General features: G+C 42.9%; 1 protein-coding gene and 1 long non-coding RNA gene across 2 annotated transcripts; one reads left to right on the top strand and one right to left on the bottom strand.

The window, feature by feature from the left end:
• Window positions 1-16,208: 16,208 nt before the first annotated feature.
• KLF6 (KLF transcription factor 6) lies at window positions 16,209-25,060 on the bottom strand. Its single transcript, XM_002720810.5, has 4 exons — window positions 24,678-25,060; window positions 21,283-21,856; window positions 19,746-19,869; window positions 16,209-19,250 (listed from the first exon to the last, which is right to left on the bottom strand). The coding sequence occupies exons 1-4, from the start codon at window positions 24,879-24,881 to the stop codon at window positions 19,199-19,201; spliced, it is 954 nt and encodes a 317-aa protein (XP_002720856.1). The 5' UTR covers window positions 24,882-25,060; the 3' UTR covers window positions 16,209-19,198.
• Window positions 25,061-43,881: 18,821 nt separating this feature from the next.
• LOC138844885 (uncharacterized) lies at window positions 43,882-45,314 on the top strand. Its single transcript, XR_011381300.1, has 2 exons — window positions 43,882-44,145; window positions 45,071-45,314. It is a non-coding gene; the product is annotated as an uncharacterized lncRNA (long non-coding RNA).
• Window positions 45,315-72,089: the final 26,775 nt, after the last annotated feature.

Genomic DNA, 72,089 nt, shown 5'->3' with positions numbered 1-72,089 from the left:
TTGTACTTAGTTTGATATTCCCTTTTTGCAGTTTTAAAAAGCAAAAAGCACTTCAAGCCCTAACATTTTGTGTCATTTCTAGGCCAAACATTTTGGGGACCTTCTTAAAAATGAAATAAAGTCATCATTGACTCAGCTGGAAGAAATGTTAGGCAAAAAACAAATCTGACAAAGTCATTAAAAATTAAAAAGACTAAGTGGTTGAACAAAAGATGTCAAGCCAAGGTAATCTGTGAGATATCACTGATCCCTGCTCCAGCTGTTGAGTCTTTAAGCTTTGCACTCACACCTTAGATTTTCTAAATCGGTAATCAGAAGACACAGAAGGACAAATGGTACTTGCAAACAACTGTTTTGGATTCTTTGGGCTTCTTTCAATTCATACACGTTGTACAAAGCATTAGAAGGTCAAATGCGCATGCTTTTTGGTACTTTGAAAAAGAAGGAACTGACCATTGCTTACATTGCATGCCTTCAGTCTTCTCTTGAACACTAATAATTAAGCTTGAATTCCTGAACAATGACGCTGTGCTCCAGCATTAGAGTCTTGTGAAACAATGGCAGAATTTGCATATGAACCTCCCCCCAACCTGCTGGTTATAAAGACCAGTGCATCAAGATCTGTTTGTTCATTTGTTTTTCTCTCCTTTGAGAACATGGCATGAGGAGGGACTTCGAAGGGGAAGTCATGGCCAGGTGTCAGTTCTCATGTCATATGCACACTCCATGAAAAATATTTACCATGTCAATATGTTTTAATAAGCATTCATTATTTATTGGCTTATGACTGCTCAAGCAATACTACAGTAAAATGTGTTTGCATATGTCATTGCTTGTCATTGGAGGTCATTGGAAAGCACGCTCATTCCTACCTCAGCAGAAGTATGTGTGGGGGATTGAGACCCGAGAATCTTTAGGGAGGTCAGAGGCGCTCTGGGAATTAAGGATAAGGGCAATCTCCTTGTTGTATTACCCATGAGGATAAAATAACACTTGCAAGCAATATGTACACTGTTATAAAATTACCCCAAAAAACAATATTCTTGAAATAAACTATTCTAGCAAACAGTCATGCGTACTGCTCAAAGTTATCATTTCTTTGTCTCTAATATGGCGGGCACACAATTCTATGACATTTTGGATTTGCTTTCTTACTTCTATCAATCCTGGGCCCTGTGTGTGTACCAACACCATTACCATTAACAGACTTTTCCTGATCAATTCTTTCTTTGTCCCTAGAAAAATGATGTTCTGTAAATTAAAAAGAAAGGGAACTAGTATTTGTTGAATGCCTGCTCCAGATAATTCTTACAATGTTTTGCGAAGAAGGGATTTTTTTTTTTTTTTTCACAAGACTCAGAGACGTTGAGTCGCTGCAGCCACAGGGATTTAAATGCAGTCCTCCACCCCATGTCACTCTGTTCCCCCTACACTGTCTCCCACGGGATAAGCAATCACCCAACAATCCTGTTCAACGAGGACACTCCTTGAAGGCACTCCTTTGTTTTTCAATAAGGTGAAGGGTGGAGTTTCTTTTTATGTACATGCCCAGGAAACTGAGTCCTGGTAAATGTGTCAAGCTACCATTTCCAGGGTAGGATGGATTTTCCCAGAACAGGTATGAATGGGCAATGAAAGTGCAGCTTCTCACTTCAGCATCCACCCAGTTGCCTGCCTTCTGACTCACCGACCTTCTGTGGGGTGTAGAGTGCTGAGTCACTGCATCCCTCCTCAGTCATCCTACAGAGAATCATCTTGGTTCTAGACGCTGCTCGATGAAGAGAATTGATGGCTTTCAGTGAGAATGACTAAGACCTCAGCTACACGGCAGTCCTGAAGGGTCATGGGCATATTAGCCCAGTGGAATATGGTCTGGCTTCCAGTTTAGTGACATCAGCCTATGGGTATTCCATCCTAAAATGGCTTCCATAACACTTGCCCTCAGAGGATTTGAAGAAGAACAAAATAAGACAGGTTTCAGTATGTAGAAGTGGTCATTGCAATAAAAATAACCAAGAACTAGAAACATCAGGAAAAGGAATACCTTTGAGGACTTTAAAAAAATAAGGTTGCTTTTTACTGCTGTGTTTTGTTTATCTGATGCTATTTAGGTTAGTTGCTTTTGGTTTAAACCATCAACCATCTGGGTTCCACCTAATCTTGCCAGTTTTCATTTAATAATTTCTACTGGGGAGCCAGTGTAGTAGCACAGCAGGTAAAACCACCACCTGCTGTGCTGGCCTCCCATATGGGCACTGGTTCTAGTCCCGGCTGCTCCACTTCTGATCCAGCTGCCTGCGATGGCCTGGGAAAGCAGTAGAAGATGGCCCAAGTCCTAGGGCCCCCGCACCCAAGTGGGAGACCCAGAAGAAGCTCCTGGCTCCTGGCTTTGGAGATGTTTCTTGTCTCTCTCTCCCTCTCTCTCTCTCTCTCTCTCACTGCCTCTGCCTCTTTGTGATCTGCCTTTCAAATAAATAAATAAATCTTTTAAACAAATCCTATCAGGACCTGACTGGCAGGAACTCAGTGAAGTTCAACATGCTGTATAAAGCTGTGTCAACCCCAGAACTGACTCCTCAGATTTGCCCATCAGGGAAGAAAAAGCAACACTTCCACTGAAGCCTTTCAAGCTGCACTTAACCAGACGAGAATCTCTACCAAATCTGCCCTGAAGACCACTGATTTCTCTTGCCCAGTGTCTGAAATTCACCCCATTGTTAGATGGAGGCATCCCTGGGAACTTCCTATCCTGGTGGGGATTTTTGGCTATCACTGGTGCTGGAAGGGGCAATGCGATAATCAGTAGGAAGCCCATTGTCCTATTCAGAAATAAAAATAGCTCAGCTTTGTGCCTCTCTAGCTTGAGGTGAGCACCAAAACCTCCAGTATCATTTGGACGACTTTCAAGCCAAATTAGTGACCTCCTGGTGCCAAATGTAATGACTCTCTCCCAGAGGTATAGGGAGTATGGCCAAAGAAAAGCTTTAGACATGGCTCCTGGGCACCAAAGACTTGAAATCTGACTATACAAAGGACAAGCAGAAATGTTGTCTGAACAAGAGACTGGGCAACAGCTAGCCGAACCCTAATGTAGAAAGAATGTCAGGGGGCCAGCACTGTGGTGTAGCAAGCAAAGCTGCACCTGCAGTGCTGGCATGCCATCTGGGCACCGGTGGCTGCTCCACTTCCGATCCTGCTCTCTTATGGCCTGGGAAAGCAGTCGAAGATGGCCCAAGTGCGTGGGCCCCTGCACCCACGTGGGAGACCCAGAAGAAGCTCCTGGCTCCTGGCTTTGAATCAGTGCAGCTCTGGCTGTTGCGGCCAACTGGGGAGTGAACTAGCAGATGGAAGACCTCTCTGTGTGTGTGCCTCTCCTTCTCTCTGTGTAACTCTGACTTTCAAATAAATAAATCTTTTTTTAAAAATAAAGAATGTCAGTAGATGACTATTTATCTTGTGTATACTCCAAAACTCGTTTGTTAATTGTTAAATTGTTAATTATATCTGAATTGCAAATGGTTAATTCTCTTCACCATCCCCAACACAGCACACAATAGTTAGGATAAGTAACGTCATGTTTGAGCTTAGTTTCTGGGTATAGAAAGAAATTTAAATGTGCTCATAAAATCCAAATACCTATTGCATTATTGAAGGTCACTAATGGTCAATGATCAAGGCAAAAAATCAATTAGCTGATCAAAGGATTGCCTCACTTGGTTGATATCCAAGCAGCAGGATGGTTCATACAGAATTACAATTCTTCTAACAGCTATAGTCACTGACTATCGGGTTACACATAAAATATAAGAAAAGGGCTCTTTAACTTTGGTGGTGATGAGAGAGGAAATACTGGTATTAAAAAAATAAATGCTGACAAGGAGGATTGCAAATCCAGACAAGGTGAGGGTTTGATACTGTTGCAATCCATGCATTCTTCATTCTCCATATGGGACTTGCTTGAGGTTCCCAAGGTCACAGAAGCTGTGATGAAAGTGATGCAGTAGGAAGCAAACAGGTCTGGGTGCTGCAAGGCCTAGGTTCTTGCCTCAGCTCTGGCACTAACATCCTGGACTTATTACATAAGATTAAATAACATTCATATTTCATAAGCATGCAAATAAAAGGCAGCGCAAAGAAAGCCTCAGCGCTGAAATTGGTCCAGTGACTGAAAGGAAGCTGTGGCAAATAGGATCCTTTGATGAGTCTAAGCTCTGTAGGAGTTAGATACAATACTTGAACAGCCTCAAGTCCATATCTACAAGGTATCAGGACTTGGCATTGAAATGGAAATTGATTTTAAGCAGAATATTCTGTCTGCTGGGCATTGAGCTCTTGCCAAGAGGTCCATTCTTCTTCTCCTGCCTCTGCAGGCATCCCAAACTCCTGGCTCTGATGCACTGACCTCGGGGCTGTCATAGATTTGAACATCCAACGCAGAAGCTCATTCATCCTCACGATAAAGCTGAGAGGTAGACACTGCAAATCCCGTTTGAGAGACAAGAAGGATGGGGGCCCCACAGTTTAACAACTCCACGACTTCTCCTGGTTCCAGACTTTTGGAGCTGGCGTTTGAATCCAGGTCCGTGTGATGCTGAAGCAAGTCTGTCTTTGCATTTAAGACCTGTAAAACATTTCTCTCCATGGGCTGTGAGACTTGCCCTGTCAGTAATGTCCCTGCTGCTAAAGAAACAGGACAGGGCGGAGGATGGCTGGTGTGGGCCATCACCCTGGGGCTGGGTGAAGAAAGAACATTCTGGATGCCCAGATGGAATGTCACCAAGGAGATGACTGCCTAGAAACGCAGGTGTGATCTGTGCACACCAGAAATCATTTCAGGGTTTGTTTTGACACTGTCAGTGTTGCTGTTATTTGCTGGGGGGAGTGAGGAAGGCCTCTGGGTGGCTTTTTTGTTACCCTGTTGCCCTGAGGCCAATTTTTATCCAAAGTGTTCTCCATCCCTCAACTACAGCTACTGTTAACCCTCAGAATGATAGTGTAGAGTGGAGACAATGCTGTTTGGACTCCCAAGTCAAACAAGCATTGATCTGATGAATTCAAAGCAAGGCGGCCACTGCTTACCTCAACACACACTTAGTAATGCAGTTACTTAGCTGAATTTTCCTCTCCAGAAATACAAGGGTACATCAAAAAGTTCATGAAAAATGAGTATAAAATATATGTTCACTTTTCGTACACAAAAAAATTTAACTCTATCCAGTATTTTCATAGTATACATTTTCATAGGTTTTTTGAACACTTCACATTTGGCTAGATTTCAAAAATTTTGCACCAAAATAAATTAATCAATTTTTTTAAAAAAGAAAAACTATTTATTTATTTGGAAGCCAGAGTTAACAGAGAGAGGGAGAGACAAGGAGAAAAAGATTTTCCATGTGATGGTTCACTCCCAAGTGGTCTCAGTTGCCAGGGCTGAACCAGGCCAAAGGCAGGAATCAGGAGCTTCTTTCAGGTCTCCCATGTGGGTGGCAGGGGCCCAAACAATTGGGTCATCTTTTGTGGTTTTCCCAGGTACATTACCAAAGACTTGGATTGGAAGTGAAACACCTAGGGCTCCAACCCGTGCCCAAATGGGATGCCATTGCCAGTAGCATCAGCTTTACCTACTGCAACACAACGCTGGCCCCAAACTGATCTCTTTTTTTTTTAAGTTTTTTTTATTTATTTATTTTTTATTTTTTGACAGGCAGACTGGAGAGTGAGAGAGAGAGACAGAGAGAAAGGTCTTCCTTTGCCGTTGGTTCACCCTCCAATGGCCGCCGCGGCCAGCGCACTGCGCTGATCCGATGGCAGGAGCCAGGTACTTCTCCTGGTCTCCCATGGGGTGCAGAGCCCAAGGACTTGGGCCATCCTCCACTGCACTCCCTGGCCACAGCAGAGAGCTGGACTGGAATAGGGGCAACCGGGACAGAATCCGGCGCCCCGACCGGGAATAGAACCCAGTGTGCCGGCGCCACTAGGTGGAGGATTAGCCTAGTGAGCTGCGACTCCGGCCCCAAACTGATCTTTTAATCCCATTTTTCTAGGAGCTTTGTGAAGTGTCTTTATATCTGTCTCTCCATAAGTAAAGAGTAGTCAGCAGTAGGTTGATCATAAAGTGTATGACTGATCATGAAGCAAAGATGAAGACTGGAAGTAGATGGAATTTTCATGTCCAAATGCAGAAATCCTAATTTCTGTCAGCTACTTACTAGGGTCACTTATTTGGAGCAAAGGAACCATTAGCAGGAATGGCAAAATACAAGCACGTCCTAGGAAGAGCTCAAGTGGCACTAGAATGCCAACATCATCTGTGTGTGCTGCTTTCCACTTATTCAAAGTGCTTCTCTATGAGTCCCCTGGGACTCCATGATAGTTCACGAGTGCATTTTTAAACATTATTTTTCCTGTTTTACCAAGAAGGAATGATAACAGTAGTCTGAATCCCACTGAACTGTAATTATGAGGGTGTTTCATAAAATTCATGGAGAAATGGAATTAAAAGATCAGTTTAGGGTGCAGGCAAGTAGTGCCGTGGTGGAAACACTGCTTGAGATGGCTGGCTGGGTTCAGTCCTAGCTCCATTTCTAATTCCAGCTCCCTGCTAATGTGTTCCCTGGGAGACGACAAATGATGCCCGAAATTAATGGGAAAAAAAAAGATAAATTTGTATTGATGCAAAAACAATTTGGAAATCAGAGTGTATTGTTTTTTACTTTTTAAATTTTTTTGCATGTATTTGAAAACCAGAGAAACAGAGATATTCAGAAAGACAAAAAGAACTCCCATCTACTTAATGACTGCACAAGTACTTTCAACAACCAGGGCTGGAACAGGCTGAAGCCAGCAACTAGGAATGCAATCCAAGTTTCCTACATGGGTGACAGGGACCTAACTACTTGGGCCATCACCTGCTGCCTCTCATCACGCACATTAGTAGGAAGCTGGAAGCTAAGAGCTGAGACTTTAACCCGGACACTCCAATGTGGGATGCCGGCATCCCAAACAGTGTTTTCACCACTATACCTGTGCCAGATAGGGTTTTCCATGGTGCGCATTTCCCATGAGTCTTTTGAAGTCACCTTGTGTATTACCTACCTTCCTGCCAGATTCTAGGCTAAGTTCCTCCCACCTTTTATTTCCAGTCCTAACAACCATCCAGCATGTTTGTTATCAGCACCCTCAGTTTTACAAATGACAAAACTGAAGTAAAGAGAAATCACAGTACAGCCACATCATAATACGGGACAGAGTTCTACTGGTTAAAGGTCAAGGGAGTTTTTCTGTGCCACTGGACTTGAGAGCTGCACACAAGTCTGGGGAATTTAAGGAGACAGGGGTTCTTCCCTGAGCCGAGAAGAACATCTTGGCTGAAATCATAGAGCCAGTGGTGTACAACAGGCTGGAGATCAGACCTTCAGGCTCCAGCACGTTTAGTTTGTTGCTGACCTCTCTGGAATGGATATTTCCTCGTGATTGATCAAAAAAAATGATGGAATGGAAAAACGTGTGAAAGAGAAGGGCAGCATGTGGAAAAGTCCTTATGGAAGGGACGTGGGACAAGAACAAACTTCCTCTAAGTTATCCACTGCACTAAAAGTGGAGCGAGGCCATGCTTTTCTCAGTATCTCACAGGTGTTGAGCACCTCAGCAACACGCACACACATGGTTTCCCAGTTAGTGCTTACAGCGACCCTATGAAGCGGGTAAAGCTGCCACCTGCGGTGCCGGCATCCCGTATGGGCGCCAGTTCGAGTCCCAGCTGCTCCACTTCCGATCCAGCTCTCTGCTATGGCCTGGGAAAGCAGTAGAGGATGGCTTAAGGTCTCGGGCCCCTGCACCCAAGTGGGAGACCCAGAAGAAGCTCCTGGATCCTGGCTTCGGATAGGTGCAGCTCCGGCCATTGTGGCCATCTGGAGAGTGAACCTGTGGATAAAAGACCTCTCTCTCTCTCTCTCTCTCTCTCTCTCCCCTTCTCTCTGTGTAATTCTGACTTTCAAATAAATAAATAAATCTTTAAAAAAATAGAAATAGACTCAGAAAATACAACTTGCCCAGGATGCACCAAAAAGGGTCTTGACCTTGAGTTTTCCATCTCAGGTTCTACTGGCATCAAGTTCCCTTTAACTGGAAGAAGTCTACCTGCACTTTGCAGTGTCCTGTACACCAAGAGCAGTGACAATTTACTCATTCAGTGAACTTGAAGAAAAAGACAACTGTTCTGCTCTTATGTAGAAAATCAGTATGCAGTGGCTTGTAGGCAAAATCCACATTTTGTAGAAAAGGAAGTTTCAAGTTTGCATACATTTTAACAGGACATCTGGGAATATCCCATTCATTCCTCACATGCAAAAGAAATGTATCTGAAACGGAAAAGTTTTGCATTGAGTGTGGAAGTGATGTAAAACACTTGATGATTTTGGGGCTGGTGCTGTGGCACAGTGGATTAAAGCCCTGGCTTGAAGCGCCTGCATCCCATAGGTGCTGGTTCTAGTCCCGGCTGCTCCTCTTCCAATCCAGCTCTCTGCTGTGGCCTGGGATAGCAGTAGAAGATGGCCCAAGTCCTTGGGCCCCTGCACCCACGTGGGATACCCAGAAGAAGTTCCTAGCTCCTGGCTTTGGATCGGCGCAGCTCCGGCCCTTGCGGCCATCTGGGGAGTGAACCAGCAGACGGGAGACCTCTCTCTCTCTCTGTCTCTACCTCTCTCTGTAACTCTGTCTTTAAAATAAATAAAGTAAATCTTAAAAAAAAATACTTGATGATTTAAATTTTAATGACAGGCACAGAACCTGCTCTAACAAAGTTTCGCTTTCACTTCCTTGAGTAGTTCTGTTAAGAGGCATGTGCCTCTTCCTGGAGCATGAAATGCATTGGTGGATTTAGTGGATACGTCCTTCGCATTATTATATAATTGACACAAGAAGAGCTCATGGAGGGGATATTGCTGGATGGAGATAGCTCTTGCTAAAACGTCATGGTATTCAAAACCAAGTTAACGGGTTTTAGGATTTCCCTGATCAGTTGCCTCTGAACGTCAACTATTTCATCCTTTCAATTAGCTTTCCATTCAAGGTGAACAAGGAGAAGGATAAGAGTGAAACACCAAACGAGTGATTGGTCTTAGCTAAGCACTTCTAGGCCAAGAAGCTTCCAGAAGGGGTTTCAGTTTGGAGTGGATGAGTTGTCAAATTTTATTTAGCAGTTCTTCCTGGAATTAGTATATCCGTGATATTGGCAGAGAATGAAGTGGAGGCAGAAGATTTTTCTTCCCTTCCTTCCTTCATCCACTGAACTGCATTACTAGGTGTCCCGAAGTGAGAGATGTTGAATTGTAGATACACAGTTCTTTGTCCAAAGAAACCCAGATTCTGGGGAGGAAGAGAGAAAGGTGAAAAGGCCAGGTAATGACACTTACCTGGCTTTCCAGAAATGTCATTACACCTCTGGAGGGGTGTTTCTGACATCGTGATTCAACCACTGCATAGTAGAAATGAAAACGAGGTCTGTGTGCACCGTGTTCAGGTCTGTCCTGAGTATTACCTGGTTGAAATGCCAATACTTGTCCAGAATGGAGGACATTCTTCTGCCACTAATTCTCATGGCTATACCTCCTGAGCAGATCTGTGGCCAGAATGAATGGCCAGGTGACTTCGTATCTGACCAAATCACACACGAGTCGGGGGGGTTGTAAGGATGATGGTGGTGGAGCCATGGATATGCACAGAATGTGTGCATCTTTCATCATTATCACCAACAGGAGAAAGCACTGGCTCTTACAAACCCTGATGTGTGGTCTGGGGCCCCACACTCACAGCATTTGCTTTGAAAGGATCAGCTCATTAGCTTTGCAAACAATAAACAAAATCGTAAGTCGTCTCCTGCTAAGTATCACATAAAGTACAATAAGAAAGAAAGGACAGAAGTCAAAAGCAAGATACTTCCTTTGGGCTGGCAGAACCTGGAACTTTCATGAAAGATCTCAGGATTTAAACAAAGGCTTGAAGAGAAAATGCTGCAATAGATGTGGTCTTGTGTTCTCCCATTGACCATCATGCAATACGAGGTGGAAACACTCACGAAGTGGTGTCTGCAGTGGCCCTCAGTATTTGCTGAACTGCTTAGTTGTCTCTGAGATCACCTGTCCCTGGCTTCCATGGAGTTCAGTCGCAGGAAGGTAAGTAGGTGAGTAGGGAGCCTGCCCAGAAGACAACAGAATACATTGCAGTTCTGCCCCATGTTTTATGTAGGAGTACTTGCTCTTTATGTAGCGTCTAATGCGAGAAATTGATAAAATGGCCAAATATATTGCATTACTGTAATGGAAAGAGATGAGTTAGGTTGGATTCCTGAGTCTGACTCGCAGCGATGATTGTGTGAGTTAATTGTGTCTCAGTTTCAGCTCTACAGAACTGGTGTAATAATGGCTGCCCTACTTACCCCCGGGTAATGATTGGATGAGGGTACACATCAGTCAGTCTTGTTATTCAGAGCTATAGTCTCAATGCATCAGACTCCACTGCTCACTTCATGTTGAAAACTCTCAGTGAGACTGTGGTAAGAGAAAGGAAAGAACAACACAAAACCTCTGCAAATATATGATGTTTTCTTTTCACCAAGGAAAATGAAGGCACAGGAGGCGTGTTTGTGGGAGTTATGCATGTAGAAAAAAGGGCGGTGAAAATAATAAACAGCAAAGTACACAAAAATCAATTAATTCAAACCAAAAACAAAGAAAATATAACAAGTATAGCTGAATGTTAGCTCTATGATTTTAACTGGACAGAACTTATGCCAAATTAAATTGGCTTCTAGCACACAGATTAATACTTTGTGATGTATGAGGGTATTCCATGCTCATAACTCATTTCATTGGAAAGAATGTAAGAAATAATGCAAGGATTCCAGAGAACTACGAGGAGACATCTGTTTAGTGGGGACGTAAGTAGAGTCTACCTGATTCAGGGAGATTGAACAAATCTCGGGTTTATAGCCACTCACTCTAGAAGCACCAGGACTCCTGAGGCCTTTGTCTTTTGTCAATACCACGGTGAACTGAACTCATGGAATCTCCTAGTCAATTAAGTTCTGCCATTGGTCAGTATATTCTTGGCTTTTGACAGGAAAGTGTTGTACCCAAAGACTTGCAGAATTTCCTTCCTGAAACACTTCAGTATCACAGCAAATATTGCAAGAGGAAACTACTCATACAGCATAATGTTCTATGCTTGTTCTGCACTGAATTTACTGGAAAATTATGTTACAGGAGCGAAATGTGAGCATACTTATCTTAATGCCAATTATGAGAAAATCCTTTTTAAGTAAGTTCAATGGAAGGGTGAGAAATCTTTTTCTGATTCAAAAAATGCCTACCATTATCATAAAATAGTTATTATCTGTCAAATCACATATCAACCCTCCACAGACCTTATCTTGAATTCTTCAACGATCCAGAAAGGTTTCCTACTGTACCCATTTTACAGATGTGAAAAATAGTTCAAGAGCTTAAGCAACAAGCACAGAGTCAGAAATTAGCAGTCTTGTCATTACACGTGGGACGACTCACCCGATTGCACAAAGCAAAATAGGATGAATGTACACTCTGCAAATACGGGACTTGGAAATCCCTTAGAAAATAGTAACCCCTAGGTTATGCTCTGGCTAAAATTCTCCTAGGAATCTTAAAGTTTAAAGAAAGAGTTATGGCATGCTTGGGCAACAGCTACTCTGCCTTCTTGTACGGTTGCGTGGCTTCTAGGTGCCACCCCAGCCTGTCCTGAAAATATATGCATCCTTAAAAGGCAACAACATTCTTGATTACCTAAGTGCAGGAAGCTCTCTGGCTGGGTCATGATTGATTAATGGTGAGCCAGAAGCTCTGGGCAGGCCTTCCACACCGAAACCCTATAACCTTTCTGGTAAGGTGGAGAACTGTTGCCACAGTCTCCTCCTCTTTTTTTTTTTTTCTTTTTTTTTTTTTTTTGAAGATTTATTTTATTTATTTTAAAGACAGAGTTACAGAGAGAGGTAGAGCCAGAGAGAGAGAGGTCTTCCATGCGCTGGTTCACTCCACCTGCTGGTTCTCTCCCCAGGTGGCTGCAAGGACCGGAGCTGCGCTGATCCAAAGCCAGGAGCCAGGAGCCAGGAGCTTCCTCCAGGTCTCCCAAAAGGGTGCAGGGGCCCAAGGACTTGGGCCATCTTTTACTGCTTTCCCAGGTCATAGCAGAGAGCTGGATTGGAAGAGGAGCAGCCGGGACTAGAACTGGAGCCCATGTGGGATGCAGGCACTTCAGGGCAGGGCTTTAACCCGCTGCGCCACAAGGCCGGCCCCAGTTCCCTCCTCTTGCCATACTTGAACACTAAGGGGGAAAATGCATTGGAGAAGTTCAGAAGACTGACCCAAGTCCTTTGAGATCATCCACAGGCACTGCCACTCCACACAGCACTGTGTGCAGTGCACTCTCCTGAAACGTAAGGCATATATATTGCTGAGAGCAACTTTAGAATGGAGAACTTCCTAGTGGCCTGTTGCCCTACAAATTCTCCAGTAGCTACTGTCTCCTCGTCTCCTTCTTGTGACAGGATATGATGACAGAAGATGTTTAAATTTGGATCTTTATAGCACAACATTTTAAATCTTGGCTGAGATGAATGTTCCCTTTCATTTACATTAACTAAATGATTTATATACTTGAATTTTTCCCAAAGACAATATTATCATGAAGAGTTCGATTTTTTAAAATCAACAGCTGTACAGACACACATGGATGCCTGTTGGTGTACTTGGTGCTCTAGCTTTCGAATTTGCGAATAAATAACTTGATTTGTGGAGGATGATATGGTGTGGAACGGAGGGTGGGCATGGTAGAGAAGGATTTTTCGAATCCCTGTCTGAGAGGGAAGATTTGGAACATTGCGTTTCACTGTTGTCTTAGCTCTCTTGCTTTCTCATCTCCTCACCAACACAGAGAAACGACACTTGGGTAATGCTGCTCGGTTTTAGAGGGAGTAAATTGACAATGTCAGTGCATGTCATTAAGCATCTTGCACATCTGGAAGCAAGTCTTGCACAATCCAAATGAAATGTGGTAATACGAAACTTCAGAATTGAGGAGAACAGAACTGTTTAGTGGGAACACTCAAGTCACCTATAAATGTGCTTTGTCATAGACAAAGGACAGATCTTAGGAAAATGATAGTATGTGGCATAATGTGCAGTTAGCCTTATCTAAGCACTTGAACTTTGAAAAAAAAAAATGTTGCTTGTTTGTGGCAGATTTGAGTCCAAGGATCTTAGGGAACAATTTCAGTGATCATGGTCCTGAGATGTCTATATATTATCTATCTCTCTATCTGATGATTGACCTATCTACACAGATTACATAAAGGAAGGTATGTGCATGGGTTAACATCTGGAGTATGGAGAGAATCATTTAGACAGTGGGCATTCTGGTTAAATCTGTCTTTTACTGAAAGTCCTGCAGTGACTCTTCAACCCAGAATGGCTTCAACCAGGCCATGTGGGACCCAGATTTGCTCTCTTCTTTGTTCAGAGAATTCTCATTAAGATTACTTAGAGTGAAACAGAAAGACCTTGCTATAAAATAAATCTAGTTAAATACACTTTGTTGTATTGCCTCATTTGCGTGATGCATGGACCTAATTTTCCTCTCTTTGTATCTTAACTATGTACATTAGGTGATTCCTGCCAATTAATGCAGTATGTCACATCCCCAATTGCTTTCTGTGTATTCTTAAACATTAAAAATAAATACGTGCCATCTGTCTCATATCTTGAAAGCAATTCAAAATGGTTACTTTTGTTTTCTCAGTATTACAGCACAGTTTATGGCTTTAGTGCTTCTGAATTGTGAGAAAGCTCAGTCTCCATCTCATAAATGAAACATCATTGTAGGATGAGTCCTACAGATTGAACAGAAGATACTCATGAGAGGTTGGGCAAGACAAAAAACAGGGTAGGACGCTGATTGGAAAATGTGATCTTTGGCATCCAAGAGGCTTGTACCAGACACTGATCCTGCTGCTTCCTAGCTGAGTGAAGGGAAAATGATATAGCCACTGAAAGCCTCAGCTTTCCTCATCCACAAAATGGGTTTTATAGTTGCTGTATACCGTATTACTACAAGCAATATGTACATAAGACATATCGCCTCCCAAATCCTGATTAAGGCATTTAGTAGATATCGACATCTTCATTGTAATCATCAAACTTTGTGCAGGGAACAATTCAGTTTGGAAAGGAGAATTATTAAAAAATAACTTAAGGGGGCATAATACTAAAACATAAGAAGGGAATTATGTATAAGAGCTGTTCTCTCTCTACAGCAATTAAAATATAAGAGCGAGAAGCTTCTCTTGAACTGTCTCCATTGTTCTTTGAGCAGAGAGGGGCTAGCCACTTCGACATGGAAAGAGGTTGGTGAATTGTGGAAACGCAGAAAACCTTGGATCCACTTACAGCTACAAGAGTACCTTTCAAAGAAGTTGTGTTATGTTTGCTGTCTTTACTTTCCAAATGGTGTGTCATAAAGCACCAAATGCCCGCATAACTTAACTGTGAAGGGAGAAGGTCAACCTGAGGATATTTTTTCCATTTTTTAGAACAATTTTCTTCAATGATACTTTCTCCTGTAGCACACGAGAAAGCTTTCTAGATCTAAACCAAGCACCCTGAAGATAGTGAGTGTGTAATTTGAAGTCCACCCTGTACTCAGAGACCACAGAATTGTAGTGCTATAGAAAATGCTAGACATGTGTGACCTAGCCCAAACTATTTTAGCAAGAAGCCAACTGAGGCCCATGTGGCTCAGCGTGCTGTCCGAAAGCACACAGCTCATTAGAGCTAGAACATTTCCTTTCTTTTAGTTAGTTTTCAAAAAATTTGTTAGGCGGACTGAAATATTTTAGACTTCTATAAATAATCTAGTTTTGCAGCTCATTCCCTGTGCGACAGTTCTGTTAACGGCCTTATTTGAACATAACTTAGCTGTTCGGCATAGCCTTTGCATGACAAAGTGGTCAAGTCTTTATAGTAGCTGAGAATGCATTATCAGGACTTTATTTAGACTGTACAGTTAGGGCAATCCAACTATTAGTCATCTTGACATGTGCTTCGGAACACACACACCCATGAATCCTGGCAAAAATGTCATCTGCTCCCTGCACCGTGCCCCACCACAACTCCTTCCAAACTGGTGGTGTTGTTACCATAGTTAACGAAAGAAAACGACCTAAAACTCCTAATGTGGGCATGCCTTTAAACCGTCTCTTCCCAATTACAGAACTCCACGTTTGCCCAAATGAAGATCTAGTAGGATGGGGAGCATTGCGCGCTGAAGCCACCTTAAACAGAGGGCACCCTTACCGTCAAGATATGAACGGAGCTCATTCCCACAGAAACACGCATTGATTTTACCCTGTCACTACTGAGCGGGCTAATAGAGTCTGAAAATGGACTGCAAGATGCATCAATCCAAGCTGATGCACGCAGTAATGTAAGACTGAGACTGACATCAAAAGCTACCCACTAGAACAGTCTTAAAAGACACAAAGCTGTGTATTTCATGTTCAAATGGTAGACTTAAGGCATCCCATTGGCCTTTAGAAGATGTAAAAATCCTCTGGTGCTATGATCTTTTACTTTCTGTGTTAATAGCACAGGCTGGGTGATAACGAAGAACAGGTTGAGGAAGGGCATGGGAAAGGCTTTCCTGCCTGCGATCACACTCACTCCTCCCAGACACTCCTCAGCCAGGTGTGTGGCCGAGCCAGGTGAGGGAAGGCACGTCCGGCTCTCACTGCTTAGCCAGAGCAGGGCTGCGGCTAAGTGGGAAGTGAAAGGGAGTCACTGGGGTTTGTCATTGTGCGGATGCCTCTGTAATACATTCCCCTGGCTGGAGTGACAGGAAGATAAAACGCAGCAAGTGTTTTCCTCCTGTGCCCCAAAGCTGCGTTGTGGTTTTGTCAATCTCTGGAGAACACTGGAGGCAGTTCAGAGAGAGTGTGTCAGGCTCCTCACTGCAGGTCCCAGGACGGGCTCTGGTGAGCAGAGAGGAAGGGACTGAAATAGGCAAATGGCCCTTAGGGTTGCACAATGGAAATCTCCAGGAGGAAGCCAAGATGATTAATGCCACAGGAATTTGTTTCAACATCCTCCCTCCCACCTCCCCCAGAAAAACAACCAGACTCAAGATGCTGATAAGAATTCTTTTATGTTATTCCAATAAAAAATACATTCATACAGAAATATAACAATCTTGCAAAAAACAATTTCAAATAAAATCTTGTAAAACAAAATTTTACAAAAATCTTACAAAGATTCTTTAGAGAACAGGGTGCTTCCAAAAAAAAAGAAATTTCACTAATAGAAATTTTTTTTTTAATTTCAAGCAAAAAAGTTTCTGCTTGATTGAGGCTCAGTTATCACCTGAACAGAATGTACTTCTTTATGCACTTGCTTATTATGAAAATTACAGGCATTGACATATATGGCACCCAGCCCCACCCAGTTAAACAACCCCAATGGTGTTTCATAAGTGAGACAAGCCAGTGCAAGTGTTTTTTTTTTGTTTTTTGTTTTTACTGTCTTTTGTTTGCCGTCTTGCTTAATGGAATTGTTATGGCTAAGCACACAGCAGGGCCAAAAAAGGAGTTTTCCAAAACCCAGCAAATCAAGGGCTTGGATTTTGAATAGCCAAAAGAAAAGTGCATTTCCCCCCTAAAAAAAATGAAAGGAGTTCTCTAGGTAAATGTGTTAATCAGCCAGATAAAAAACCAGTTAGGTGAGCTTTAATCATTGCCCATTTCCAGGAAGATCAAACAAAATACCAGCTCAGCCAGACTCACGTGTGTGTGTGTGTGTGTGTGTGTGTATAAAGATCCACACCCACAAGCCAGCAGCTGGATGAAATATCAGCTGTCCATGCTGTGGTATGCCAATTCGGGGAAATTACTTCCGGAAAAACTGGGAGAATCCACATGCTGAGAAAAAAAAAATAGCTTCATCTGCATAAAAAATGTTCTAAAAAAGATTCCCTGTGATTAGCTTACCCTTAGGTTAAATGTTCTAATAAGGCTGAAATTCAAAATCAAAACCTTAGTGTGTCTGAGTTCAACAAGTGTGCCAGTATTGTGTTCACGCCACTTCTGAATGGCCAAAGGTACCCTATTCCAGACCTGCCAACACAGACGAGTAGGCTGGCAGTTTGGAATAGATTCAACGCCAAGAAAGCCTTCAGCAAATCATTAAATTAAAGATAAAGCCTCTATAAAAGTTATAGTTTTCATTTTTTACCTCCTTTATGGCCATTTTGAAATATTTCTTCACAGGCTGTAGAGTTTTCTAGCTAAACATTCTAGCTTCTCCTTAAAAAAAATATTTATATATTATCTATATATATAATATATATACACATACACATACTGTACACACAAATATACATACACAAGAATTCCGCCCACTTTTTAAAAGTAGTATACTTTCTGTATTACCAACAGATAGCTAGATAGATATGTGAAACTTGTGCCTTTTAAGCAAATACACTGACTTTTTTTATACTTCTGTATCTTTTAATATGTGTGAAAATGTTACATATTAAATACAGCCGGTGTGATCTGTACACTTGGTGTGCAAGGTCTATATGAAAGTGTCATGGTGGCAGAATTGGTCAGATTTGTCAGTCATCGCGTGTTTTCCATCTCAACACTGACAGTCAAGTTGTGTAAATATTGAACAAATACTGACGTTTTAAGGGAGTTTTCATCTGCTTGTCTTTGTGAAGGAGGACCTCAGAGAGAATTTTTTTTCTGTATTATACATGGATACAGTACAATGCCAGGTGAAAAAAGAGCCTTAATAAAGCATGCATCACCCTTACCCCTGTATGAGACCCCCAATACGGGGTCACTTGCATAAGGCACCATTATGAAGGTCAACAGTGCATTAACAGCTAGAAAACCAGAAATTAGTCCTCAAGGCATAAATAAGAGAAACATAGCTGCATGAGAAAACAGTTTCTAAGCTTTAGTGGTTTTATCCACCCAACTGAGAAAATTTTTAGCTTCTTAGCCTAATGTACCATTAGACCAGCAATTTCTAGCCCAGCTTTTGGACACTCAACACATGTCCAGTTTCTTCAAAGGGCATCACAAAATTCTCCAAAAAGTTAATTCAAATTCAGAATCATTTAAAAAATAATCCTATGCTGCACAATGCCTTTCGAGAAGGGAGTGTTACAAAATTGAAGGGGGAAAAAAATTGTGTCTTGCCAGGCCCAGATGGCTAGGGATCGCTGTAATAGACAAACTGTATCTTAGCTGCTCCTTAACTGGAATCAAGATTGCAGTCTTGGTTTAAAAATGGAAAAGCATATAGTTTCCCCAGACCATGCATGACTCGTTGTATTATAAGGAAAAGTTATCATTGTGTTATATTTGTAAATACACAGCTTATACAATGGGTTACAAATGAGCTCCGTTGTAGCAAGTGAAACAAGCTACTTGACACATTGCACGTTTTAATAGCTGCACCAGACATCAAGAGTCCCTCTCATACAAAACAAGGGGGAGGGGGTCCCCCTCTCCACATCACTCGCCACTCTGGGGTCCTGAGTTCCCACTCCCACCCTCCAAGTTTTTCTTTCTTTTTTTTTTCTTTTTATTTTTTTTGTGTATTTTTGTTGTTGTTGTTTTTTATTGTTTTGTTTTTTTTTTTCTTTTCTAAGGTGCGGACACCCTCCCAGGAAATGATTGGTGGTCGTCTCATCTCATGGTATATTCCTTACACACAAAACATTCAAACTACTTTTTTTCTGTCTCTTGCAGTTTGGCGCCACAAGGAAAAAAAGTCTGCCTCATCATACAATCAGTAATAGATCCTCAACATACAGTCAACCCAACCATTAACATTCTCAGTGCGCATGCTCACAGCAAAGGCTTAAGAACCACTCGGAAGGTTAGGTACCAGTGGCGAGTCCAGGGTCACCCAAACACCACGCACCACAGGTGCTATGCCGCTTCCTCCATGACTTTTTAGCCCTCGAAAGACCTTCCAAGGAGAGGCCCTGGAGGCAACTGGGTAGGGTGCAAAATGGCATGCTTTGGCTGGAACACGCATCCCTCCTTCCACGGCCGTCTCTCAGCCTGGAAGCCTTTTAGCCCACAGGATTCACCTGCTCTCCGCCCTCAGAGGTGCCGCTTCATGTGCAGGGCCAGGTGGTCGGACCTGGAGAAACACCTGAGAGGAAAGCAGACGCACAGTTAGGTTCCCATCCTTCGCTTCCTCACAGACCCGCTCTCTCACTTCCTTGCAACCTAACCTCTGCTGCGGCAAAGGTGACTCTCCTCTAGTCAATGCCAGTGTTCTCAGGGACAGGAAGTCCAACTGATCGGGATGTGAATTAATTAAGCTGGCCAGTTCTTTGGAGAATGAGAGCTGACCTCCTTTCTAATTCTTCTAATTACAAAACTCTTGGAGGCCACTTTTCAAAAAGTATAAAGGAACTCCCTGTAGGTACCCATGGTACAGGTTCTCTTAGTATGGATAATTAAAAATAGGAAAGGCTTTCTCAAAATCCTAGACTTGAAAGAATAGGAACACACGGCAGGAAACTGTCTTTCTTCAAACATCTACTACACACCTACTCCGTTTTGGTCACTGCATTCCCACGGTCCCACACATCTTTCCAACACAGTTCTCATGCACATTACCTGTCACATACGTGTCACATACCTGTCACAGTGAGAGCATTTAAAAGGCTTGGCACCGGTGTGCTTTCGGAAGTGTCTGGTTAGCTCATCACTTCTTGCAAAACGCCACTCGCACCCTTCCCAAGAGCATCTGTAAGGCTTTTCTCCTGGGAAGAGAGCACATGACAAGTGAGCCATGACCTCCCCAGCACGCTGAGAGAAGGGGGAGACCCAACACGTGCCGGGGCAGCACGTAATTAGGGGCCCCAGGGGCCTCCAGAATCCATAACCCAGCTCTGCTTAAAGGAGGTCTTCACGTCACTAGGAGCAGCTCTTTGGCCATCTAGCCTCAAGCCTCCTCTAACTGCTGTCCCATGAAACCCATGTTTGGCAAAGCCCATGCTGCCACAAAGTTAACGTGTAACAATGACAATTACTCAGACTGGTGAAATGCTTGCAGGATGAGGTGTCAGCCCGCTGGACCCACAGCCTGGTGGAGGGCAGAGTTTTATTGCTTTCTCCATGGCAACTGTTTCTCGCCAGCACTATTGTGCTCCTTACTCACTTCTCTGTGGAATGAGTCTTTGTAGTTTTCCCCTGGGACCGTCTACATTTCTACAAAACTGGAGTCATGAGTTTCTGGTAAACTCCATTCCAAAGCCCTTCCAAATCGCTTTCCTAATGGCAAGCAAATGACCAAGTGCACTTCATTCCTCGGTCAATTGAGAAATGCGAATTCAATAAAAGTGCTGGCGGACAGGAAAGAAGTCCCTGAAACCAACCTCGAGGGTACATTGGGAACAGGCATAGACTTGGTTTTCAAGAAACCTGGGCCCCCAGCTCTGTCATCCAGCTCTTCTGGGACCCTGCCTCGGTGCCCCAGCCATTTGCTTTTCTGTTGGGAATTTAAGAATTTGCACCACATGATGCCTGAGGTCCCTTCCAGCTCTAAATTTTGCATTCGTTGTACTAGAGATTGTCATGGTGGTTTTAAATGGAATGTTTAGCTAAGGTGTGGTATTTCATTAAGAAATCACAGGGGTCGCTTTACGTGAAATCAAACAACACTGAGAACTTCTCAGTAAATACCCCCTGGTCAACACTTCTGCTGACAAGACACAGGGGCTCCCCCTGGGCTTCACAGCACTACCACCAATACTAGCATACATACTCCATGCCTCCCAGGGACCCTTGATCCTTGATCTCAACCCAGTTGAGTTTCACTTCCAAAAAAAAAAAAAGAGGAAGAGCTCAACTGAATATTTTGCATGGGCCCTGGTAGAATGGGTACCATGAGCCTTGATAAATTGGATTGCTAGATTGGGTAGAACCCTGGGTGTCAATCTAGCCTCTTCTCTGCTTAAATCTACAACTGTTAACCACGTGTCCACATCCAAGGTCTAGTCTTCACGATTCTACACTGAGCTCCAAAGAGACCCAATTCTTTGGTGGAAAGAATTTGAGGAAGTGAAGATGTGTGTGTTCCAATCGCATCCTGTGAAACGCTAGCTCCCTCCCAGGGCTGGTGCATTTCCGGGGCCCACCAATGGCTGGCCTCCCGGGCCCGTGAGGGGACTGACCTGTGTGAGTACGCTGGTGTGCTTTCAAGTGGGAGCTTTTGGTGTAAACTTTTCTGCAGCCGTTGAAATGGCACCGATGTACCCTCCTCCTGCCATCTGGGGAGGCGTCGCCGCTCCCCTTGTCCCCCGGCTTCCCCGAAGTCCCACTGCGTGCCTTCCCAGGTGAGGGCAGCTCACCGGGTCCACAACCCCACAGTTGAGAAGGCTCCCTGCTCAGTTCTGGAGAAGAAGGAGGCGTGGAGGTGACGGAGGAGCTCAGATTTCCTGAATTGACTAAGACGTCACTGATGGGGTCAGAGGTAAACTTGGAAGTGGGAGAAAGTTCCTCCGAACTATCAGATGATTCGCTGCTGACATCTGAGTTCAGGCTGTTGGTCTCCAGGCTGTAGCTAAAGCTCGGGCTGATCAGAGAATCCTCTGGAGGACTAGAAGTCACCTTCAGTTCAGATTCCTCCTTTTTCTCCCGAGCCAGAATGATTTTGGTCCACAGATCTTCCTGGCTGTCAAATTTGATTTCTGAGGCTGAAACATAGCAGGGTTCGCTCTGCAGGTAACGTTCCAATTCCAGGCAGGTCTGTACGAAGTGAACCGAGAGAGAAGGCACGTGACTGTTATGATTACTGAAAACGGAACCAACAGCACATTTCCAAAAACATGCAGGAACAAAGGACAGATAAAACTGCTGCAGTGCCACTATGGGTGCAAAACCTTTTGCAATTGGAATCCATGTCCTTAGGAAAGTTAGAAGAAATTTGTTTCCAGGAATGGGTAAGAATTCAGAAGGAAAAGCAGAGAGTGAAACAAACCTCTCTTAGCTTCCCCAATGTTGGATAAAGGGCCACAATGGGTGATGATCACTAAGCCTGTTTTTTGTTTTTGTTTTTTGCTATAGTTACAAGTGTTGACGTTTCTAATGCGTTTCCCCTGTAAACCACACAAAGAAAATCAGCCTTACGCTCACCACCGCCCCCCCCCCCCAAACAGGTTTAACCAGATTATCTGACACTGTCAAGAACCCTGGGTATTAAGGAAAGCCCCAGTCATCCATCCACCCTTCACAAACCACAGGTATCCACACAACAGGACAGAAAGACTGCACAGCACATAATGTGTTCGGATGGACCCCGTTGGGGACACAGCTGACGACACAGGGCCATACTCAGAGAACAGACAGCAACTAACTGTCTGTATTCAAGGACATCAATGGAGCTGCAGAGAAACCACCCATTTCCTGTGTAGCCCAGACCGAGTCCATTTTCAAAGAATGCCATTCCCAAGTGCAGGGCCATGCATGCCACAAAACTTTAATTGCTTCTACAGTGGTCAGAGAAAAACAAGAAGCTTCAACAACAGGAGTGGAGGAATCATTCCAGAATGGCCATCTGCTATTGTAAAGGAAGCAAGGGGGAAATTACTCCACGGCCCTGCTGGGAGTCCCACAATGAACAAGAACTTTATCTACTGGCCAAGAGTACAACTGTATGAGTCATCACTCCTATTTCTTTCACGCAATGCCAAAGGAGACTTCCTTTTGAAATTCTGACCAGCAGCCAAATAAGGACCCGGTTCAAATATACATGCAGTGTGTCATGGACAGGGTGCCCCTCCCCAGCCCCACAACCAACCTTTCAAGAAGCTACAACTGCCGAGATCAGCATCCCCTCTCCCCACCATTTCAAACTTTCTAGCCACTGGAAAAGAAAAATGGTAGGAAACATTTTAGGATTAAATGATGTCTGCCCTGATACTCACTAGGATCAGTTGCCTGCATGCCCATATAAGGCTGGCTGTACTACTGGCAATTCCACACACTGAAATTGCTACACCAAGCTGCTCTTTTCAACAAATCATTTGCAGGGCGCGCACCGTCCTGAGCACAGGCTACCCAAGGGGTTCATGCTTACTTAGCAGTGTGCCTTCTATTGTAATATATGCACATCCTGCCCCCTCCCCACAGACTCATCAAAACAGCAAGCATGAGCAAGCAAAGGGGTAAAATCATTGTTTTCTCTCTCCCCCTAAAATTAGATGTCTGAGTTACAGTGCATACGAGAGTGTTCCAAAGAGAGGCGGCGATGTTATTTTATTGATGTTCCAAAGACACAGGAAAGCACATTTATTGCGATCTTGTTAAACTTTCATAATCTGGCTAATTTAAAATCTCCATTATCCTGATGAGCACCAGGGACCTCAACCAAGCTCTCAGAGAGTTTAAAAGCCTCTGAAGGCCACCAGGAGCCAAGTCTGGCTAGTTGCCCAAATCCCAAATGCCCGAAGGAAACTACTTAGATCAATTTCAATCACGTCCTGTCTTTGAGGAGGAAAAAGGGGGGAGGGGGAGAGGAAGGCAGGAGAGGATCGGGAACAATTAAGCAGGCATCGGAAGGCTGCAACACTTCGCATTTCATCCTTCTTAAAAGCTTTCTAGACTTGGAAACCCACAGAACCTATTTGATCAGCTAATTCACTCTGTGACAAAAAGCAAACAGCTCGTCAGGGCAGAGACACAACACGGGGACCCTCCTGCTATCTTTTTATAGACAATGGGGCAAGTGTTGGAGTCTCTCTCCTCAGGCAATCCGAGGTTTTTAGAAGGAGAAAAAAAAAATTAAGTTTCTAAAATTCCCAATGCCCCACATTCCAGTTCCAGTAAAATGCCGGAAACAGGGGTTCTTCTTCCCAAACTAAGACTTGAGGCAATTAGGAAGGGCTGCCTGTCATATGACTGACAAGTCACTGGTGTGTGCAAACAGTTTTTTTTTTTTTTCCTGGTCAACAAGAGAAGCAAGTAAGAAAAATAAGACAGAGCTAGGTTCATGTTAAGAATTCCAAACAAGGAAAACAAATGGGAAATGCCCTAGATCTATGTTTCGTTGTCAAAAATGTTAAGATTAAAAAAAAAAAAAGCTGTATGGATACACACCAAACAGCAAAACAAAAACAAAATCTTAAAAAAAAAATGCCTTGGCAGTCCGTGCGAGTGCGTTCATATGACAACGTCCAGCTGTGGAGTTTGGACCCGGTACAAACGCCAGACTCGTGCCAAGGGCTCGGGCCGGGATCAGGCCGAGGAGTTCGGGTTTCCCCCGGGGTGGATGCTCCAGACGCTCGGGTGGCAGGGAAAAAACACGCCGGGCACCGCGGAGCCGGGCTCGCTCGGCTCGGCTGTCAACTCCGCGGCGCGCTGCAGAGCGACCCCCGAGCGTGCCGAAGGGCGCTCCGAGATCAGGATTTCCATGTTTTTTTGTTTTTGTTTTTTTTTTTTTTAAATGACTCGAACCACAGCAATCATCCTCATCCAAAGCTGCACCTCCGAGCACACACCACCCTGCCTGGCGCCTCCACGCACTCCCTCCTCGGCGCCCTGGACACGTGAGAAAAAAATCCCTATTTACCTGTTGCCAATATTCCTCCAGGGACGGGAGAGCCGAGAAGTAGCCCGTTTCGTGCACAATCTGGAGTTCCTGGAAGATACTGCACATTGGGAGCACATCCATGTCGGGTTGGAAAAGACAGTCCCCGCTGTCGGGAACACGGGGAGGTGTGCGTTCTGGAGTCGGAGCCGAAACTCTCCCCGCCAGGGCAGGTGAAAGTTTCATGCAAACTCAATCAGACGCCCCGGTCCGGACCCTCCCGCAGCCCGCAGCGCGCGCGCGGAGCCCACACAATATTTGCAAACACCGGACTGACTGCAAACGTAACCCCTGCAAAACTTCCCTATTCAAAGCTCCTCTGCCAGCCTCCCCCCTCCTCCCCGGGCTGGCTCCCCCCACTCCCCCTCCCCCCACGTGACTCGCCGCGCGCCCGCCCCGCGCGCTGCCCAATCCGGTCGCGCCCGGTCCGAGGGCCGCGCGCAGATGATGTCAGCTCCGGCCAATGGCGAGCGACATCGCGCAGCGGCCCCGCCTGGCGTGACCGAGCCTCTCCATCACAGCCCTCCTCATTGGCTCAATTCGAACTCTGCCCTCTCTGATTGGAAGGCGGCCTCGCAGGCTATTTTTAGCAGGGTATATAAGACGCGGGCCGTCGCGCGCCGGAGGAGTCGGTGCTGGGAGGTGCGCGGCCGAGCGCCGTCGTCGGCCGGCGGTCGGGGAAGCCGGGCTGAGGGAGCCGCTTTGGGGGGAACCGTGCCGGACTGCGCCCGCCCGGGCCCCTGCGTATCCGTCGGTGTGACCCTAGCCGGGCCCGGCCGGGTCCGGCAAAGCACCCTACGCAAGCTTGCTCCCTGGCGGCCGCTCCGTCCGTCTTTGTCCCACTCAGCTGCGTCCGGTTCCCCTCCGTTCTCACACCCGCGGCGTCCCACGCGGTCCCTTTCGCGCTGGTGCTCCGTCCCCCTCCCTGTGCAGCGCGCGGGGCCGCGCTGGCCTCCGCGGGCTGTCCCTGTCTCCCCCGGGGTCCCGGCTTCCGGCCCGTCCCTCTGTGCGTCCCGCTCCGCAGGACTGCTGCACGGAGCCGGGGAGGGGGCGCGCGGGGCGCAGGTTTGCTGAGGGGACCGCAGGGTCGGCTGGCGGGGACCTGGGGGACGGGTCGTGGGCGACCCTCCACCCCCTCCCCCGGGACCCTGCGTGAGGGGAGCCTGGGGCCCGCCCCCACCCGAGGGTCCCTGCGCTGCGCTGCCCACCCTGGGGCCGGCGGCGGGCACCGTCAGGTGCACACATCGGTTGAGCCTGAGGTTCAGGAAAAGGATCGAGGAGCCAGTGCGCTCAGATTCTGTGGAGCGAAGCTTACCTCTGCTTGTTAGAAACGCAGCGTCTAAGGTCTCCAACCCTGCTCGTGTGTTTTCATAAGCCCCCAGTAGTGCCAGCTGAAGTTTGAGGACCAGGCGTGTATAGCTTAAACGTCCTTTTGTTTGTTGTCATACAATAACCCTCATTCTGTGAAAATGCGGTGTTTACTTCTGATTGGAAGAAATCTGTTTATGTTGCAGAAGGCAATCTCAAAGAACCCTCACCAAGGTTAACAACTAGGTTTTCCCACGAATGTGTAAACAATTCAAATTAGGTTGAGACTCTCATTCAGTGTGTGTGTGTGTGTTTAATAAAAATTATCTCCTAAAATACACTGTTATGTTCATCTTAAAGAAAAATTCCAGGAACATGAAGAATAAGCATTTTTAAAATTCAAAACAGAAAACAATTATAACCACTAATTTAGAATAGAGTGTGATTAATACCCTTTTTTAAATATTTCTGAAGAAAGGTGTATGTAAAATAATTTTAGAAGATCTCGTGTATTAAATTTGGGAAGACGAGTGATTTAGGATTATGAGGCTGTAAGATTCCAGAAAGTGAACTGTGTGAGTCAAAAGTTAAGAGAAGTATCTTTATTGTACCTGTTGTGTGTAGTAGATGCAGATGGTCTTGGCCTTTATTCAGCGACAGAGGCAGAACTGGCCCTCCATAGGGACATGTGCCTTGTGTCTATTTCCAGGAACGGAAATGCCTGTGCCTTGACCCATCCACAGCTTGGGCAAAGTCTTCAGTCACCAGCAGCTGGTAGTATGTGGGAAATGGTAATTTGGGGAGAAGGTTTTCTCAAGTTTGTGGTGTTGGTCCTAATATTATTAAAGGAATCAAGAATCAGAGTAAATGAACAACGGAGGGTCAGGCATTCCAGAACAAATAGAGGAGAGTTGGGTGAAGGGAAAAGGTAGCCCCTAAATCAAGGAAGTCGTAGTGGTATCAGTAACTTGCTGTGCAATGCATTTTGGGTGTCAAGGAGAACAAGTGTTTTAAGATGTTTATCGGGGACTGCCAGCTTTGTGGCGTAGCGGGCAAAGCCACTGCCTGTAATACAGGCATCCCATTTAGGCATCGGTTCAAGTCCCAGCTGTTCCATTTCCTGTCTGGGAAAGCACCAGAAGATGGCCAAAGTCTCTGGGACCCTGCACCCATGTGGGAGACCCAGAAGTTGTTCCTGGTCCATGGCTTCAGACTGGACCAGCTCCAGCAACTGCACCCTTTAGGGAGTGAACCAGCAGATGGAAGATTCTCTTTCTCTCTATATCGTTCTCTGTAAACTTTGCCTTTCAAATAAATAAATCATTTAAAAAATAGTTTATCTAACATTCCATCACCATAGAATGCTATAGAATGTAAATTCATCTTTAAAACATGCAGTGCCTGATACTTACAAGATTGTATCATTTATTCTTACAAGCGTGAACACAATTTTAGATGTAATACAGATAAAATGAAAAACCTAATTTTCAGAAAAGAAATCATCAGGTATAAAAACAGGACAAATAGGTAGGCTGAATCCTGCTGTGTCCATTAGCAGCCAGGCCAGGTACTGACACACATAAATTTACAAAATAGGCAGAAGTCTCTACAATGCTTATGAGTGAGGATCAGGCAGGAGACAGTAAAAGTCTTACCACAGGGCAGCCCTGTGGCACAGTGGGTTAAGCCTCTGCCTACCACTCTGGCATCCCATATGAGTGCAGGTTCAAATCCGGGTTGTTCCCCATCCTATCTAACTGCCTGCTAATTTTGCCTAGGAAGGCACCAGAAATGACCCAAGTGCTTGGGCCCCTATGAACCCACATGGGAGACCCTGATGGAATTCAAGGCTTCTGGCTTCTGCCCAGCCCAGCCCTGAATATTGTGGCCATTTAGGGAGTAAACCAGCAGGTGAAAACTAACACTCTCTTTCACTTCCTCCCTCACTGTAAGTCTGCATTTCAAATACATCAATCTTAAAAACAACTAAGGCACTACCACTACTAAACAGCATATAACTCTTCAGTGGGAAAGTATCATTAGCTGTGTTAAAGACAAAAGATATGAATGGGTTCTTTTTTTTTAAAGATTTATTTATTTATTCGAAAGTCAGATTTACACAGAGAGGAGAGAGAGAGAAAGAGAAACACACAGAGAGAGAGAGAGGTCTTCCATCCGATGGTTTACTCCCCAATTGGCCACAATGGCTGGAGTTGCACTGATCTGAAGCCAGGAGCCAGGAGCCAGGAGTTTCTTCCGGGTCTCCCATGAGGATGCAGGGGCCCAAGCACTTGGGCCATCTTCTACTGCTTTCCCAGGCCATAGCAGAGAGCTGCAGCGGAAGTGGAGCAGCTGGGACTCGAACCTGCGCCCATATGGGATGCTGGTGCTTCAGGCCAGTGCATTAACCTGCTGTGCCATAGCGCCAGCCCCGAATGGATTCTGAGTTTTAAAACAGAGCAAGAGCCACAGAAAATCAGAATCATTCACTGAGAGAAAGTGTGGCATGGGATTCTAGCTATCCATGCTACTTTTGACCTTGGTCATATTGCTTAAATCAGAGATTTAAAACTTAAAATTAGGTTGGGGGCAGGCACTGTGGTGCAGGGGGTTAAAGCCCCAGCCTGCAGCACCAGCATTCCATATGGGCACCAGTTCGAATCCTGGCTGCTCCTCTTCCTATCCAGCTCTCTGCTGTGTCCTGGGAACACAGTGGAAGATGGCCTAAGTGCTTGGGCCCCTGTACCCACATGGGAAACCCGGAAGAGGCTCCTGGCTCCTGGCTTCAGATCGGCTCAGGTCTGGCCATTGCAGTCATTTGGGGAGTGAACCAACGGAAAGGAAGACCTTTCTCTCCCTTTCTGTGTCTACCTCTCTTTCAAAGAAATAAAATAATTATTAAAAAATAAAAAAAATTAGTTTGGTTTGATTAGATGAGATAATGTATTAAAATATCCCCTTTCATGACAAATGGTAGAGTTCAATGAATTAAAGTAGTAGTCAATATTTCTCCGTTCCTAAGTTTGTTCTTCATATTTGTTTTCTAATAGTCCTCTGCCTTTTTAACAGAAGGGAGTGCGCAGACAAGAAAATGAAACCAACTTTGCAAATCAGAGACAATGTTGGACCAAGAGCTGTCTAATAACCCTACACAAGCTGATGTCTCTTACCCTGGACTGAAGATTCTGGCTCTCCTGTTCCCATCTCTCCCAGTCACAGAAAGCAAATCCAGTCGGTGGGTTTGGTCCTCAGTTTCTCTGGCAAGTTGCTCATCTATGCCGTCACTTCGCCCTCTGAAGTGTGGGCCCAGGCTCCTTTTTGCTCTCCTGAATGAAACTATTTCCTCACACCCTCACCACCTTTTCTTTTCTACCCTCCATTTTCTTTCCTTCTGTTCTCATGTTTCCAGGCCACAATGATTCATTTCATATCACAGAGCTCTTTTGGCTGCATTTACAAAATAAACAAAAAAGTAAAACCAAAACCATTGTTTAAAATAAAGGTTGCACTTTAAAACCAAGTTTTTATATAAATGTTAATGGATGATGTGTTTGTTTTGAGTGCTTTACAATTTTCCTGTTCTTCTAGATAATTCAAGAGGGCCTCTTAAGAGGACTCCTATAAATCTTGTTCTGAGAATCACCCCAATATTGCTCCCTTAATAATACTGACAGAAAATGCCATGCCTGTTGGGCAAGAAGTCAGTTTGCTTTGCCTTGCTGTGTTTTTGGTGTCATTGTCAATATATTGCTTCTCCTAAAGGAAACCAGTTAACCTTTCATCTGTTTTTTTGGTTGTTGTATAAAATATAATTGTTCAAGTACTTTTCAATCATTCAATGATAGGTGCTATGTCGGTGTAAAATTTTCATATTTGCTATCTTGTTTGCGTATAGGTTAAAAACCACGAGTCATCTTTTCCCTTTTTAGCTTTTTTCTGAAATTTTATGAATTTTTTCGGAATGAAGAAGGTCAATTACTACATGACATGTAAGGTATAGACCCACCATTTGAAGTAACTTGGTGCTGAGAATAGTTAATGAGGGACGGTGCCTTATGAATAACAGTCAGTACATGTCCTGCTTAGTTTATCAACGTAAATGCGCTAAGTGCAATGATCATAATTCTTCTGGGGCATTGGTGGGAGAAAATTTGTATATACCCAAAAGCTTTTTTGGAATAGTCCTCTTTCGAAAATATAATATTAAGGTGAGACAACTATGACATTCACCTCACAAAAGAGGCTCTTAAAGATCTTAGTGAAACAACAGATACCACATCTATAGATCAGAAAACTCAGCGTGGTGGTGGCGATGTCCATGCTCAAGTTAGTCTACATATTCAACACATTTCATTATAATTGCGGTAGAAATTGTCATATTGATTCTAAAATGTATAGAAAATGCCAAAGAAAGTTATAACAATCTTGAAAGTTGGAGGCCTGATATATTTCAAAACAATATAAAGCAAAAGAATGGCTTTATGACAATAGTGTAAATATGTACAAATTACTCTAAAAGAATGGAGAGTTCAGAAATATACCCACAGTTTTATTTTGATTATTTTATTTTATTTTATTTATTTGAAAGACAGAGTTACAGAAAGAGGGAGAGGGAGAGAGAGAGAGAGAGATCTTCCCTTTACTGGTTCACTCCCCAAATGGCCACTACAGCTGGAGCTGAACCAATCTGAAGCCAGGAGCCAGGAGCTTCTTCTGGGTCTCCCATGTGGCTGCAGGGGCCCAAAGACTTGGGCCATCTTCTACCGCTTTCCCAGGCCACATCAGAGAGCTGGATCAAAAATGTAGCAGGCAGGACTGAAACTGGTGCTCATATGGGATGCCAGTGCTGCCTGCAGGCCAGGGCTTTAACTGGTTGTACCACAGCGCTGGTCCCTGTTTTGATTACAGAAAGATGCTAAGGTAATCCTAGTGCAGCTTACTGAACTCTTGGATCTGTGGTTTACTATCTTTCATCACATTTTGGAGAATTACTAAGGCCACATTTCCTCAAATCTTCTTCTGTCCCATTCTATTTATTTTCTCTTGAACTCCAGTTATTCATATGTTAGACAGCTTGCATTTTTCCACAGATGTCAGATGCTTGGTTTTGTTTACTTGTTTTTTCACTCTTTTTCCTCCATATGTTTCATTCTGATAGTTTCTATTGACCTGTCTTCAAGTTCCCAGATTCCTGACTTCATCTTGTCTTCTGATGGTCCCATTGAAAGAATTTCTTGGATGTCATGGTAGTTTTTATTTCTTTGATTTCCAATTCATTCTTTCTCATAGTCTTTTTCTACTGAAATTCCTCATCTTTTACTAGTTATTCATTTTACTCAACAGATCATGTTTGTCTATCAATCATGGTTATTTTAAAGTCCTCTGATAGTTTGATCATCAATTCTGCTGATTTAACAATGGCTTGTTTTGCCTTGATTTTATTTCTCCTAGTGTTTGATTGTGTTGAATAGAAAAGTAGAGACTCAGCTAAGTAGAACTTTCTTCTCAAAATTGCCCCAACAGCTTTCACTACTTAGCTCTGATTATAGGGCAGGGACTGGCAAATTTTTTCTATAAAGGACTGTGTAAATACATAGCTTAAGCTACATGGTCCATAGGGTCTCCATTGCAACTCTGCTATTGTAGCCCTAAATGGGCTAATGGGGAGTGGACTGGATAGATGGATAGATATGCCATAATGCAGATATAGTAAAATACTAAATGTAGAATATGGATGGTATGTATATAGGTGTTCACTAAATTTTTAATTTCCTCTGTATATATATATTTGAAACTTTTCTTATTGAAAAATTGGGGGGTATGCTAGAACAGAAAATATAGGGGGCCATGCTACAGCGCAAATTGGTTAATTAGAGTTGCTCTAGATACTGAAACCTAATAGTTAATTTGAAGTTTGGACAATCACCTATCATCTCAAAGCTCCACTACTGTGTCCTATCAGATGGGTCAGCAATAATGCCTCCTGCTGGCTCCTGCTCCCCTGGGTAATCTACAGGCACATTCCGGCTTAACTAAATTATTCCTCATAACAACACACACAGAACAGTTTCTAGTAATCATCTCACTTTACAGATCAGAACTGAAGCTCTGAAAGAAAGAAAGAAAAAGAAACAGCTTTCAGAGAGTATACCATTTACAAATGTTACATCTGGAGTTTGATCTGGGATTTCTTTGATTTCCAGCCTTGAGTTTACCCATCATGCTATAGGGCCTCATGATTCAAATTAACTATTTTGTTGAAACCCATATTGAATGGTGACATGAACATTTAAAGGCGACTTTTAAGAGTTTAGTTCAAAATTTCTGTCTTTAATTAATATTAAAGACATTAAATATTTAATAATATTAAATAATTAAATATTTGCTACAGTTATGCTATGAAGACTCAAAGCAACTGATGAGTCAGAATTTCAAATTAATGTTTGTTTATAGCATATTAGTTTCCTGTAACTGCTGTAACAAATACCACCAAGCTAGTAACTCCACTGAAATTCTTTCCTCATGGCCATTATGACTACAAAGAAGAGGTTGCAAATTTCTTCTGAGCACACCGTCAGGGCATGGTAACAGGGAGATGAGGTCAGTTGTAATCGTGTCTCTGCCATTTCCACTATGGACTGTACAGAGGTGGATCTCAAGTTTACAGCCTGAATCAGAGAAGTAGCTCAGTTAACTTCTTGCAAAATGGTGCACGGATGGTAAGCTTTCGGAGTTTTTGCCTGTCTGCAGATACATTGCTCTCTTTTATGATAGCAGACCTCTTCCAATGTCAGTCTCTGGGAAGTGATAACTAAGTCTTCAGCCGTCCTTCTTCCCTCTGCAAATGTCAGCAGGCACTCATGTTAAGAGAAACTTCTAAATACAGTTATGTTACCCACTACTCTACAGGCCACCTATAGAAATTAGCATTCAGAACATCCCCTTAGGAATTTGAGCCTTTTTCTCCATTGCATTCCAGATTCAGTTTTTGTGCTTCATATGGCTTTTCTGGTTAATTTTCCAAACTTAGGGTTCTCCTTCTTTGCCCCATGATAAATCAGTATCTATAGCTTTCTCTTCCTGGTAGGAATTCTATCCAGGGCTCTGTAAGAGGCAAGTAATTTAGGAAAATGGGCAGGGGGCTGGGTAATTATCTGCATATTTACCCCAAACTAGACATTATCTCAAACATTTTCTCTAGCTTTGAGGCAGAGTGTTCTGCTGGAATGTAAATGGCTGAATTTCGGGGGGGATGAGTGGTAAGGGTGAATTGGTGAGGTCTTGACTGGTGCACTTGCCCCACAAATAAGACAGTCAGTTGATTCCTCTTTGGTCGCTTCTTACCCCATTTCAGTTTCCATTGGAGCACAAAGGTGCTCCTTAGGGCGGCCTAATGCTCTTTGCTTCTTAAAGCCACTTTCAGTGTGGTCAGGCTGCAAACTTCTTTTACTCACCTTGTGCAAGGTACTGCTGTCTGCTTCCTGCTTTCTACAATTTCGTTGAAATCTCACATGCGTTGGTGACTCCCTGTTTAATCCCTGTTATATGTTCCTTTTTGTAACGGCACATTTTTATTTCACTGGGGTCTGAGAAGAATGGGGACATAAATCTTGTATTTTAGTTTAAACCAGAGACCTGAATTTCGTCCGAAAATAAGTTTAATAAGCCACATAATGATCTAATTAAATGTGAGTTCACAGTTACATGCTTTCTTAGTTGCAAATGATGGACATCTATTATCTTACCATTTATGTTATTGAATTTTCCAAATGCTGATAAATCTAAGATGGAGGGAAAGAAGGAGGAAAGGAGAAAGAGAGAGAGGAAATGAGACAGAAAAAAAGGGAGAAGGAATGAAAAGAAAGGAAAACTTTTAACTATTCGTGGTATTTCAGGAAGAACGCAAACTGAGCTTACCTTAACTAGGGAAACTACATTTACAACCTCACCAATGCGAACATGGGCCAAATTTTTGTGATGCTTTTCTTTGAAAACAAAAATCTCCTCCAGAATAAGAGATACTCAACTTTGCTCAATTCAGATCTTTATCTCTTTTCTCATTTCCAAGAAGCAATAGCACATTCTATGAGTCAGAAATCTATCATCTATCAGGTAACACTTTTCAACCAGCAAATACATCCATTCCTCTTAGGCAAAGCGTCTGAAGTTTATTTAAAGAAAAGCATATTCTGTTTTGAGCACTCTAATTAACTTCTGTGTTAAACAACAGGGACCAAAGCAAGTCCCACATAGTTCAAATTCCAGTTGCTGGGACGAGCAGGGGACAGGTAAACAAATGACGTCTCAGAAAAGGACAAATGCCAGGAGGGAATGGGGATGGGGAAGGAAGGGCAGGGCTCAGGGAACACTGTCTTAGGTGCTTCCAGAACAGAAGACTGAGCTGGTGGATGAAAGCGAGGCATGGTGTTATTCGGCAGGAAGTGTTTCCAGGATGCCGTCATCACATGATAAGCAGTCCTCATTTACCCTTAATTTTAAAAGATAGTTAAGGATTTCCTGTCTGTTTAGGGATTCCTTCATGTACACATTGTGCATTAGATGACATTTGTCGCAGGCCACCTCAAATACAAACGTTGAGTAGGAGGCAAGGAAATGCGCTTAGCTTCTTGGTAGAGACAAGTGATTTAAAGCATGGAAGGGTGTGTAGAAGACCCTTCTGCTTTAGTAGGTGGGACAGTATTTGATTCTGTCGTTGGAGACCTGGTCAGTCACTAGACCATTGCAACTGTCCCTTCGGCTCTCCCATGTCCTATGATTCCAAGCCAGTAAAATATCTCTGTTTTGCCATTTTGTGGATCAGATAAAAGTCCTTAAACGGGGGAGCTTTTTTAGGAGAGTCAGGATTCTGCAGGGGCTGGATCCTCCATCCAGCAATATCCTCCGACACTTGCTTCTTGTGCTGCCAAACTCTGGCCAGTGGACCAAACAAAGCCGGCCTCCACACGCATTTTGTTAGAGCACACATCGGGGTCTCTTCTGTTTCATTACGTGGTCCTGCCTCTTGTCATTGTCACTGGACTTGGACAAGGGAACTTGCAGCTCAATTCCCACATCTCAGAAAACTCAGGGCACCCTGGCAGTCCACACTGCCACTTCCAATGTAGAGGTGACATTTGCGCTCCAAGTTCTAACCAGATGGGGGAATGGTTTGAACGGTGTGTCTCCTTCACGCTTCCAGGATTCCTTGACATGTTTGCAGGGATCTGGAGGAAATGCTGAGTGAGTGAGATGAGAGATCCAGGCATCATGCAGACACATTTCCTAACTCCTCTGCATTTCTGTTCAAGACGTGCTTACCTGGCAGGACTGGCAGAGGGTTAAGTGAGATAATGTATGCCTTTTCCATAATACAAACTCGGCCAAACAGAAACACTTTTTTTAAATAGCAAATGACAATTGCAAGCCTTCTCCACCTGAAGAGTCCATGGAGATGCAGGGAAGATGAGCACTCTTTTTTTTTTCTTTTCCTGCATTTCCATTTCCACTTCATTTTAGAGACACCAACGTCCTCACTCAATGAACTTGAAACAGCCTCAACTCATAGGAATGCACCAAAGCGTCCCTCTCCCTGTGCTGGGTGGCTGAGGCTGTAGCAGGAGAGTTCTGGCTGTAGTGCCACTCAGCTCCTCCTTTGACCCAGCACTTGTCCCTGCCACCTCCTTTCAACCACAGATCATTGATTCCTTTGTTTGCGTGCATTTCCCCACCCCCACTCGCTGGAAAGATCTCAGTGGGAAGTGGAGACAGACACTCACACGGACGTACACAGACACGCGAACATCAACATGCAAACACACAGGCAGATGTAGAGCGAAACACGGAGGCACAGAGACACATCCACATATGCGCAGCTACACCGACTCAAAAAGCCATGCGCATGGCTACTATGGCCAACTAGTTCAAGAGTTTGTAGTCCACTTAAGGCAAGTTAGAGATTGAATGGGTCTCTTTGACTTCTCAAATCTTGCATTGTATTGCTGGGATGATCAGATTCATAAAAGATGTCAGGCCTTAAGAGTATTTCCATGATTAATTTTAGGGACTAAAATAGCAAATATGTGGCTAGAATTACCTGTGCTTAGACATCATGTAATTGAAAGCAAATCCGCTTGTTGATGTGCTATTTATAACATTATTTTAAAAGGTTATCTTGTTCGAATAGAACATCGCATTTACGAGTTAAATTCTGAAACTGCCCAACCAAAAAAAAAAAAAAATGATACTTTCAAATAACAGGTTGTCACGGCAGCGTGAAAATGTTAAGGTGTGACCGTCCCTCTCTGAAATGAGCACGCCACCACAATGACTTCAACTTCTGTGGTGAGAAATCACAAGTCACTCTTAGGAGTCAAGAAGCCCTCACCAGATGGCAGAGCAGAGGATGTTTTCTTAAAGCTTGAAGGTAAACTATTACATGACAGAGCACAAGAAAATGCGTTATTCTGAAAAAGCAAATCGATGAGCTCTGTCACTTTCAAAAACTAAAATTACAAAGGCCTCTTCATGTCTCAAGGAAAATAATGGAGCGGAAACATCAGCCGCTGTGGTTTTCCTGAATAGATTTCAGCTTACATGCATCACCGGCCATTTTTTTGGAAAGTTAAAATTTCACACATTTACAGACATCAGTTGCTTCTGATCTGCCATAAAGGCTTGAAACCACATGTGTTTTTCAAACTGCCAACCCAAGATAATGTCTAGAGTGTCTTTTTAAAAAAAAAAAAAAATTTAATGCCTAAATTAGATCTATGCTGAGTGTGGAAACAGCAGATAACTGGCAATACAGAGTTAGCAGAGGGGCAAAAAAAAAAAAAAAAAAAAGGAACTTTCTTTAAGCATCTCCCCTCCCCCCGCAGACAATGCAAAATGACTGCATTGTGCTTTTATCGACAGAGTTGCACACAGCCAATGCTCAAATCATTTCAGAGATAATGAGACATTCTGTTGCTCGGTTCACTATTTAAAAATATAAAACCAACAATTACAGATGGAAACTATTCATTCTGAGATTTAAGGAAGAACATGCAAGGGAGGGAAAAAAAAAAAAAAAGAGCCCATGTCTTTTTATTTAACATCTGAGTATAATGTAAATCATTTTGCCACTGCTGCCCTGATTCTCCAGAAAGGGAGCTGGAGTGTTTACAGAAAAAAGTGTCCCAGCAGGGACTGTGTGCTGTGGATCTGGGTCTGGTCCTGACCCAGTCCCAGCCTCCAGGAGGCCCCTAGTGCCTCTGTGCCCCAAGAGGCCAGAGCCATTGCTTCCTGTGGTTGCCTGGTCTTCTACGCTTTTGCAACAGCATGCAACAGTGAGAGATCCCCTTAGAAAATAAATGGCATGTCAGGAGGAGACTTATGTCACTAAGAAAGTCGATGATTGGCAAGAAATGTCTCACACATCTAACTACAATGAAGCCCTTCCGTTAGAGTCTGAGTGGGTGGATTAACGAACACTGAATTATTAAATGTAAAGAATCATTCCTGTTTATTTGAAACACATTTCAGTAGTGGATACATTGTTTTCTAATAGCTTATTAACTGTAAACACATCCTCAGCTTCTGATAGGCCAGTTGCTTTAGTTGTACACCTGGAATTTGTTTCAGTGATCTAAGCGTTTGTCATGAAATATATATATATATATATATAAATATATATATATATATTTAAGATATCAATTTGCACCATGTGAGTTTAAAAGTTTAGTGGCCAAAGAAAAACTTCAGCCCAGCCGTGGTTATATTGTATAGAAACTCTGAAGTCAGTCAAATCTTTAAAAACCCAGTACATTTCAATGTCTTTAAAAATTTTCCTAACCCAATGCAAGCTTTCAGTTGATAGCAACGATAACAATATTGACTCCTATAAAAGGCTTTCCGATCTAGAATCTATGCCCTTAGGAAATACTGAACATATATTTCCTTTCACTAACAACCTATTTACTGGATTCTAATACTTGTGAAAACCTAGGTTGCAATATTTTAATGATGTATTAATTGAGGAATATTCCTCGATTTCCTGGAAAACATTAATTAAACTTTCAAAGCATTAATCTCCATTTAACATTCGTTTCCAAAGAAAATATATTATTTAGAAAACAAACATTGTTGCCTTGCAATAGGCTATTATTTTTTTTTCAAATGAGCCAGCACAACGGAATAAAATATATGATCTGTAGTTGCTGAGGCTTAGTCATTTCCTGTTTCAATAACAAGAATGTCATCAGCTAGACTCTAACCAGCACAGTTTGTCACTGTGTATGTGGCTTTATTTGTACATGTTGCCAGAAGGTTCTTAGGGAAAATACACTCATCATTTTAATACCAAAAAAGAAACTGTCAGTGAGCAGTTTTGGCTATGCCTCATTAATTATTTGTGCCATAACCAAGGCTTCGCAGTGGGAAGGAGAACGTTTGCCTGACTGCATTTGCCCAGGGAATTCATAAGGCACTCGTGTCACCAGAGCTCTCACACCAGTGCACACTGATAGTCCGAAGACTGAATAGTGCACCCCAGTGCTATGATAGAGCGCCGGAGCTGAGGCTCAAAAAGCCTGAATTGTTGCCTGGCTCTGCTAAGTGATCATTTGATCTTGGTCTTCTCTTTCCACACTTGGGAAATTATGGTATTGAATGACATGATCCCTGTGCTTTCTTCCTGGGGAACATTCTAGGCTTCTTTTCCTAGAATCATGAAATTGGGTTGGCATTCTTTGCGTGGTCAGTGCCTGAGATTCCCTGAATTTAGAACTTGGTTCCCCTCCACCCAGCCCCTCCCCCGCAATCCGCTGGGCTGATTTTAAATGATTCATCCGTATGAGTCATTGCCACACTGTCTTCCGGACAAGATGCCTATCAGCTGCCTCTGTGCTACCACTGTTTCAAATCACTACAGCTTAGCAGTTGAAGATTCCAGACTGTGCACCTGGTCACATAGGTAGAAGACATTACGCAGGGCTCCCAGAACTCAGCTGGAGCGTTAGGGATGAATTCAGGACTCTAGTCTGACTCCTTCTGAAACACACAGGACTACCTCTGCAGTCAGCGTGGTTTGGGGCAGATTCTCAGTAAGTGGAGTGGCATTTCAGGGATCTTCCAAGTCTTACCTAAAGGAAGTCACCCGAGTGACTCACCAGGTGCGACAGACATTCCCTTAGAGTAAGAATGAAACAATATCCTATCAGGGGGAAGAGGGATTTCCTGCTACGAAAGGGGACCTTAGATAAAAATTGACTCGTGGGTTCTTGCTTCCTTTTTTTCTTTTTTATAATTTTTAAAGATTTATTTATTTATTTGAAAGGCAGAGCTAGAGAGAGAGAGAGAGGCCCTCCATCCAGAGGTTCACTCTCCAAATAGCCACAATGGCTGGAGCTGTGCCGGGAGCCTGGAGCATCCTCTGGGTCCCACACGTAGGGGCAGGGCCCCAAGGACTCAGGCCATCCTCTGCTACTTTCCCAGCTTCAGTGTTAAAGTTTTGTTGTCTAACAAGGGTCTGTAAGAGAGTTATGGATTGCTATTTGGAGTTTTCACCTCACCCCAGTTAGAATGGCTCTCATATAGAAATCACCAAGCAATAAATGCTGGTGAGGATGTGGGGGAAAAGGGACCCTAATCCACTGTTGGTGGGAATGTAAACTAGTACAGCCACCGTGAAAGAAAGCCTGGAGATACCTCAGAAATCTGAATATACACCTAACATATGATACAGTCTTCTCACTCCTGGGAATTTACCCAAACCAAAGAAATCAGCATCTGAAGGAGTTACTGTACCCCCGTGTTGACTGCAGCACAATTCATAACAGCTAAGATATGCAATAAACTCAGGTCCATCAACTGAAGACTGGATAAAGAAATTATGGTATATGTACTCTATGGAGTACTACTCAGATGTAAAAAAAAAATGAAATCCTGTCTTTTGTAACTAGATGGATACAACTGGAAACCATTATACTCAGTGAAATAAACTAGTCCCAAAAAGACAGATATAATTTGTTTTCCCTGATCTGGGGTAACTAATAGAATGCCTAAAATGTAATGTATTGGAATGAAATGAACATTTTGAGATTTGATGATTGTTTATGGCCCTTGTCTCTTCTGTTGAGGAATAGTATTTTTTTCCTTCATACTATTTTTGAACTCTTTACTCAGTATAGGGTTAAACTTATGATCATTAAGTAAACTGAAAACAGATCTTTGTACGAATTAAGGGTAGAAATAGGAGAGGGAGGAGGAAGAAGGGTTGGAGCGTGGGCAGGAAAGAGGGTAGGGTGGGAAGTATCACTATGTTCCTAAATCTGTATATATGAAATACATGAAGCTTGTATAATGTAAATAAAATTTTTAAAAAATTATGGAAAATGCACATTATAAAAACTATTCATAGATTTTGTTATTTTGCACCCTAATAAAATTATCTTCTAGTTCTAATTTTCCAAGAACTATTTGAAGCTGTCTTACATAAGGGAGGCATATGAATTCTAATATATTTTTTCAAAATTCTCATAGAGAATTACATTATGACCATGTTTTCTCTCACGTGTACGTTGAAAATTCCTCTACAGTTTGACTATGAAGGCATCCTTTAGTTGTAATAATTAACATCTTATTTGCATTCAGTACGATTCTAAATTCTTGGTAGGTGCCTCATCTGGTGATAGGCATTGTGTAAATATTTGCAGTCAGTTATGAAGAATGAATAACATGGGCATGGCTGTTTTCCTGTCCTTTTAGGCCAGAGTTGCTTTCTGTATAAGGATCTGTGACTAGGCTGAATCAGTAAAAATGTAATCGTTAACTTGTGCAGCATGATCCTGTGTACCTGTGACTGGCTCCAACACTCCTTCGTTGTCACTGTGATTCCCCTTTGGACCCAGTTACATAAACACTGTTTAAGATTATGCTGCTTAGCAACTGCTGAAAACATTGGGAATGCCCTGTTTTCTGCAAAAGCCTGCTACTCCAGGGGGAGGGCACTGCAGGTGTTGGAGAAAGCCCTGTTCTTTTTTTTTTTTTTTTTTTTTTTTAATTTTTTGACAGGCAGAGTGGACAGTGAGAGAGAGAGACAGAGAGAGAGGTCTTCCTTTTGCCGTTGGTTCACCCTCCAATGGCCGCCGTGGCCGGCGCGCTGTGGTCAGCGCACCGCGCTGATCCGATGGCAGGAGCCAGGTGCTTCTCCTGGTCTCCCATGGGGTGCAGGGCCCAAGCACTTGGGCCATCCTCCACTGTACTCCCTGGCCACAGCAGAGAGCTGGCCTGGAAGAGGGGCAACCGGGACAGAATCCGGCACCCCGACCGGGACTAGAACCCGGTGTGCCGGCGCCGCAAGCGGAGGATTAGCCTAGTGAGCTGCAGCGCTGGCCGAAAGCCCTGTTCTTAGGAGATGAGCCCTCAGTCTGGTCAGTCTCAATCAGGCTCCATCTGATGCTGAAATGAAATTGGGCTACTGTCATGCTTTCAATAAGTTCATCAAACACTCAGTTCATTCCTAGCAGTTAGAAGCAATATCTTGGTCCCACGAAAAATATGAGATATACAAAGTCTACTCCTGCATTGCTTTGGTTTATTGAGAGTTTGTGGGTGGGTATCTACTGGGAATGGTCATTCCCTATTTCAGCTCAAATCAGACCAACAATTCAGTCACGTAATAGTCTCCCAACAAGTCCTGCCCCTGCCATGCCTGCTCCCTGCCAGCTTGTTCTGTGTTTCTGAGAAGAGTTCTCCCACCATAGATTCATAGATGTCTACATGATACTATCCTTTCCATTTTCAGATTTCAAAGTTCCCCCAGGCTAAATCTCTTCGCTTGAAATGCAAGTTGTAAAGTGTCAATTCTCAAGTGCCTCTATAATCTCGCTTAACTCTGATTCTCTGCAATATTCTACAACTAGAGCCATACCAGTCTATTTCCTAGCCTGGAACATGGTAAAAAAAAAGTACAAATGCACTTCTTTCCTTTTCCTTTTAGTTTCTCTCTCTCTCTATATATATATATATACACACATATATATAGAATATATATGAATATATAATATATATACACATATATATAATATATACATATATATAATATTTTGTTAAAAATTTTGACAGTCATATAGATGCGTTCATATTTACAAGACACCATACAATGTCTCAATACATTTATACATTGTGTAAGATCCAATAAAGATCTGAAACAGTTAACATTTCTTTATGGTGACATCAATCAAAATCCTATCTTTTAAGTTTTGTTTTTTCCTTTTCCTGAAAAACACATACTACATTATTTTTAGTCACCCTCCTGTGCAAAAAATCCCAGAACATACGCGTGCCTACCTATAACTTACTACCCATTAATCGCTTGGCCTTGCTTCCTCCTCTCCTCTGCCCTCTGCTGATCTAAGATCTTGGCTTCTTACAGAGCTCCAACCCTGCCTCTGAAGCGCTCATTTTCACCTCTCTGGTATAAGAGATCTCCTTGTGCTCTGCAAGCCGGCAGCACCCTGCATCTGGAGTATTGCTTGGGAATTATGATGTGACCAAGATGACTGCGTGACTGTTCCGTGAAAGATAGATGAGGGAACTGCGTCCCCAACATCCAGAACATTCCACCGGCTCGCAATAGAGCAGAAAGAGCTTTTGAAGCTGTTCCCCTGTTCAAGTCTTGCTCCCTGAGCCCCTGTTTCTTCACGTGTGGCATGGAAACACTAAAAATCTCCTTCATAGAGTTGCTGGACTCCGAATAGTTAAAGGAGGTGATGGACGTTAAAAGGCTGGCAGGATGCTCCCAATAGCAGATAAGCAGGAAATGCATTTTCCAAACTCAGAAAGCTCACAGGAGGAGCTGGCTTGTGAGCTGTCTTTGGAAAAACAGTCTGCCCCAGGTACTATTATTAGTAGTAGAGGTTTAGGGTTCTGAATTTGGGTGCTTGATAGGGGCCTCCAGTACCCTGTGTCACTTAACAGTGGCAAACCAAAATAAAAGATCCTGGCAAATGGTTAGCAGCCATTCCTGCTGCTGTGGTCATAAACCCTGTTGCTATTTTCGGGCCAGTATTGTTCAATCTGGATTTAGTTTTCCTTTGCTGTCTATTTTGGCTTTGACTTGCTCTGAAAGGGCAGGCTCCACACGGTGTGTCACGCCAGTGGCTTGTCCATGGTCTTTGTCCAAGTTTACGCAGTTGGGGCTATCATCAATGGGAAAAATAAAAGATAGGAGAGTTTGAAAAATGTATCTTTCAAAAATATACTTTAAAACAAATAGATATTTTAGAAATTGATTGTGAAGCTCCTTCTCCACTGTTTCTCTGTAGTAATCCAAATATGTGTGTGTGTCTGTGTGTGTCATGTCTGTCTTTGTCTTTGTGTGTCTGTGTGTAATTCTTCAGCTATTCCTCTGTTTTCTGAGTAGGATCTCCCTTGGAGTGCCAGGAGTTGAGTTTCTCTTTATACTCACTAAGGAAGTCAGTACAGTGTACCCACCATGTAAACTTGGGGCATTAACATTTTGTGTTTATTATTATTTTAACCAATTATTGTTCTCTATTTCAGAAAGTCTCTGCTGTACAGGAGCAAACATCTACTATCCTGCTACAGAACAGAGAAAACACCATCATTTTCTTTACACTTCTCCCTTATCAGACGGTCAGTAGGATGTGCGTGACAAAGCAGCACGTTGCCTGTTCCCCACAGAGGGTCTCAGAGGGTGACCAGGGTCTGTGATGTCTGTACCCTCAATGAGGTCAGCGTGTGTTTCTATAATGAATGGGGAGCTTGCTTGCACAATGGGAATACACATTACATGACACGTACTAACTACAAGGCTCACTTCCTGCTCACAAGGGTTAGAGTATTTTTTTTAATCGTTCTGAAGGGCAAGAACAGCGTTGTTCTCACTGTCAGGCCACAGGTCAGCCGAATGAGAGCGACGGCAGGCTCGCAGGCTGAGTTACTCTGTGTGGCATCGGCGAGAGTCCTGAGACAATTGAAGAATTCGTCTTGAGGCTCTTGCATGTCAAAACTGAAGAGCTCTGAGTCACTATCAAAATCCGGCAGCTGCCCATGCCACAGTTGATCGGACTTACAGGAAATCTACACGCAGGTGAAACAAGCCTTGGCTCCTGACTCCTAACTTTCAGTTCAGAGAACGGTGAGTTCCCAGTACAAGGGAGTGGAGCTGATGTCATTGAAAAGATATTGCCTTGCTTTGAAATCAGCAAGCAGGTTCAAAGTTCTCTAGTACACACACAATGAAAAATGTGTCTCTGAATAGCCATGGGCAATTTTTTTGATAAACAAATATTCTAAAAAAACAACCTCCCCCCCCCAACTGTGGGCAAGGGTAAAAAAAAATGTATATGATTTTTCCTTAAGGAATGCTACATAGTTCTTACATGTGTATTATGATCCTATTTTCAGTTACAACTTTCCCAGAAGATATTGTTGGGAGTGAAAATCCAAAATTAGCTCTAGGCCAAGAGTGAATAATTTTAACAGCCACTCTAGATGGTTTATATTTCTGGAGCCATATATGGGTAAAAGTAATGATTGCAACAGGAGGGGGAAAAAAGGAAACTTTGTACACAACAGAACAAATATTTTAATTTTCACATATGAAGGGCTTCAAATTCTTAAGGCATGCGGAATGAACTGTGGGTAGTTTTAAAATTTGCTTTCAATAAAAATGCATTTGAAATGCTTTACTAATTTTCAGGGGTAAATCAGGAAGCATTGCTTCCAGTAATTAATATTTAACACTTGGCTAGCATTTCACTTCTGTATGTGTTCCCCACCCCACCCCCTTTTTATAACTAGAACGTAGTGAAAATTTAATTGAATTTTGATGATAATCTTAATGGCATCATTCTCTACAACTTTACTCCTGAAAGACACATCACATTTGCAAATCAGCTTTGCATGCTGTCTGGATAGTTACATAACTTTCAGTGCTTAAAGAGTAACATTATATGTTTATGGGGCCTGTGCTGTGGCATAGTGGGTAGAGCTGCCACCTGTAGTGCCAGCATCTCATATGGGCTCCTGTTCTAGTCCCGGCTGCTCCTCTTCCAATCCAGCTCTCTGCTATCATCTGGGAAAGCAATGGAAGATGGCGCAAGTGCTTGGGCCCCTGCACCTGCATGGGAGACCCGGAAGAAGCTCCTGCACCTGGCTTTGGATTGGTGCAACTCTGGCTTTTGCAGCCATCTGGGGAGTGAACCAGAGGATGGAACACCTCTGGACTGCCTCTCCTTCTCTCTGTGTAACTCTGACTTTTAACTAAATAAACCTTTAAAAAATTATATTCTTACTAATGTAAAATGCTTTTATTTTTTCAGAGTAAACAGATATATCAGAAATGCATAGGGAAATTGCCTCAATTTGGTAGGAACTCATCAAGGCTAGTTATCAAAGGCCTCTCAAGAGTATTGCCAGCATAACACACATGGCCATCCTCATAGGACTGGGAGTAGGCATTGGAACAAAAAGACAAATTATGGCATTTCCTGGCATGCTGTCGGTTGACTTAATCATTGAAACTGTCAGTTGACACCCTTGACAGCCAGTTCAGAAGCTGGTGAGAGTTAAGAAAGGACTACAAATTTGGTGTTTGACAGGCGCTAATGGGTGTCTCCAACGCTTCAGGAGCACCTTGAATGTCACCAAGTTCAAAAGAACATTCCACTGTGGAAGAACAGCCGAAAGAAGCAAACTTCAAGTGAACACCCTCTATTAGAAACTGAACCCCACGGTAAGAAAATGCCAGTGACCAACAGCAAAGGAGGCAGATCTGATTTCAGTAAATCCAGCGTAAAATTGCAAAGAATGACCATTAAGATTCTTTTAAAATCCTATAAAATGGTACCAAGGTCAGACAAGGCCGTAGTGAATCATTTGAAAAAGAAATCAAGAAACAATCCTATTTCCAATGGCTAAAAGCAATCAACCAACCAAACAAAGCAATGATATTGGGAATAAATTTAACCAAAGATGAAAGATTTCTACAAACTCTAAATAATTGGTGAAAGAAATTGAAGAGAGAGGCTGGTGCTGTGGCATAGTGGGTAAAGCCACCGCCTGTAGTGCTGGCATCCCACATGGGTGCCAGTTCGAGACCCAGCTGCTCCACTTTCGATCCAGCTCTCTGCTATGGCCTGGGAAAGTAGTAAGGCATGGCCCAAGTACCCAGGCCCCTGCACTTGCATGGGAGATCTGGAAGAGGCTCTTAGCTCCTGGCTTCGGGGTCAACCCCGCTCTTGTTGCAGCCATTTGGGGAGTGAATCATTGGATGGAAGATCTCTCTCTCTCTCTGTCTCTGCCCCTGCCTTTCTGTAACTCTACCTTTCAAATAAATAAATAAATCTTAAAAAAATTGAAGAAGACATAAAGAAATGGAAACATGTCCTGTGTTCATGGATTAGAATAATTAATATCATTAAAATATGCAAATTAGGGCAAGCATTCTGGTACAGTTGGTTGAGCTACGATTTGGCATACCTGAATTCCATATTAGAGTGCTGCTTCCAGTCTCAGCTACTTGGCATTTCCCATGAAGCTTTCAGCTATTCCACCTGGGAGACAGTAGATCACGGCCCATGGTCTTGGGTTCCTGCCACCCTTGTGGGAGATCCAGATGGAGTTTTTGGCTCCTAGCTTTGGACTGGCCTAGCTCTGCCTGTTGTGGGCATTTGGAAAGTGAACCAGTAGGCGGAAGATATCTCTGTCTCTGTCTCTACCCCCTCTCTCTGTCATTTAAATCCTTTAAAATATATAATTTATTGGATGAAAAGATATGCACACTATACAACACAATTTATAGATTCAATATAATCCCTATCAAAATCTCAATGACATTTTTTCACAGAACTGGGAAAAACACTGTTAAAACTATATGGAACTACAAAAGATCTCAAATAGCCAAAGTGATCTTAAGCCAAAAGAATAAAATAAGTGTGAAATTACAGACCAGAAACTTCCTTGTTAAAAATATAAAATGAAATTTCCCTTGTGTTCTTTAAAGTCTATAAAGAGGCAGAACACTGGAAAAAATTGCTAAGAATTTAAATTTTCTCATCCTAAAAAATGTATTTGAAAGTCAGGGATATGCACACATACACACACTCACACACATATTGAGAAAGAGAGAGAGATGCCATCTGTTGGTTCTTTCCTCTGATATCCACATGGCTGGGGCTAGGCTGGGGCTGGAACCAAGAAACAAAATCACAGTCCAGATCCCGCATGTGGGTGGCAGGAACTCAATTACTGGTGCCATCACTGCTGTCTCCCAGGTTCTGCATAGGCAGGAAGCTGGAGTTAGGAGCCAAAGCCAGAAAATAAGCCCCGGTTCTCCAATATGGGAAGCAGGTGCCTTAACCACCAGGCTGGAAGGTTGCCCTGAGTTCTCCCCGATGTAGATATCATCAATGTTGAAAGTTGAGTTACAGTGGACATTTGTTTGCACTTTCTTTGTGGGGATGCGTTAGGAGAATGAGGATTTACTTGTTTAGGATAACGATAGCTAGAAGAGTGTAATACAAGCCCACCAATTTTTCCCAACCAGAGAGGGGAAAAAAAGTCAATCTCATTGATTTGTCAGCAAATGTGAACTGAGAAGTTTCGAGTAAGTATAACTTGTAGAAATTTGAGGAGACTGAAAATGAACATGAGCAATTCTGAAACAGTCTCGGAATGCTGGCAACTGATTTCTTTTAATACCATAAACACGTAAGTATCTACAACGTGCATTGCAGCTTGATAAATACTGTGAATATAAAAGAAGTTACATGTGACTCCTCTTCCAAGGGAAACTGCAGCCTTAGACAACTGACATAATCTTAAATCCCAAATAAGGATCACAGTTGGCAGATCTGCTTGTATATGCTTGGATTCTCTCCACTTGGTCATTGTGTAGGTTACCATGGGAGACTTCTAAGTGGAATCTTCCAGTGATTCAGGGTCCATTCAGTTATGGCTCATGTCACCTATAGTAATACTTTTTTTTTTTTTATTTCTGCAGTAATTTTCTACCAAGAATATATGCCACTTCAGGAGGGCTGAACAGCATCTTCATGGAGTTGTAATGTGAGAAAGCAACTCCTTCGCCAAATTCTGCCCCAGCTGAGGCACTGCCTTGTGGAATATATTCAGATTCCACAAACATGCTGTCTTGCTGTACATTGTCAATATACTAGTGGAAATTAAATTTTTCAAGTCCTTTTCCCATATATCTAAAACTTGTAGATGTAAGAACTAGCCTTTATTTGAATTGTAAGGACTAGGCATCCTAATACTTACACATCTTTCACAGAGAAATTTTGCTGCTATCTGCCCTCTAGATTGGCTCACCTTTCCCTCCAGTTCTGCCACGCGCTGCACAAGCCAGTGTGCTCAGTGTTTTAGACGACAATGACAGCATTTTCATAAACACTCCTATCGAATGTACCAGGATGTTTTTCATTTCAGTGCTATTCATTCTTGGACTTGGATTAGTACTGATATCAACATAATGCCTCAAAGACATCTGTCCCCTGCTGTCACCTTTTATAGCTCATGGGCAGCCACACTGGCAACAATAATGTGTCTGTCTGAGTGTAGGTGACTGAAGGTAATAAACAGTATTGAAGAGTCCTTAACTGTACCCATGCAAACATTTTTTGGGCTCTGGGTCTGACTTCTTTCAACAACTTGCTGTTAGTGGACTCTACAGGCCTGCTTTAGAAAACCCTTCAATCTGGGTTTATAGTCTCAGCCTTCTAAGGCAATGAAACAGAGAAAAGAAGAAAAACGGCAGCGAAATGACTTATGTTTTGCTTTTGGATGTAGCCACGCCAGCTTCTTATAGGTCCTTACATATTCAAACTTCCTGAACTGAATTCTACTCACATTGGCCTGTTTCGCTGTACAGAGTCACCCTCCAGGATGCCGGATGCAGGTACTTATAGGTAATCTACTGTAGAAATAACACTTGCGTATTCATTTGTGGCCAAGGTTTGACTAAGTGACCTATGTTTCTCATTTTTTGTGTGTATGTGTTTTCTGGAATGGAATAAGATTTGCTTAGCCTCCTAAAAATATCTGAAGTTGAGATAATTTAAGTCAAAATGCTTAATGATTTAGGACTCTGGGAAAAATGTGTACTCTCCCATGAGTTAAATGAGAAAAAAAAATATATTTTGGTACAATCCTAAGTCAGAAGTATGTGCTAAGTGCTCACGTTTTTGACAAGATTCAGTGGTGGTTTAGAATATGTACAGACATTCTTTGATCATCCTCCTCTTAGAGAATGGAGGATAATTCCCCTCTTCTTGATTGTGAATTGGCTTAGTGATTTATTGATTTATTATTTAAAGATCTGTTTATCCCAAAGTCAGAGTTACAAAGAGTGAGGGAAACAGAGAGAGATAAATAGATAGTAGATAAATAGATAGATAAGTAGATAGATAGATAGATAGATAGACAGATAGATAGATAGATAGATATATCTTCCATCCACTGGCTCACTTCCCAGATAGCTGCGACAGCCAGGACCAGGCCAGGATGAAATCAGGAGCCAAGAATCTCATCTGGGTTTCCCAAGTGGGTGCAAGGGCCCAAACACTTGGGCCATCTTCTGCTACTCTCCCCAGGCCATTAGCAGGGAGCTGGATAAGAAGTGGAGCTGCTGAGACTCAAAGTGGCATCCATATGGGATGGCAGTGTCACAGGCAGCGGCTTTCCCATCACACCACAGCACTGAATGTGCTGAAAGTGACTGCAATTGGGAGACCTGAAAAGGCAGTATGGATTCTGCCTTGATCACTTGCTTTAGAATGCGTGCTCTGGGGAAGGCTGCTGCCATATTGTGAGGACACACAGCCAGCTTTATAACCTGGTGTCTCCTGCAAAGAGCCATGTGATTGAACCATGTTTGTGATAGATTCTGCAGTACCAAGGTAAACCTTCTGATGACTCTTGCAATCTATTATGCACAAACTCATGAGAGATGCTGAGTTAATTCACCCAGCTAAATTGACCTGGAGTTTCTAAATCACAGAAACTGTGAGACAATTTTGTGTTTTAGGACACTAAATGTGGGATGATTTGTCATACAGATATAAATATCTAAAATGGAAAGGACTAGTGTTATTAAAATATGGAGCTATACATGGAAATCCTAGGAATTTTCTATATTGTTTATTTGACAGTGAATTTTTGAATATTTTGGAAGAAGGACAAGTACATGAGTTTACCTTTCATGGACTGAGCATCCCTAATCCAAAAATCCAAAGTCCAAAATCATCTAAAATCTGAACCTTTTAGAATGCCGACACAATGCCACATGAGGAAAGCTACAGACCATGAAATTGTGTTTCATGCACAACTCAGAGCCCATTCCCAGGAAATCTCACTATATACATGCAGATATTCAAAGGTCTGAAAACAGTCAAAATCTGAAACATGTTTTTGTTCTAAACATTTTGGATAAGGGCTATTCAACCTACCTTGACTAATGCTAGAATTCTTTGGAAACCTGAGAGTTTGTATTGTGGTGTTATGCTATCTCTACGCTTTGAGTGGAAGTTTATATTATTTTATATGCTTCTATATCTAAGAGGACGGACATATTTATGTTGAGGCAATTTTTGTAGGCACAACTTATCAATAGATAATTGATGACAAAAATATCGATATCTTCTCAAACATAAAAACATGCCTCCAAAAAGTATCTTTGCAAAAAAGGAATGAGAGGATGATAGAAGTCACCCATGTTAAAGATAATTCAGCCAAAAGTACTGAGTCAATAAGAAATGGAAGTATCCTGTAAAATCTTGTCTCATTCTTATTGTTTTGAACCATCTATTGGTGATTCCCAACCTGTTTCTTATTCTATGCTTTTTGATTCATTTTAACAGATAAGAAACAGCTACCAAACAGACCCCACATCAGGCAGAAGAGCCCTGAGCCCCAAACCTAATGATCTGAATATATATGGGGGATGGAGCAGGGGTTTCACAGATTCTGGGTAACAACAGACATTTCAGGCCCAATTTTTCAGTAACTAGATAATAATAATTGTTGATCACAGGAAAAAAAAAAACAGAAAATATAGATAAAGAAAGGGAAGATACTGCACATTACCCATAAAAACACACCTAGACATAATCAAGGCTACCAGACTGATCACTGAAGCAAAGCACTTGGTTGAAGAGGAGAAGTTGAATTCCTGTGGCATTGAGAATTGCGGGTGGGGGCAGAGAGGCATCGTACCCATATCTACTGGACAGCAAGCAAGATATGTAGAACTAGTGGACACCTGACCACCATTAACATTGCATTGGGTATAGCCTTTACATTTTCACCAGTCAACTGAATATCAATCTGTCTATATACATAGCCATACTGTCTTTGTACTGCCTTTAACTTTTTGCAATAGAACAATATCAGCCATACTGTTTGGCAACTTGCTTTCTTTCTTTCAAGAATGTATTGTGTTGATTATTCTGCCCTAATGAATAACTATTTGTCAAATTGTTAAGTCTATGTAAGAAACCATTATAGAAATATGTACTTTTTGAAAAAGATTTTTATCTATTTATTTGAAAGTCATAGTTACACAGAGAGGAGATGCAGAGAGAGAGAGAGAGAGAGAGAGAGAGAGAGAGGTCCTCCATCTGATGGTTCACTCTCCAGATGGCCACAATGGCCAGAGCTGTGCCAATTTGAAGCCAGGAGCCAGGAGCTTCTTCCAGGTCTCCAATGCAGATGCAGGGGTCCAAGGACTTGGGCCATTTTCTACTGCTTTCCCAGTTCATAGCATAGAGCTGGACTGGAAGAGGAGCAGCCAGGTCTTGAACCGGCGCCCATATGGGATGCCAGCACTTCTGGCCAAAGCATTAACCCACTGAGCCACAGCACTGGCCCCGTGAAATGAGTGAGTTCTCCCATTGCTCACAGGAGGAAATCCAGAACTAGATTATAGGACACACACGCTTTTTAAATTTTTGGTATATTTCTCATATTACCTTCTTAAAGACATTCTATCAGTTTGCATTCACATCATTTGTGTTTTAGAGTGGACACACAACATTAATTTGATAAATCTGTCCACGCTCAACAACTAAATGTTTGCTCCAAGTTTTAAGGAATTCAGACACATTGCAATGGTCCCCCAAGCCACAATGTCCTCTGCTGATTCATTAGATTACAAAAACCATTGCTGTTGAAATCTAAAGATGTCCCCATCATACCCGATGCTACACTCATTTTATATATGAGGGAAACCAAGGCTTAGGGCAATTAAGTAAACGTTCAGTGTTCCCTGAATCACACAAATGATCAATTTCAAAGCCAGAATTCAATTTTAAGATGGTTGATTCTCAAGCCCAGGAGCCTGACTCCTACACTCCATTGTCTCCTGATGCTCTCCTAGCCCCTCTCTGCTGGACACATCAGGGGCTGCCTGATTATGAACCTTGGTCACCTGCTGATTCCAACCACTTAATTGTTGGCCTGATTGACCTGAGCACTTAAAACACTAAGACTAGATTTCTTTTTAATGCATGGAACATTAGAGGTTTCTGAATGGAAATACTCTTCAGGAGGCCAGGATAAGTTAAAATCCTTGGCTATTTCTTGATGTGATTTTGATATAGCATATTTTGTTTTTAAAATATTTCATTAACAATAATTATACATATTTACAAGCATATAGTGTAACATTTTTGTCTTTGTGCTCCTCGAAGCATATTTAAAAACTTAAGATTTAACAACTTTAACATTTTGCCATATTTATATCATATGCAGTTATACATGTTCATAGTATATGCAGTTATACATATACATATACAACTTATATTATTTTTCTTGAAGACAGGAATATGAGTATCACACTATGTGGTATTCAAGACAGTGATCATGAAGTGTAGAAAGATGAATGAATATATTATATAGGTGGAAAAATTCAATGAGGATGATATAACAAACCATATACCAAAATATACTAACTATATGCCAAATAATGCATCTAATACATCTATGGAGAGAGCATATTTTAGATATCCTAGAGAGAATTCCCTGACAACTAAGTCTTTTCTACATGTACAACGAATGGATAGCAGTGTTTTTTTTTTTTTTTTGGATTTGCAGATGCACAGAGAGAAACTATTTGAAAAGAACCTACTTTTTTCCTTTTTTAACACTTGCTTCCTCACTTTGCTGCAGTGTTAATCACATGGTGAAAAAGGCACATCTGTGTGAGTCCCGTGAGCATCTGCCAGCTAACGCGCTGAGGCAGTTTAAATGACTTGGTGTTATTCCATCTTCATCAGGATGCAGCCCCAAACTGCCATGCCCGGGAAAAGGAGGCAAATCCGACTTGTAACAGCACACTTTGACACTGATGCTCCACAACATGTGGTTATAAAAACCAGGGCTATGCCGACACTTCTAAGAAGAGCACCGCATTTGTCATGTTTCCTCTTTTGTTTCTTCCTGATTTTTAATTTCTTTAAGAGGCCCAGGAAGCTGGATGTTGTCAGACCCTCTCACCCTCTGGCATATGGAATCACAGTCATTCTCACTGTCACTGTTACTCCTATGTTCTCACTCTGTGATGCTAAACCTCCAAAATGTGTATGCTGCAAGCTAATGCTTCGTGTGAGGGTATTAGGGGGAGAGACCTTTTGTAGCTGATTAGGACATGAGGGTGGAATGCCCATAAGTGGGACTTGTTCCCTTATACATGAGGCCCCAGAGGGGACACAGTGAGAAGATGCCACTCATGCACCAGCAAGTGGGCCCTCATCAGCTACCTCGACCTTGGACATCAGTGTCCAGAAAAATGAGGAACAAACTTTCTGTTGTTTATCAGCTACCTGGTTTATGGCACTTTGTGATAGCCACCTGAATGGACTAAGACACCTTGTAACAAGTTCCTCCCCAAATTGAGCCACTTAAAACAATGCTCCTATTTTTTCTCATGATTTTGTGGATCAGAAACTTGGGTAAGGTTCCCAATACAGTTCTTAGTTGGGGTGTTAATGCAGCAGCGGTCAGACACCAGCCAAGGCTGCCTTCACATGGGAACTGCTGTCATCTGAAAGCTCAAGTAGGCTGAATATTCCAGATGGCTTTGTCACAAGGCTGGCATTCAGTGTTTTCTGTTGGCTAGAAGCTCAGCTGGGACCATTGTCTGGACTCGTTATATGCAGTGGGCTCTCCCAGAGCAGGTATCTGCAGCAAATGACAAAGGGCTGCACAACCTTCGCTGGTCTTACTGAAGAAGTCCTGCCAAGGCGTGTCCAACAGAGTCTTGTTTGTATGGCCAAGGAAGGTCAAAGGGAAAGGAGATAGACCCCCATTTCACAGTGGATCTAGTGCCAATAATTTTACTGCTGTTTTTAAAAGCAGACCTAATCAATCTTGGGTTATACACTTCCCAAATGGAATAATGTGATTTCCTTACTGAGTTACCAAACAGACACTTCGGCGGGGACCTATGTGTTTATTTTGGCCTCCTTACTTATGACAGAGCAAAGAACTTGTAAGAAGCGTGCCCAAATAAAAGTAAGACCTTGGCATCACACTTCATGCATTACAAAGAACTCCAAAACATATTATCTCTATGTGTCTCATCCCAACTCAGAGGTGCACAGAGAACAGGAATTCTGTTTCCAATACACACACACTGAGACTCAAAAACATAAGTGACTTGCCCAATAATCCTCGATGCCTGATCTGCCTCCTCAGTAAACTACCTGTCACTTCCACTCAGCAGAATTCTTTGCACCCGTCTGAGTCATTTTGTCAAATGCTTGCCATACCGGGGCTGTCTTTAAGAGCTGTGTAGCAGCTCTCCAATAATCAGGTGCTATTATTGTCAGCAGTGGGAACGGTCCAGTCGGATCTGTCTCACTGACAGGTGTGCATTGCGATGTGACACACCTGTCAGCTCGGGGAGTCAGTATTTGCTAATTACAGTTAAATTGTATGTAGAATATTTCTGACTACAAACATAAATGACTCTCCCCATCAATTAGTTCTAAAGAGGATTTCAATGATAATCCTAGATTCATTTCTCTGTGGGGAGCTCAACACATGTGTGGGATGTGCTAGCATCAGCTTATGAGTGTTTGGTTCTTGGAGACCCATGTATTTGTCCAGTTCTAGACTTGACATTTTGTTGTTTTAAGAGTTTTGTCTTCTATTCTTATGATAGCAAAATACATGTAATATAAACTTTATTTTTTTATTATTTATTTATTTTTTGACAGGCAGAGTTAGAGAGAGAGAGAGAGAGAGATAAAGAGAAAGGTCTTCCTTCCGTTGGTTCACCCCCCAAATGGCCGCCACAGCCAGCGCGCTGAACCGATCCGAAGCCAGGAGCCAGGTGCTTCCTCCTGGTCTCCCATGCAGGTGCAGGGCCCAAGGACCTGGGCCATCCTCCACTGCACTCCCAGGCTACAGCAGAGAGCTGGACTGGAAGAGGAGCAACCGGGACAGAATCTGGTGCCCCAACTGGGACTAGAACCCCAGGTGCCAGCGCCAAAGGCAGAGGATTAGCCTAGTGAGCCACGGCCGCCGGCCAAGTTTATTGTTATAACTATCTTTATGTGTACAGTTCTGTGACATTACACATATTTATGTCATGCAACCATCACGACCACCCATCTCCATAATTCTCATCTTGCACAGTTGAAATTCTCTACTCATTAAGCTACACCTCCAGATTCCCCACACCCAGCACAGGGACAACAATCATTCTATTTTCTGTCTTGACGGTTTTTACTTCCCTAGGTGCCTCACAGAAGTGGAATCATACTGTATTTGTCTTTTTGTGATGCATTTAATTCTCTCAACGTAGTGTCCTCAGGGGCGATCCATGTTGCAACATGGGTCAGAATTCCCTTCCTTTTAAAGGCTGAATGATGTTTCATTGTGTGGCTACACCGCATTCTCTTTTTTTTATTATTTAATAAATGTGAATTTACAAAGTGCAACTTTTGTATTGTTGTGGCTTCCCCCCCCAACCTCCCTCCCTCCGCGGCCCTCCCCTCTCCCACTCTCTCTCCCATCCCGCCCTTGATCGAGTTTCATTTTCAATTACCTTCACATACAGAAGATCAACTTAGTATACACTAAGCAAGGATTTCAACAGGCTGCACTCACACAACCGCACAAGATATAGGGTATTGTTCGACTAGTAGTGTTGTCTTTAAGTTTCATAGTAAAACACATTAAGGACAGAGATCCTACGTGGGGAGCCTGTACCCAGTGACTCCCGTTGTAGATTTAACAATTGGCACTCTTATTTATGGCGTCAGCAATCACCCGAGGCTCTTGCCATGAGCTGCAAGGCTATGGAAGCCCCTTGAGTTCACCAACTTTGAACTTGTTTAGTCAGGGCCTTGTCACAGTGGAGGTTCCTTCCTCCCTTCAGAGAAAGGCGCCTCCCCCCTTGATGGCCCATTCCTTCCGCTGGGGTCTTGTTCACCAGGATCTTTCATTTAGATTGTTTTTGCCACCGTGTCATGGCTATCCATGCCTGTGAGACTCTCATGGGCCTTTTAGCCAGATCCAAAGCCCCACGGGTTGATTCTGAGACCGGAGTGCTGTTTAGGGTATTTGCCATTCTATGAGTCTACTGTGTATCCTGCTTCCCCCGCAGGATCATTCTCTCCCTTTTAATTCTATCCTTCATTGTTTGCTTACACTGGTCTTATTTGTGAAATCTCTTCGACACTTACCCTATCTTTTTGATCGGTTGTGTATTTATACTTATCACTTTACCAAATGTGCTGGCATTGGTACCTGCCTCCTTGGTAAGACTGAGTTGAAATCCCCTGGCACATATCTAGTTCCACCATTGGAGGTAAGTCCGATTGAGCATGTGCCAACCTATATATCTCCTCCCTCTCTTATTCCCACTCCTATTAAACCGCATTCTCTTATGCATTCCCCACAAATGGTGGACATTGTTGCCCTGACCTTTGGGCTACTGTGCTACTGTGAACATGGGTTACAAGCATCGCTTCAGGACCCTGCCGTCAGTTGTTTTGAGGATATAGCCAGAAGCAGAAATGCTGCATCAGATGATCACTCTATGTTTCAGTTCTTGAAGAACCTTTGTCCTATTTTCCAGAGTTGCTGTATCATTTTCATTTTTCCACCCACAGAATACAAGTTGTTTTTGTTGTTTTTTTTTTTCAAAGATTTATTTATTTATTTGAAAGGCAGAGTTGAGAGAGAGAGGGAAAGAGAGATTTTTTCCATCTGCTGTTTTACTCCCTGCAATGACCAGTACTAGGATTGGCCAAAACCAGGAGCCAGGAACTCCATCCAAGCCTCCTATGTAGATGACAGGGGCCCAAGTATTCGGGGCGTCTTCTGTGGCTTTCCCAAGCACATTAGCAAAGTGCTGGATCAGAAGAGGAGAAGGGACCAGCACTGTGGCATATCAGGTTAAAGCCCTGGCCTGAGGCGCTGGCATCCCATATGGGCACAGGTTCGAGTCCTGGCTGCTCCACTTCTGATCCAGCTCTGGCCCTTGTAGCCATTTGGGGAGTGAACTAGCAGATGGAAGATCTCTCTTTCTCTCTCTTGCTCTCTACCTCTCTCTAAAACTCTCTTTCAAGTAAATAAAATAAATCAAAGAAAAAAATAAAGGAGAACCTTATGGGAGGTTGGTGTTACCCATGGTGGCTTAACCTGCTTCCTGACAGTGCCAGCCAGGAGAAGACTTAAGTTTTAAAGAAGGATTAAAACATAGGGTAGCTGGAGGCCCACTCTCTGTCTTTACAGTTTAGCAGCTCATTGTGCTTCATGCTAATGACTTCTTCTGAGAAGAAAATACTCATGTCTCCGTCTAAAGAATCCTTTTTTCAAGGAAGCACCTAAGAAATAAAAAAAAAAAAAAAAAAAAAAAAAAAAACGGAAGTGGGTGGGGACAGACTTCTGACCATGGGGAGTGCTCATTTATTTTTTTGTATGAGCAAAGCCCCGTTCTCCACACCCACGTTGCTGGCTGTGCTCTCCTGTGATGTTTCCCATCCTGGACACTTGCTTCCCTCCCAGGACAGGAAGGAGGATAAGCCACTGGGTTGATTCCACCAAGCTAAGAGCCTCGATGCTCTACTTGCCTGGGACCTCAAGGTATCTGGATGTGAAAAGGAACTTCTCCACAGAAGGCAGGAGATGTTGTTTGTGGACGCTTTGCCAGGCAACAGGCCCCACTGCTCAGGAAAAGGTTAGTGATCAATAGGAATTTCAATTGGTTAGGGAAGTAGCAGCCCATCCTCAATTCAAATCACACTTACATGGTATCAGAGACAATCTGCATCTTATTCTAAATGGTCGCAATAGAGGACATTCCAGAATTTAGAGTAGCTTCTTGTCTCCTGCAAGTGGTCACTAACTCCTTCACAATTCCTGTTCATGGGCCTTTAGGACCGAGGAGTGTTTTTAAGCACATTTATCTTCAGAATAAATGAGGATGTTCTACAGCCCATTGTTACCCCTTAACAATATGTATTGAATTATTATGAAGCTCAATCCGTAGAAAAGTGACAGGTGCCTTACTCGGGTGGCTGTCATATATAGATCTAATATGTTAGGGCTTGATGGGAGGGTGTGCAATGAGACTTAAGGTAGGGTTAATTTATGTCATATTGGCAACTCAGCTGCCCTAACATTCATCAGAAGCTTGCCCAGATCTATTACTATTACTCTAGTTGACTGGAATCTATTGAAATTGCTGCTTTGTTGACTGCATGCTAAGAGACACCATTAATCACAACTAGCTTTATGTGTGAAAATCATTTATCTTTGTCATCACGTGTGTTCAACGGCTTTCTTTGCACTGAGACGATCCCACGTCCAATCACAATTATTACCTAATATCACCTTCAGAACTTGGCTCTGTCATTGTAAAAATCTGTAAGAACAACATCGCAGTGACCAGCATTTCAAAACACAGTGCAAGGAGCAGTAAACTGGACAAAAGCAATTCTGAGCCTCCAGGGTTGCTATGAGTAAAAGTGACTGACTTACTAAGTCCCCTTGAGCACTCCTTTTTTTTTTTTTTTTTTAATCTGCACATCAGAGGCCTCTGGTCTTTGTTGATTGTCCACAGAATTCTCAGCAATGCGTGTCCTTCCTGGAATCCCCGAGAGGCTCACGCAGCTGGTCAGTGGTTGGCCTCTGAAGCCTCGGTGTCAGCCAGTGAGCTGAGCGGTGGAGAAAGTATTACCGTGAGTGAGACCACAGTCCTGCATGCCTTTGCCCTTGGCCGAAGGAGGACATCACATGTCGTTCCAGGCAGACCTTGGCACAGCATCTCAGCTGAGGAAACGATTCTGTCCGTTGAGCATGTGGTTTGGTCTGGGATGTTTGGTTGCAAAGTCAAGAAACTGCTCCAGTTATGTTAAAGCAAGCAAACAGCCTAGCTGACTGAAGCTTGTACTGGAAGATACCAAACTTAAAGGCAGGATTGACTGCCAGCCACTTGACAGATGGGTGGGAGCCCGGGTCCGAAAAGCTGTGCAGACTATGGCTCGTCCCTTCCTCCTGCCGAGGAGAGTCTGAGCTCCCTCTCTCTCTGCTTCCACAACCGCGGCCTGTGGTTCCACAATGTCAAGTTCGGGAACCCAGTTATTGCAGACTAGGGATGAAACCAATTCTATTGATGAATTCTTACAGCTCCAATTAGTGGAGTGCTGGTTCATTCTATAGAGAAGGATGTGTGTGCATATGTGTGTGTGTGTACATGCACATGGTTACACACATACACACGCACACAGGTGCATATATGTGTGTACATGTACATGGTTACACACACACACACACACACTGGATTTCTAAATAAGAATTTGTTTAGTTTACTGTTGATATTGACGATCTTGTTCTGCCACTGTTGTCACAGATTACTGACTGTGACTATTTCTTCCACTGTAACATGGAAATAAAAGGAGGAACTACTTCCAGATTAATCCACTAAACTCCTTCCACCCAAAGTAAGGCCATGCTGAATTACTGATCAGTATTTCCTTCCTCTGATTTTCATGTCCCTTTGTTCCATATTCATATATTCCTAAAAAGCATACATCTTTTAAAGATTTATTTATGTATTTGAAAGTTACAGAGAGAGGGAGAGACAGAGAAAGAGCTCACTCCCCAGATGGCTGCAACGGCCGGAGCTGGGCCGATAAGAAGCCTGGAGCCAGGAGCTTCTTCCAGGTCTCCCATGCAAGTGCAGAGGCCCAAGGGCTTGGGTCATCTTCTACTGAAAAGCATGCATTTTAATTTCAGATTTTCTTTTAGCTTAATAGAAAAGATAGCTACTTATATGATTTGAAACATATTTTTCAGCAAATGCTATGTGTTTAAATTTATGCAATTATTGCTGAAGCTAAGTGTTATATTTCTAATATTCATCTTTCCTAAATTGGTAGCAGGAATATTATCCACTGACAATTTTTAGCCAGTGAAACTAAAAGGTTTTTTTTTCTCCCTAAAGCCTATTATTTAAATTATTTGGTTTATTAAATTATAAGTGAAATGTGAATTAATTTAATTTTAAACCTTTATTTTATTTGAAAGTCAGAGTAATAGGGAGAGAGGAGAGAGAGAGAGATGCTTTATCCACTAGTTTACTCTCCAAATGGCTACAACGGCCAGGGCAGGGTCCGGCTAAAGCTGGGAGCTTGGAACTCCATCAAGGTCTCCCACTTGGGTGGCCAGGGCACAAGGATCATCTTCTGCTGACTTCTTAGGTACCTTAGCAGGGAGCTGGATAGGACGGGATGGGGATGGGGGACTGAGACTCAAACTGGCACTATGATAAGGGATGCTAGCATCACAAGTGGTAGCTTAGCCCACTGTGACACATTTCTGGCCCTGAAATTTGAATTTAATTAAAGGCTCTTTTTTTTTTTTTTTGTATCTGTTTGATGAAACAGAAATATTCATGCTGTAATTATCGAAAGCATGTTTCAACTGCATGATGAACAAAAGAAGTCAGACATAAAAAAGAATACTGTACGATTTTATTTCATGAAGTCTCAAAACAGGTAAAACTGGTGTTTAGTGATAGAAATCCCATCAGCAATTGCTTGGGACAAAAAAGTGGAGGCAGTTCTCTGAGGGTCACAAAGAACCGGTGTTGGCAGAAGTGTTCTGTGTTGACTAGGTATTGTAACACAGGGGTATATCTTTGTGAAAATACATCAAACAGTTCCTTCAAAACAAGAAGATTTGAGTATATGCAAACTATGATTCAAAATGATTCATTTAAAAGTGAAACCTGGGGCCAGCCTTCCAGCTAGGGGCTTAAGCCGCCACCTGTAACACCTGCATCCCCTAACAGTCTGCCAGTTTGTGTCCCGGCTGCTGTTCCCAGTTGAGCTCCCTGCTAATGTGCCTGGGAAAGCAGCAGAGGATGGCCTGAGTGCTTGGACTCCTGCACCCACGTGGGAGACCTGGCTGTTGTGGCTATTTGGGGAGTAATGCATTGGATGGATGTGTTTCTCTCTGTCCCTCTCTCTTTCTCTCGCTCTCTCTCTCTCTCTCCCTCTCTCTCTGTCGTTTCCCCCCTTTCTCTCATTCTGCCTTTGAAATAAACAGAATTGAAAAAGTAAAAGTGATAGGTGTTTCATATGTTTATTGTGGTGATTAAACAAGAAGATGTATGTACAACACTTACGGAAGGCAGTGCCTAGGACACACTCAGCATTTAGTAAATATTGGGATTCGTCCTATTGTTTTTGCTTGTGTATACACAGCCACATTCCAGACAGTGCAGTATGAAGTGAGGTAGATATCCAAGGTCCGATTGTGGAGGCATTGACAGCTGCGGAGACTTCTGAGCAGGGAAGCTGTCGTAATGAGAAATTTTATATATTTTAGAAGTGTTAGGATACTAAAATGGAAAATTCCTGCCTGGCGTAATCCAATCCTATAAACTGTTCAAGTCAAGCTTTTGAAAATGAAGCCCACAAGACTCACCCTGCTACTCTCAAGGTTGAAGTGATGAGGTTGGAAATTCTGAGTCAAGGCAGGGAACCCTCGTAATAGACCTTGAGGAGTCTTGAGCCTTGTGGCCATTTTGGTCCCTTCCACATGTAGGCGTGTGTTTCGTGATTGCAAATTAACCAAGTGATTGAGTATAAACTTCACTTATTTTGAAACTCTCTAGTTTTTCTCCCAGCAACATAACAAAGTTACTAAATCTTCCTGGGTAGCAGGTGCATAGATTCTAATAGTTTTTGTCTCTGGACCAAAGAGGAGAGTTCCAATATACCCAGTTTAATTTTTATTATTCATAGGTAGGTGCTGACATTTAATATTCTCACATAAAATACTCATTAATCTTCAAACCTCGGCTACAATCTTACTACATAACAGTCAATGTTTTCCCAGGGAAAAACCAGACAATCTGATAAAGCAAGACTTCTTGCTGAGAAGGTTAGGGTCCTGATTTGAGTTACCAAGAGCAGAGCCCGCCCAGTCAGGGACTGATTTGGGTCATGCTTTCTGCAGATTCTGAGTCAACACACGAATCCACTTCTAAGGAAATGTTCTACTGATCCACTTTGGAATGTATTCTCTGAAATGCCAGGGAAGGGAATTTGTGAAACAAATTTACAATATGTATTAAATAAATAAGACCAAGATATTTTTTCTTGTGACTACTCTTTGGATTTTCATCACCAATATATCCAAGTCCTGGCCTTTGGGAAGGATCCCAATGGAATGCCTGAGCTTACACTGAGTCGGGAAGCACGCAACTTGGTAGGATATTTAGTAATACAACAAACTTGTTAACAAGCAGATAAATTCCTGGAATGTGTTTTATTCTAAAGCATAATGTTTTGATGATATTTGGGAATATGACCAGCTGTGCAGTTTTGCGATGTCTTCTATGCACTTTGTACTTTACAGAAATACACATTCGTTTCATGAATTCCACTGAAAGTGGAAATGCCGGATTTTCCTGGAGTAGCCATGTACATCATCTACCTGCCAGCTTCAGAGTATGCCCTGCGTCTTACAGTCGGAGAGAGGAGTGATGGAAACTGCTAAAATGAAAAGAACGCAGATGAGCCTCTTGTCCACCTCAAAAACAGCATTGTCGGCCAGCGCCGCAGCTCACTAGGCTAATCCTCTGCCTGCAGCGCTGGCACCCCGGCTTTAGTCCCGGTCAGGAAACCAGATTCTGTCCTGGTTGTTCCTCTTCCAGTCCAGCTCTCTGCTGTGGCCCGGGAGTGCAGTGGAGGATGCGCCAAGTCCTTGGGCCCTGCACTTACATGGGAGACCAGGAGGAAGCACCTGGCTCCTGGCTTCAGATCAGTGCAGTGCCGGCCGTAGTGGCCAATTGGGGGGTGAACCAACGTAAGGAAGACCTTTCTCTCTGTCTCTCCCTCTCACTGTCTAACTCTGCCCATCAAAATAAAAAAATAATAATAATAAAAAACAGCATTGTCTCTTTCAGAATACATCTGGTTATGGCCACCTCTGATGTGCAGTTATTTGAATTCCTTCTGGGTCCATCCAGGCTTCTGATAGGATAGTATTTGGATTCTTGTTCATCTCTTTTTTGAGTATCAGCCCTGTTCCATGATCTACATTTGGCACATGAAAATAAGCAGTGTAACTTGCAAGATGCTTTGTTGTGCCATTGCTAAGACTTAAATAGAAAACAAAGCAAGGTTTAGATCAAGAACATGATCCTGCTGCAGGACTTAGGCAGGATGACTTCCTCTGGCAGCTGGGCATGGCGCTGCTTCTCTTTCTTCCAATTCTTTTGCAGGGGCCTTTGTTTAACACTTGGTTTCTGAGAAACTCAGCTATTCTTCCCCCCTCTTTATCAAAGTGGTGATGTAAGCACTATCAGCTACAGTGATTAGATAGTTGGTCAATTGGGCGTGTGCGTGTGTGTATGTGCGCGCGTGCACACGCAGGTAAGATCAAACTAAAGCTACAGCCCTATGATCTTCAAAGAGAAAGAACATCTTAGATGAAAAGGAAGGTTGTCCTGGTGATAAACCTTGCCATCAAATTGGAGGAGAGCTTAGGTCACAATGGAGACTCTTAACAGATACTAAGAGTGATCTGTAAACCCCTTGGAGTCTTCATCTACACTGTCTTACATCAGAAAAGCCCTGATATCACTTGATGTCTCAAAGGAAAAAGCTTTGGTTCACTTTTTCCACATTGATTTTTTTTTTTGGGGGGGTGGGTAGAAGAAGAACAAGAGTTTAGGAATTAATGTGAGGGGGCCGGCGCTGTGGCACAGTAGGTTAATCCTCCGCCTGTGGCGCCAGCATCCCATATGGGCACCGGTTCTAATCCCAGGTGCTCCTCTCCCAATCCAGCTCTCTGCTGTGGCCTGGGAAAGCAGTAGAAGATGGCCCAAGTCCTTGGGCCCCTGCACCCACGTGGGAGACCAGGAAGAAGCACCTGGCTCCTGGCTTCAGATCGGCACAGCTCTGGCCGTTGCAGCCATTTGAGGAGTGAACCAATGGAAGGAAGACCTTTCTCTGTGTCTTTCCCTCTGTCTGCAACTCTACCTCTCAAATAAATATAGAAAATCGTTTTTAAAAAGGAATTAATGTGAGATGTTTTACTATTATCATTTCTTCCTCATCTTCTCAAGATGGGCTCAGACTTGCCATTTCACTGATACTCCCAAGAGCAGTGTGGATGTTTATGGAGCCAGTGTCCCTGTGCAACACAGGAAGATACAGCGGCTGAGAGAAATCTAAGAGCTTCCTTCAAGTCACTTGAGGGGTAGAATATCTTTCGTATGTTGATTCTTCATCTTTGAGTGGCAAATAGTGTAAATATTTTTGGTGGTTTCATTGTTGTTTTACTATACTAAAGAAGGAAATTTTTTTAGAATATATGTATGATAGTGTTTCACGCAGTGGTTCTCAATGACTTTATAAATCCATCTAGTAGTTCTAGAATCCAGGCCATTATTTCATATTGTTTAAATATTCTATCTGAAAACAACACTGAAAATAGTCACCCATTTTTTTTACATTTAGATGTTTCTGTATTTATATTGTGGGGAGAGTTAATTTTATTCTATTTTTTCCTCAAAGAAATCTTTTATTTAAGGAATACAAACTTCATGCATTTCATAAGTACAATTTTAGGAATATAGTGATTTCCCTACCATACCCGCTCTCCCACTCACACTCCTACTTCTCCTCCTCCCTCTCCCATTTCCAGCCCCATTCTCCACTAAGATCCACTTCTGATTAGCTTTATACTAGAAGACCAGGGGAGTTAATTTTATAACGCTGGACTGCACTAGCAAAAGTCTAATTGTACACTCAAGGAGAATATGTTTTAAAAAGGATCTGAAATACAGCTTGACTGACATCTTTTTTTCCCCTCAGGATATTTTCACAGGATATTTCCATTCTCTTGGAAGACATTTTAGCTAAAAATTCAATCACTTGTGTTTATAACTTTCTTTATTTATTTGCAAGTCAAATACTTCATCTGCTTGATAGGAATTTAGTATAAATGGAGGCTGAGTTTTCTTTAAGGTAAAAAGCTTTAGCCAAGTGAAAAATTGAGTAGGTGGCATATACATGCATCATAGATACTGGTAAGCTATAAAATAATTTAAATATGCTGTATTATTTTATTTGTTTATGACTAGATTCTGTAACCATGTTGGTGCTCCATTGCCAAACAAGAAGGTACGATGAGAAAGGAAATTGGACCGGGATATACTTTTGCTTGACGTTGATGTGCTGGGGCCACTCTCTGCTAGCAGGGACCCCTGCATGCCTGGAATGGTTTGAGCAAAGCCCAGGAGCACAATGCCCTGGCCATGAGGTAATGAGAAAGCCTCTTAGGGAGGATGCGTATCTGTCACTGGGGGAGAGATAAGCTTGCAGGGTGTGTGGCAGGGATTATGAAAAACCATGGAATTCGGAATGAGCAATTTGACTTCAGCAGACACTTATCCTCAGGCTGCATTAGGAAAATCCAATTCACCTTAAATAAAGTGTTTGAAAAATGTATAGTGGATACCGTAGAGAAGGTACAAACCAGAACATCCATCATTCAGTTGGAGGAGAGGAAGCAGTTAAGAAAGTAAAGACACAAAATACAGTAATTCCATGATAGAAAATTATACCAACTCAACCATATCTGAACTATGTAGATTTATGTAAATATCCTTGTAAATTAGTGGAGAGATTCAGAGAAGGCTGAACTCTCAAACCTTCACGTAACACCGACCTAGTGCTCAAGGCAACGTTGGTGATGAAGTTGAAATCCACAGGTGTTGTGCTGTCTATCACGGGTTACTTAGATACAGGAGTACTCCTGCTCTGAGTTCATATGAAATTCAGAAAACATGATTCATACACTGGAGATACCATATCTAGTTTACTCAGCACTGCAGATAATCTCTAGGTACATGCATCCTCATGGCATTGAAGTGACATGTTTTTGGTTGCGGCTTGTTTCTCACTATTGTCTTCTTCTCTTCCTTTCCACTACTTCATTCCTTGGTGGTTACAACTCTTGTTGGCATTGACTGCTATGGCAGGTTCAAGACTTGTACATCTGGTTACAGACAAACTGGCCATTGACTTGAATGCTTCCCAGTGGGCTACCTTATCAACTTCAACTTTCTCCAGTATCATAACTGGAGAGTAGACTGTGGACCTGGATGGGGGAAATATGGAATGTTTAAGATGGTATTCAAGCCATTTGGTGATAGGAGGTGGTTATTTTCATATTTCTTAGTTGTCTCAGATTTGGAAACTTCTACCTCTTATCAGTCAGATTTAGAAGAAATTCTAGTAATTTGGAAAGCAGCTAACTTTCTCCAGGGATGGGGAGCCAGTCATGTACGACAGATTTGCTTTTAAGTCTTTCTGAGGACTGATGACAGTGTTGGGTAAAAATGAACACCTTCTTATGAACCTGACTGGTTTTGACTCCACAGAGTACTTCTCAGAAGACTTGGGGTCCTGGAATCTATTATGAATCAGACTAAAATCCTTGGGTATCATGAAAACACCTTCTGCCTTACCAGGACCTTGACCAAAAAAAAATTTAAGAGCACTTTAAACTGACCATGGTTATTTTATGACAATAATAGGAAGACTAGAATAAGGAGTTTATCAGTAATGATACATAATGAGAGGACATTTAAAAATATTGTTCCAAATTTATTTATTTGAAAGAGAGAGAGAGAGAGAGAGAGGGAGGGAGGGAGGGAGAAGGGAAGAAGGGAGAGAGAGAGAGAGAGAGAGAGAGAGGACTTGCATTCATTGGTTCACTCCCCAAGTGGCTGCAAGGACTACGGCTGATTCAGGACAAAGCCAAGAATGAGGAGCTCCATATTGGTCTCTCCCATGAGTGGCAGGGGCCCAAGCACTTGGGCCGTCTTCTGCTGCTTTTCCCAGGCCGTTAGCAGCGAGCTGGATCAGAAGTGGAGCTGCTGGGATACAGTAGCGCCCATGTGGGATGCTGGCATTGCAGCTGGCAGCTTTATCAGTTACTCCAAAATGCTGGGCTCTAAAAATATATTTAAATCGGCTGCTTGAGGAATAATACTTTGATTTTTTTCTTGGAGGAAATATTGTCTTTCCTTTATGAAACATGTGGTTGCGTCTGATAGTTTCTGAACGGTGAGTATCTTTTCCCCTCGCCAACCTGACACACACACACACACACACACACACACAACCTGTGATCTTGAAGGTTGAGGTTTTAGCACAAAAGAGAGAAATAGTGTCACAGAAGAGATGGAAAAAGGAAAACAGGCTGGAAGGTGGAGCAGCAGAGTGAGAAGCACCCATGGAAACCACTCATGGCTGAACTAGTTAAGCAATGTGAGCACAGCTACTGTTATCTCATTTTTGCAGATGAGGAAACAAACTCTGGCTCAAAGAAGCGAGTCACCCCCAGGGAACACAGGGCAATAACGGGTGGAATGGGGATTCCAGCCAGGTCTGCATGACTCTCCGCATGTAGTCATGCTTCAGGGTCACAGGTTACAGGAACTTGTCGGGTTAACGAGACTTTTGACAGGGCTGCTCATAAAATCTCGGGCAGGTCTATGCGTCAGGAAAGGTGAGTCCAAGTGAGAGATCCTGGAGGTCAGTGAGGTCAACACATACCTTTCGTCTGATTCCTGAAGCCCTTCCTGTGCGTTCGTTTGCAGCCTTAGCTGACAGACATGGGAAAGTCCAGCCATATGGAACTTGTTTTATGGCCATTTGGTTTTAACGTTGATGCTGGTTCCTCCTGAGGACGAATCTTAAGAAGCATTTCAGTACTGGCAGGTATAGAGGAGAAAAATTGTTTTTTCTTTCTCATCTTCAACACCCATGAAAAACTTGTGTATGTATATGTGTCTGTGTGTCTATACATGCATTTATGCAAATATACACATATGTATACATACATGTGTCTCTACGCACATGTGCAAGGTGTGTTTATGCATACACACGTGCATGTGTGTGCATGTGTGTCTATGCATCTCTGAGAGTGTAAATGGATATGTGTGTATGTATATATGTGCACACACATGTGGAGCCATGTAGGTACATGTCTCTGTGTATGTTTGTTTCTGTTTGTATATGTGTGTCTTTGCATATGAATGCTTGAGTATGTATGTGAATATGCATGTGTATCTATATGCATGTATCTTACATGCATTGCTATTACCTTTTTGAAGTCCATCTGTATGTGTGCACATGTGTGTGCATACATAAGCATGTGGATATACACATCACTGCATGTGAGTAAAAGTAGGATGTGTGCATATGCTGGTGGGTATGTGAGTGTGGTTATGCAGGTGCGTATGTATGTGTTGTCTATATGCCTATGTATGTGTCTGTGTTCACATGTATACACGTGTATTTGCACCTGTGACTGTGTTCATATATATATATATATGTATTTATGATTGTGTGCATGTGTGTATAAGTGTGCTGTGAGAGGAGGTGGGAGCAGGAAGCTGGGCTGTGACTAATAAAAACAACAACAAATCTTATTGCTGGGGCATATGGTTCTCTCACCTCTTGGAATCACTCTGCCATACATTCTAGTAGATAAGTGAAATCATTCTTATTTAGGAAATATAGACCTTGCCTTGATATAAAGATATAGCCCTTTGACTAATGAAAGAATTTATGAAGACTCACAAAACTTATTTTAAAAATCACTTATAAAACAATAAGCCAAAGTGCAAAGGATGCTATTTTTCACTCTAACTCCATGTCAAAATAATGGACACCCCTTAAGAAATCAAATATGTAGGAAGTTTCTACAAACACATCTCCATTGTTCAAAAATTACTACTGACTCTTGACCTTTGGTTTAATCATGTATTCTTTTAATATACTAGTTTCCTTTTCCCCTTAAATCATAATTGGAATTCAGATTTAAATGAGAGAAAACCAAACAACACCATGGATAGTGTTCAAAACACTTTAGGAAAATCATCAAAAAATCTGGGTATTGTTGTCAGAAATAAAATGGAATCTCAAGACAAAAGCTTATATTTGCAAACCTTAGTGCTAAATCTTATTGCTGTTTCTATTTACTGTAGATCCAATGAATACATTTATATAGGTGTTTTAAAGAAGGCATGACATGTCTTATGGACCAGAGGCTTTAAGGACGGTGAATGTATTTGGAAAGAAACCCAAAGTGCTTTAGTTATGAAGCAGTCACATATCTTCCTGTGTTTCTAGCCTCTAGATGACAAGGTTTAGAAAGTAGCTACTATTTGGTGGAAATGTGCAATGGAAAAGACCCATACACGCAAAACATTAGCCTGTCTTCGAAACAAAACAAAACAAGGCAAAACAAAATAAAAATGGAAGGGTTTTCCTGTGTGTCCCTATTTTAGCACCGGAGCTTCTTGTTTGAGCAGGCAACGCACATGTAGAAGTTTCTGGAAGGCCCATTTTGTTATGCTGACTGCTCTCAGCACCTCCTGGGCAGCGTCTCACATTTCTGTGCCTGTGTCCACTGTGGAAAGAGAGCTTGCCTGAACATGCTGTTTTTTAACCACGCTTTGGATGCCTTGGTCTCCAAGGAGAAGCCGTCTCTATGGTTGCCACACTTTCTTCCCACCCAGTATCAGGGATTGGGGCCGGGGGGGGCAACCTTCTCTTCCTCCATTCTCCCAGATGGAGTGCCCTGATCCCCCTTTGTGCCTGTCCCAAACATTGGATTTACAAAGTAACAAATGAGGAAATGAACCACTTCTGGCAGAGGATCTCATTGCTTATCTCTGGGTCCTGGGTGCCTAAAATACACCTAACACAATGGAGAATCTCAAGTTACTATAGAAGTGAATGACTCCAAAAGTCAATCACTGTCGAATTAGCCAAATCAGAGGTGCCTGGTGCTGGAGGTTGTGTGTCCCACTGGGCAGTGTCTTGGTGTTCATTGAGTCTGGCTGTTGGAAGCACTGCACTTTTAGAGAGACTATCTTCCCAAGGTCACCTTCAAAATGAGTTTCCTCTGTGGGGAGATAAGGAAAGAAAGTTTAGGAATTACTCCCTCCTGTAGCCCTTTCTTGGAATGTCACAAGGTCAATAGCATATTTTAGGACTCTGAGGATTCCGCTGAAAATGTTAGTTAGCATGGTTTCAGTTCAAACTTTCCAGATTGAGTTGACCAAGGGTGCCTATTGTGTGTGTGTGTGTATGTGACAACACTGTGTGTATTTGTGTGTGTATATCAGCTTCTGTAGACATGAGAGGAAATGCTGTCACAATATCCCATCAGAGGACTTGAAACTTAGGCCATGGAACAGTTTGGATAGAGTTGTGCTCCCCAGTGGTTAATATGGTGGAAGCTTGGGTCCCAGTGTAGCAGTTTTCAGGTGATCAGACCTTGGAGAAAGGATTAGATGGTGGAGGCACCACCCTTGGAAGGAATGAATGTGGTTCTCACAGGACAGGATGAATTCTTGGGAGAATGACTTGTTATAAAAGAAGCTCACCGGCCGGCGCCACGGCTCACTAGGCTAATCCTCTGCCTGCAGCGCCGGCACACTGGGTTCTAGTCCTGGTTGGGGCACCAGATTCTGTCCCGGTTGCCCCTCTTCCAGTCCAGCTCTCTGCTGTGGCCCGGGAGTGCAATGGAGGATGGCCCAAGTCTTTGGGCCCTGCACCCCGTGGAAGACCAGGAGAAGCATCTGGCTCCTGGCTTTGGATTAGCGTGGTGCGCGAGCCGCAGCGCGCCAGCCCTGGCAGCCATTGGAGGGTGAACCAATGGCAAAAGGAAGACCTTTCTCTCTGTCTCTCTCTCTCACTGTCCACTCTGCCTGTCAAAAAAAAAAAAAAAAAAAAAAAAAAAAGAAGAAGAAGAAGCAGCAGCAGCAGCAGCAGCAGTTCACCTGGGGCAGGTGCTGTAGCCGTCTGCAGTGCCAGCATCTCATATGGGTGCCGGTTTGAGTCCCAGCTGTTCCACTTCTGATCCAGCTCTCTGCTATGGCTGGGAAAGCAGTGGACTATAGCCCAAGTCCTTGGGCCCCTGCACCCGTGTGGGAGACCTGCAAGAAGCTCCTGGCTCCTGGCTTCAGATCAGCATAGCTCTGGCCATTGCGGCCAACTGGGGAGTGAACCAGCGGATGGAAGACCTCTCTCTCTCTCTACCTCTCCTGTCTGTGTGTAACTCTGACTTTCAAATAAAAATAAATAATTTTTTTTTTTTTAAAAAAAGAAGCTCACCTGTCCCCTACTCTCTTTTTGCTCTTGTTCTGTGCTCCCATGATATGATGGCATTCATCATGAAGCCCTCACCAGAAACATTCAGAACTTTGACTAAACTTTTTTTTTTTTTTTGTAAATTAACTACCTGTCTCGGATATATTTTTATAGCAATACAAGACGCACTACAACAGAACTTGTTGAGTCCTGAATCCGAAGTTCCCCGCACATGGAATGACCGGGCGTGCCCTGTATCTTCTCTAAGTTGATTTCCTTTCATCAAAAGGCATACAAAATTGCCTGGACCACAGTGATCACTTAATAAAATGCAGGCTAGTAGGGAATGAGTAGTAGAAAATGATACAAGTTTATGTGATAAAAAAGGCAAATCTTTTTTGAAAAAATGTGTTGA

The sequence above is a fragment of the Oryctolagus cuniculus genome, chromosome 13 (genome assembly GCF_964237555.1).
Source record: "Oryctolagus cuniculus chromosome 13, mOryCun1.1, whole genome shotgun sequence".
Classification (NCBI taxonomy): domain Eukaryota; kingdom Metazoa; phylum Chordata; class Mammalia; order Lagomorpha; family Leporidae; genus Oryctolagus; species Oryctolagus cuniculus.
This window is presented reverse-complemented; position numbering and strand designations above follow the sequence as displayed.

Bases quoted from the DNA above. Each gene is read 5' to 3' on its own strand.
- KLF6 (XM_002720810.5), bottom strand. From the start codon at position 24,881: ATGAAACTTTCACCTGCCCTGGCGGGGAGAGTTTCGGCTCCGACTCCA. The intron at 21,857-24,677 runs GTAAATAGGGAT...CACTTCGTACAG, and splicing joins TGGAGGAATATTGGCAACAG to ACCTGCCTGGAATTGGAACG. The intron at 19,251-19,745 runs GTATGTGACACG...CTTTCCTCTCAG, and splicing joins AAATGCTCTCACTGTGACAG to GTGTTTCTCCAGGTCCGACC.